Source organism: Medicago sativa, chromosome 7, assembly GCF_051527215.1.
Source record: "Medicago sativa cultivar Bolivia chromosome 7, Bolivia_mono, whole genome shotgun sequence".
In the NCBI taxonomy this organism is placed as follows: Eukaryota; Viridiplantae; Streptophyta; class Magnoliopsida; order Fabales; family Fabaceae; genus Medicago; species Medicago sativa.
In genome coordinates, this window is record NC_140755.1 from 9271827 (window position 1) to 9343915 (window position 72089).

At 33.8% G+C, this 72089-nt stretch overlaps 3 protein-coding genes, 1 long non-coding RNA gene and 4 pseudogenes across 8 annotated transcripts; 5 read left to right on the forward strand and 3 right to left on the reverse strand.

The window, feature by feature from the left end:
* The first annotated feature begins 1349 nt into the window (after positions 1-1349).
* LOC146904055 (uncharacterized) lies at positions 1350-11998 on the forward strand (annotated as a pseudogene). The gene is made up of 4 exons (XR_015017918.1): positions 1350-2558; positions 9851-10548; positions 10696-11105; positions 11554-11998. The product of XR_015017918.1 is annotated as an uncharacterized LOC146904055 (transcript).
* Positions 11999-14083: 2085 nt separating this feature from the next.
* LOC146904056 (uncharacterized) lies at positions 14084-17174 on the forward strand. 2 transcript variants are annotated; one of them, XM_085725548.1, is made up of 3 exons: positions 14084-14901; positions 15046-16097; positions 16576-17137. In XM_085725548.1, the coding sequence occupies exons 1-3, from the start codon at positions 14084-14086 to the stop codon at positions 16959-16961; spliced, it is 2256 nt and encodes a 751-aa protein (XP_085581674.1). In that variant the 3' UTR covers positions 16962-17137. The 2 variants fall into 2 exon arrangements, with proteins under 2 accessions (XP_085581674.1, XP_085581673.1); XM_085725547.1 differs by having other exon boundaries at positions 14084-16097; positions 16576-17174.
* A 15318-nt stretch (positions 17175-32492) lies between these two features.
* Positions 32493-35767, forward strand: LOC146904057 (uncharacterized; annotated as a pseudogene). Its single transcript, XR_015018535.1, has 2 exons — positions 32493-34767; positions 35213-35767. The product of XR_015018535.1 is annotated as an uncharacterized LOC146904057 (transcript).
* A 5190-nt stretch (positions 35768-40957) lies between these two features.
* LOC146904058 (inorganic pyrophosphatase 2-like) lies at positions 40958-42669 on the forward strand. Its single transcript, XM_085726323.1, has 4 exons — positions 40958-41153; positions 41264-41385; positions 41494-41695; positions 42170-42669. Exons 1-4 carry the CDS (start codon positions 41016-41018, stop codon positions 42536-42538), a joined length of 831 nt encoding a protein of 276 aa, XP_085582449.1. The 5' UTR covers positions 40958-41015; the 3' UTR covers positions 42539-42669.
* A 3999-nt stretch (positions 42670-46668) lies between these two features.
* LOC146904059 (uncharacterized) lies at positions 46669-54768 on the forward strand (annotated as a pseudogene).
* LOC146904060 (uncharacterized) lies at positions 50667-51287 on the reverse strand. The gene is made up of 2 exons (XR_015018536.1): positions 51140-51287; positions 50667-50903 (listed from the first exon to the last, which is right to left on the reverse strand). It is a non-coding gene; the product is annotated as an uncharacterized LOC146904060 (long non-coding RNA).
* On the reverse strand, positions 51312-52487 carry LOC146904061 (uncharacterized; annotated as a pseudogene).
* Positions 54769-67492: 12724 nt separating the features above from the next.
* On the reverse strand, positions 67493-70769 carry LOC146904062 (homeobox-leucine zipper protein ATHB-20-like). Of its 2 annotated transcripts, none has more exons than XM_085727029.1 (3): positions 70437-70769; positions 69616-70004; positions 67493-68015 (listed from the first exon to the last, which is right to left on the reverse strand). In XM_085727029.1, exons 1-3 carry the CDS (start codon positions 70549-70551, stop codon positions 67701-67703), a joined length of 819 nt encoding a protein of 272 aa, XP_085583155.1. In that variant the 5' UTR covers positions 70552-70769; the 3' UTR covers positions 67493-67700. The 2 variants fall into 2 exon arrangements, with proteins under 2 accessions (XP_085583155.1, XP_085583156.1); XM_085727030.1 differs by having other exon boundaries at positions 70395-70530.
* Positions 70770-72089: the final 1320 nt, after the last annotated feature.

The window sequence follows — 72089 nt, forward strand, 5'->3', positions numbered from 1 at the left end:
CTTGAGTTATTAGAGGCTGAAATCTATTTAGTTTATATCTTCATGAGTTGAGATATTTATTTAACTTTTTTTTTTATTCCAAATTTTTTTTACTATCTGAGGAAAATAAATTTTCAACATTTTTTCCAGGATTCCTCTTTCCCATTTGAAGGTAATTGATTTTGGAGGGAAATAAATTTTCTAACATTTTTTCTTACTAAACTGAAGAAATAGAACATGAGCTAGTTTGTTCATTCAATGCTTTGTCTATTGTCTACTGTCTATTGTTTTTGTTTTGCATTTCTTGCGGTTAGTTTGATTTTGTCTTCTTTCCCTTATCTATTTTCTAAACTAATGGGGTTTCAAGTTTTGAATTTTTTGGTTAGCTTGAATCTTGTCCTGAAATGATATTTGGATGTCAGAAAAGAACTCAAGTCTTTGAGAACTTTGTGTCCATGTAGCAAATTCAAGTTTAATATATGCAGAAGGAAGGAAAAAAAAGGATTTGAAGATTGATTTTATACATGGAAGTTTGGAAGTAAATATAATTTGAATTCAATGGATTTGAAATATTTATCTAGTTTTTGGAAATAAAAAGACATAGATGAAATTGTTGTTTTCATATCAATCAATGTTTATCAAGGACTAAAAAGTATTTTATTTGTTTAATTATATGTTTAGGAGCGGAAAGTTGACCCGATGACGAAGAAAAACTTGGACCCTAAAAGGGACACTTATGCACAAGACTTTGTAATTGACTAAATCTATAGATGTAAACAATGGGGCAAAGCCTTTACATAGAAAGAAACTAGACTTGGACTTAAACCAATAATTTTTTTTTTTCAACAGAAACCGATAATTTTTTTTAGTTAAAATTAATCAAATTTTTGAACTCCATATTTTTTTTTTGTCAGGTAGTCTAGTGGCTAGAATTCACCTTATAAGGTGAATAAGTGGGGTGTCTGGGGTTCGAACTCCGGCCGCTACATATAATAATACATTGTCCTACCAACTGAACTATACTCACGGGACAACTCCATATTAATCCAAGCTCCACCAAGGATTATCAAAATTTATTTTCTTTGAAAACCGGAGGATTAACGACAATGAAATAATTTAATTCACCCTCCTTATTAATAAATTTAAATGATATACAAATTGTTAACGAAATATTTCATGGAGGGTCCCCGGCAAAACCAATAATACCACAAAGTCTATGGAATTTTTTTATCATGTCTCCATCAAAGCTTGCTGCTAAGGAATGTTGCTTTCAATTTTTCATGTCCACACATACTAGGTTTATCATATGCAGTGACATATACGTAGCAAAATCAATGAATCAAAATATCAATTTGTTTCCCCAAAAAAAATAAAAAATCAATTTGCTGTGAATTTAATTTTGGCGTGTGAGAATGAGAGTAGACAACGAGCATGCTAGTCACATAGCATTATAAAGCTTCTTCATGCATCTTAGAACATTATATGCAAGTCATTAAATCTAAAAAAAAAAAAAAAATGAACTCGACAAAATATTTATTTCCTAATTTCAAAGTTCCAAAAATGTTGATCGTGGGGACTCGATCTGGGGCAATGACATCTCAACTTCAAATAGAAGCAGATGTTATACAAAGTAATGGATGGTGGTACTTAGACATCTCCTACGGTGGAGTCTTCAATATATCTAATCGTTGCAATTGGCCTGCTATATCTTGCAACAAGGATGGAAGCATAAAAGCAATCAACATATCATTTGCATCGAGATGGCAGATTCCATTTTCAGCACTCAACATATCTGTTTTTCTTAATTTAGAAAGTCTTGTTATTGAGTCAATTGGACTACAAGGGACTATCCCAAAAGAAATTGGGCTTCTCTCCAAGCTCACTCATCTCGATTTGTCCTCTAATTCTCTTAAAGGTGAGATACCATATTCACTAGGAAATCTCTCCAAGCTCACTCATCTTGATTTGTCCAATAATTTTCTTGGCGGTGAGATACCTCCTTCACTAGGAAATCTCAAACAATTAGAGTATCTAGACATCTCTCAAAATAACATTCAAGGTTTCATTCCTCATGAGTTGGGATTCAATAAAAATCTTGCAGCATTAGATCTATCTAACAATAGAATCAAAGGTGAGATACCTTCTTCACTAGGAAATCTCAAACAATTAGAGTATCTAGACATCTCCAACAACAACCTTCAAGGTTCCATTCCTCATGAGTTGGGATTCATTGAAAATATGATTTCATTAAATCTATCTAACAATAGAATCAAAGGTGAGATACCTCCTTCATTAGGAAATTTCAAACATTTAGAAGAGCTAGACATCAGTCATAACAATATTCAAGGTTCCATTCCTCTTGAGTTGGGTTTTTTGAAAAATCTCACTAGACTAGATCTATCTCACAATAGACTCAATAGAAACTTTCCTATGTCCCTTACAAATCTCACACAATTAGCATACCTTGATATCTCTCACAATTTTATCACTGGTTTCCTCCCATCCAACTTCGACCAATTAACCGAATTGCAAGTGTTTCTATTAAGAAACAACTCCATTGGAGGGACCTTTCCAATTTCGTTAACAAATCTCCCTCAATTAGAAACTGATACATGAGTATTCATCCACCCCAAATAACATACATGTTCATTAGTTTTCACTACAAATTTCTGAAAACTGTACTACTTACTTTGTCCCTTAATATAAGTCTCATTTTAAATTATTAATTACATATATTCACTTTTTTTAAAGTTAAATTTTTCTATAATAAATTTAATATATGTTTCTCTTTCAAAGTTTATTGAGAGTTGCGACGTATGAGTTGGACAAATTCATAAACAAAGGTATTTTTAGAATATTTATCTCAAAATAGACACATTAAATACATTGTCAATATTTCTGTATATATGTGGAAATATAGTTATTGAGTAGTAAATTTCAATTTTTTTTTTTTTGCATCCTTTAATCTACTTATGGTGACTTGATAAATATGCAGAACTTGCATACACCATGGTTGTGAGTGAAAAGTGTGATGTATATAGTTTTGGAGTAGTGGCACTTGAAACTTTAATGGGAAGACACCCTGGTGATATACTGTCATCACTTCAGTTAGCATCGACTCAAGGCATTAAATTATGTGAAGTATTAGACCAGCGTCTCCCATTTCCAAATAATGTGAAGGTTTTACTTGACATAATTCGTGTTGCCGTAGTAGCATTTGGATGCTTAAATCTCAACCCTTGCGCTCGACCATCAATGAAAAGTGTGTCACAGAGTTTTGTCACAGAGCTTACACCATTAAACATTCCGTTGAGTGAAATTTCAGTGCAGCAACTCATGAGTCATGAACTCAAAGCATTATTTCATACTGTGAACCTTTGAAAGCTAAAACTGGAAACTTAATTATGCTGAGTGTCGTATAATTCAACAAGACAATGTCAAAGTTTATTTGAATATGTGAAAAAATGTTGTTGGTAATGTATTTCAAATGTATGTATGTCTGTTTGCAAGTTTTTTGTATTTTGAATAAACTATAACATTTGTTCTAAAGAAAAAAATTAGATTAACAGAAGTATATAAAAAGAATATATATATTTTAGTGACAATGATTTCAAAGGAAGGAAGTTCAAATATTTATAGCAAAGTTTATGGCAGCATTTCATGAGCATTGAATAGGTACTTGATGTATGCTTTTGTATAATTCTGTCCTGTATGGCATGTGCAGTCTCCTAAATTGAGCGACATGCCTTTCGTGGGCGACAATTAGTAGATGAGGTTCTTGTCTACTTGTTTTTTTTAAACGGCTCAATGTATTTATTACAACTCTTACTCAAGCACAAGGTCTACCTGAACAAATTAAACGAGACCCTCTATTATACACTAATGCAACAATTCACTAGATCATTGAGCAACAGGTCCTCAAGTCAAAACCGCGACCTCAAGTTAATATACCAATACCACTCAAAACCTAAAATTGATAGAAAAATTACTGATGATATGCAAGGAAAATTTGCTACTGTCAAATCTGCTTAGAGCAGCGCTGGACAACTTGATTGCGAACTTTCCAATTCTGGACTTGTAAATATAGTTTGTTGTGTAAGACCTGACAGTTTAAAAAAGAAATATAGACATTACACACATTGATAGGTGGATTCTAAGGTGAGGGTCCAATTAAATCCCTCACCGGTGTACCACTCATCTTGACCATTAGATCCAACGCATCCAGCTATTTTACTATGCACAACACTACATTCAATCTTTCTTCTCTCTTTGTTTTCTGTCTCAAAGCCTCACCCAAATACTAGCTCAATTCTTCTTTTCTTGCCTTTCAAGTCATTTGAATTTGTCCTGGATCAATTGCACTTTCCTCTGCATCTTATCTCAATGTCATTTGCAAAATTTATAGAAAATGGTATTTTAGTCATTTCCTGCATTCAAACTCATTTTAGTCCTTAAAAATTGTTTGAATCTTTTCAATTGGTTTGAATAAGTCCTTGTTTCAATCTCATGTCAAAATCCATTTCAAAAATACGTTTAAAGTCATTTTGAGTCAGTTTAGCCCCTAGGGGCATTTTAGTCATTTCCAGTGTTAAAGCTCTGTTTAATCTCTGAAAAATTGTCTCTGAGTCTTTTAATTTGTCTGTATAAACTCTTGCTTTAATTCCTTGTCAAAAAACCATTTTAAAAATTGCATTTGAGTCATTTTGAGTCATTTTAGTCCCCAGGGGCATTTTGGTCATTTCACACGAAATTTTGACAGAGAGAGGTTACTTTGAAGTACCTCATTTAAGTAATTGGTTCGTTTTAGTCCATTTGGTGTTTTTTATTGGTTCCACTTTACGTTATTTTCCATTTACCAATTTTAAATTTAATTTTAGTTTAATTTTCATTTTAGTCCTAAAATTTCTAAAAAATTGCATTTTAGTCCTTTTGTTTCATTTTATTTCTTTTTTAGGTCTTTTAATTTGAATTTTAGTCCTTTAGGTCAAATTTTTGTTTTAAGGTCAATTGCATTTCAGTCCCAAAGTCTTTTTCTATTTTACAGATTAGTCCCTCAATTTTCTCATTTTGCAGATAGGTCCCTAAGTCCAAACAGGTCCAATTTTAGTCCAAGATTACGTGGCAGTCCCACATTGGTCCAAAATCACACATGGCAGCTTATAAATACAGCCACATCACCAATTACACAGAGATACCATTCATTCATTGACACATCATCACAGAAAGTTCTAACAAACTTTCTCTCTCTTCTCCAAACCCTAACCACCGTAACAAACCCTCCACCACCACTTCCTCCACCGTAACAGAATCAAAAACCACCCTAACTACCTCAAATCACCACCACAAACTCTAAAAATCATACCAATTCTCCATCAAATTCGTCATCAAACATACGAAATCAATACAAACTTTCAGAAGATCAAAACAAAATGTGTTCAATTCAGCAAAATTAGTTCGAATTTGCAGAAGATTCTCAGTGATTTTCTGTGAAAATCATCATCATCGAATCCTCACCTTTGCAATTCAAGCAAGTATTCGTCAATTGCAAAGACGAATTCCTTGCGATCACGAAGGATTTGGTGAAAGAGAGAAGAAGAGAGATTGAATTCGAAGTGAACCAGAGAAGAAGAAGACGAACAACAACGAAGCGCTTACCAGAAGAATCAAAGGCTCTCTTGAGGATCTTTGTTCGAATCTCCGTTCAAATCCAGGTATAACTCGGGGAACCTTCTCATTTTTCGTTCTAATCTTCATCGAAAGTTCGCAATCGAAAATAAACGGTGAAACAAAGTGGATCAACAAGTCCTAAGACTTGTTCGTTCGAAAAGTTTGAAACAGATTGAAAAAGCTTGAAAACCGAAACCCTAAAATGTAAATCCATGAAGATTCACCGTTTATTTACGAAAACAGAGTTCAAATCTAGAACCAGTGTAGAAAATAGGTTAGATTAGGGTTCAGTTTCAAGAAGATTCGAAAAAGATTTGGAACCCTAGAAACCGTCAGTTTAAACTCCGATCTACTTCGTTTCAATCAAAATTTCACAAAAATAATCTTAGATCCGTAAAGAGGGGAGGAAGACGAACATTTCTGGGTAATTGGTTTAAAAAAATAGCATCAGTTCGTCGGAGAAGATGAAGATTCCGATGAATCTTCATCTTCCTCCGCCGTCCTCCACCGTCCTCCCCAGTTTCCGGCCAGATTAGTGTTTCAGAGAGATAGAGAGAGAAGGAGAGGGTTAGAGAGAGAAAAGAAGGATGCAAGTGAGCCTGGACCGGCCTGTAGTGTTTATAAAGGGGCTTGAACCAGACCGGTTCACCTGAACCAGTCTGGTTCACCCCTGAACCTGTGTCTCCACCGTCTGATTTAGGTTTAGATTGACCTGGATCAATCCAACGCCCCTGATGCGTTTGGATGATCCAAGATCCATGTTCCCTTGGGCCTGGGCTTCTTTTCTGTGCAGATTACATTTTCTTGCAATTTCTTGCTATTCACACACTGTTTCTTGATATTCACACCACTGCCTTGCCTAAAATTCTTGTGAAAATTCCATAAAAATTTACACATGTTCTTGATGATTTTTGGGATGTTTTTGTGCTATTTGTTCACTGGAAAAGCTTTATAAAAATATTGATACATTTTTTGTCTTAATTCTTGAGTTTTATGTTAAAAAGCTTGTGAAAATGGGCATAATTTTGGTTCCAATTCTTGATATATGTGTGTGATTGGTGATGTGTGCGCTTGTGATGAATTTGTCACTGTTTAGGTGCATTTCTTGCTGCATGTGAATATGTGTAATTAGTTACTTGTTTTACAAGGCATACTAATGATTGTTTGTGAAAATAAAATGTTAGATATATCTAGGAATGAATCATAATTTTGTAATTTGGGCATGAACCTCTAATTCTCACATTTTTGCTGCATTGAAACCCATTTTAAAATTGTAATAATGTGGAAATTATGAGTCATGTGCATCTTGAAGTATTATGATTAGTTCCTAATGTATCTTAACACTTTATCTTGGTGTTTTCTTGCATTTGTTTAGTGTTCCCTTGCCTTATTGTTTTCTTCATTACATTTGGTGTTACTAACCCCTTTCATCTTATGTTTCATACATTCCATAAGCATATTTCATCCTTCAATTTTAGGTTCATTTTCGCACTTTAATTTTCATGCAAAAAAATTAGAATGTAACACTTAGGAATTTTTGTACTTTACTTTTATGCGATTTTAAATTCTTGCAAGACCATAGAATGTAAACTAGGGCATATGTAAAGGACAATGGACTCTAATGATGTACACCGACACAAGCACCAACACATGCACACACATCACATGGATATTTTAGATGTATGCTTAGGGAATGCATGTTTAGATGTATGTTTAGGATCCTTGAAACTTAGGAAAATTCTCTTTCTCCAAAAAATATGAACAATATCACTCAAATAATTTTTTAAATAAACCTTGGGATAAAATCCCATTGAATTTTCCTTTTCTTTTCTTAAATAAAATCTTAATGAATTTTAATCATACTTTGACTTTCTTTTGCAAAATAACTAAGCCAACCTCATAATTTCACAATCTTATGCCCTTGAGGCCTCTCTCTCTCTTTCTTCAAAATTCCAATTTTCAAACTTAAAATCAACCAACAAAAACAAAAACATTTTTTGGAAGAGAACTACGGTGGATTTGATCCCTTAAAAGGGTACGTAGGCAAGGAACCAATATTCCTTCAATTCAAATAAAATAAAAATTCAAACATCTTCTTCTCCCTCCAATTCTTGACTTAGTAAACTCTTAGGTGTAAATATCACTTTTCAAATAGCATTTAAAAATAAAACGCGCGCGTAAAAAGTAAAGACGGTTCCTATAGGATACTATAGTCGTTATGGGTGCCTAACACCTTCCCGTAGCGAAAACAACTCCCGGACCTCGATTCTCAAGGGTTTTGCTTATTTTTCCCTTCCCAAGAAAAAATGAGATATCAAAGGTTAAAAAGGTTCAAACGTAATCAATGTTTGATACCCGAAAACCAAGATAAAACATATATATTTACTCATAAACAAATTTCATTAAACATCATTGCATTATTTTAATACAATGGATAACCCATAATATATTTTTACAATTTTCTCAATATCAGATACTTGGGAGACATCCTTATTGTATACGAGACACACACAATATTAGTATCTATTCACCAAGATACAATTGAGAAGCATAAGTTATTATAGTAACTATAGACTTGTTAACACTAGCTGAGCTAGGTGATTCTTGACATTAAAATCAACAACGCATTTTAAGTTTGACAGATTGGTAAATTTAGACAACGTAATATAACAAAATGAATATTCTTGCTTTAAAGCTCAATCAATAAATTAAAAGATGCCAATATTTTCCCAAGACAAAACTCTCAATGTATATCAATATCAATTTTTTCCAAAAAAAATTTAAATTTCCACAGTAAATTATAGAACTTTTGAAATATACACACAAAAAATTACAACATACATATATGTGTGTCTGATCAAATTAAATTAGATATAACACAAAGGTTATAGCATACTTAAAGAAACTCACTTTTCCTTCTAGCAAAATATTAATTTTTCGGATAGCAAAATTATTTGACAGAAATCACCTTTTTTTTTTGTTATACTAATTGACTTAATTATAGTACTGCTACACTGCAACAAAACTATATTTCAAATCAAATAAATCATCAATTTTCAACATGATTAAAAATATTATACTATCTCATATAATTAAGCAGGAATATGCACCCAAACACATGGATGTAACTAACACAAGTAATTTTAATTTAACAACAAGTAAAACTGGATTAGATAGAACCTGGGCGACAATTTCATAGTATAATTTCTAGCAACTTATTTGACATTCAATTCCCCGTAAATCATAGCTTCACCACCACCGAAAATTTACAAATTAATAGGCAGCTTTCAATTCTACAAATAAAATGAAATTAGATGTTGAGAGTAAATATAATCAGACTTATGTGAGAAAATATTAGAGGTCACAGTAAACAAACATCTCATTGCCAATAACTTTTTCATTCACAACAATATAAACAAATCTAAAATAGATTTTATAACAATTATACTTTCTTTATATCAATAATTCTATGCCAAAAAGAAAATCCTTAAGATTGTTGTAAATTTAGGCATAAATTATCTCTATAAATAATAATCAATTAAATATAATGAGAATAATCAAGAGAGGTTTCAAGGAAACTTATCTGTCTTGATTTTGGTGTAGAATTATATCACCGTCTTGAGACAACTTGAATCAAACTCATCGTAGAATCAACCGCAAAGACTACAAGACGAACAAACGATGAAAAGTCTGAGACGTCCTGATCGCACTGTCCTTAAGGATTTTCCGCGTAATTATACGCTAATCCCCCAGGATTTAACAGACCCTTCTCGATGTAAAATCGAGGAAACAGAACTGACAAGAAGAAATTTTCAGGAAGATGAAACCCAAAATTGATTTTTGTAGGAAGGAGCTCATAATTGTTCTGTTTCAATATTTATGAAATTAAGCAAGTGAAAATGTGTCCCTTCCATGTTCTGTACATGCACTATCATTATCATTAGGCAGCGCACATATGTTTTCAATTGAGAGAATTAAGGTTTGGCTGGCCACTATTATTTCCACATTCATGAGATATCAAAACAAAAGCGGTTACAAAACTTTGGAATTAAAAACATGTCTCAAAACCAAGTCAAACCATATAATTAATTATAATATATATCATAAATAGTTTTCTATTAAAATATTTTTCTATATTTCTCAATTGAAAATATGGGATACAAAATATTTGAAACTTTTGAAATATAATTAAAATTTACAACAGGACCTTTCTGATTTCGTTAACAAATCTCACTCAAATAGAAACCCTTGACATTTCCCACAATTTACTCCTTGGTACCCTTCCTTCTAAAATGGGCCTTTCATCTAAACAACTTTCATGGATGTATTATGATTATGATTATAAAAATTCCGTTGACCTCAGTTACAACCTCATTGGAGGTGAAATCCCTTCTCAACTTGGATATTTTCAAAAACTTATTTTAAATAATAATAATCTCATTGGAGTGCTCCCCCAATCTCTTTGCAATATCCATTATGTAGACATTTCCTTCAATCATTTAAAGGGTCCTATTCCAGACTGTCCTGATCGTTATAACACAATAATATGGAACGACGATGCATATATCCACAACGGAAGTAATAATATAAACTATGATGTTGTCATTGTTCTTCCTATCCTTCTGATCCTGATCTTCGCCTTCTCACTTTTAATATGCTTCAAACTTCGACATAATTCTATTAAGAACAAGCTTGCAAACACAACAACATCAACAAAGAATGGGGATTTGTTTTGTATATGGAATTATGATGGAAAAATAGCACACAATGACATTATTAAAGCAACAGAAGACTTTGACATTAGATATTGCATTGGGACAGGAGCATATGGAAGTGTTTATAAGGCACAATTACCATGTGGAAAAGTTGTTGCAATAAAGAAACTTCACAGCTACTCCCTCCGTGTCAAAATATAAGCAAAATTGACTTTTTAGATTCATTCATTTAATGATGTATGTGGTCCATATTATGAACCACATACATCATTAAATGAATGAACCTAAAAAGTAAATTTTGCTTATATTTTAAAACGGAGGGAGTATGAAGCAGAGGATCCATCTTTTGATGAGAGTTTCAGAAATGAAGTGAGAATATTATCAGAAATAAAGCACCGGCATATCGTGAAGCTTTATGGATTTTGCCTCCACAAAAGAATCATGTTTTTGATCTACGAGTACATTGAGAAAGGTAGCTTGTTCTCTGTCTTGTATGATGAAGTTGAAGCCGTTGAATTCAATTGGAGAAAAAGGCTTAATGTTGTGAAAGGGGTTGCATTTGGTCTATCATATCTTCATCATGATTGCACCCCTCCAATAGTGCATAGAGATGTATCTACTAGCAATATCTTGCTAAACTCTGAGTGGAAGCCTAGTGTTTCTGACTTTGGCACATCTCGACTCCTTCAATATGATTCATCGAATCGAACTATAGTTTTGGAACAATTGGATATATAGCTCCAGGTAAATTTTTCATTGGTCTTTAGTCTCTTATTATTGCATTTTTCCATTTAAGTATGATACATAACATGAGCATTCATCATCCACCCAAATAACATAGATGTTCATTAGTTTTTACTACGTATTTCTGAAAATTGTACTACTAACTTTGTCCCTTAATATAAGTCTCGTATTAAATTATTAATTACATATATTCACTTTTTTAAAGTTAAATTTTTTTATAATAAATTTAATATATGTTTCTCTTTCAAAGTTTATTGAGAGTTGTGACGTAAGAGTTGGACAAATTCATAAACAAAGGTATTTTTAGAATATTTATCACAAAATAGACACATTAAATGCATTGTCAGTATTTCTTTATATATGTGGAAATATAGTTAATGAGTAGTAAATTTCAATTTTTTTTTTTTGCATCCTTTAACCTACTTATGGTGACTTGATAAATATGCAGAACTTGCATACACCATGGTTGTGAGTGAAAAGTGTGATGTATATAGTTTTGGAGTAGTGGCACTTGAAACTTTAATGGGAAGACACCCTGGTGATATACTGTCATCACTTCAGTTAGCATCGACTCAAGGCATGAAATTATGTGAAGTCTTAGACCAGCGTCTCCCACTTCCAAATAATGTGAAGGTTTTACTTGAGATAATTCGTGTTGCTGTAGTAGCATTTGGATGCTTAAATCTCAACCCTTGCGCTCGACCAACAATGAAAGGTGTGTCACAGAGTTTTGTCACAGAGCTTACACCATTAAACATTCCGTTGAGTGAAATTTCAGTGCAGCAACTCATGAGTCATGAACTCAAAGCATTATTGCATATTGTAAACCTTTGAAACTTAAACTTCAAACTTAATTATGCTTAGTGTCGTATAATTCAACAAGACAATGTCAAAGTTTATTTGCATAAAAAAAAAATGTTGTTGGTAATGTATTTCAAATGTATTTATGTCTGTTTGCAAGTTTTCTGTATTTTGAATAAACTGTAACATTTGTTCTAAAAACAAACATTAGATATATATTTTAGTGACGTTGATTTCGAGGAAGGAAGTTCAAATATTTATAGTAGAATTTATGCTAGCATTTCATGAGCATTGAATAGGTGATTGATGTATGCTTTTGTATAATTCTTGTCTACTTGTTTTCTTTTTAAACGGCAAGGCGTAACTGAACAAATTAAACGAGCAACAATTTACTAGATCATCGAGCAACAGGTCCTCAAGTCAAAACCTAAAATTGATAGAAAAGTTACTGATGATATGTAAGGCAAATTTCTAATGTCAAATCCGCATAGAGCAGACGCTGGTTCCACTAATTCCATCTCCTGAATAAATGACAAAACTCTAACTCATACCAGAGGCAACTTGATTGCGAAGTTTGCAATTCTGGACTTGTAAATATAGTTTGTTGCATAAGATTAGACAGTTCAAAAAAGAGATATAGACATTACACACGTTGATAACAAAAAACAAGGACATGTCACCAGAGCTGGTAAAACCAAAGAGTAAAATGTATTTTACTATACAGAAAAATGTTTGTATTTTATTTGTTTAATTGAATGTTTAGGAACATAAAAGACACTAAAGTTGACCGGTTGACGACCAAAAACTCACACATCAAAGAAAAATAATGCCTAGACGTACCATTGGGGCAAAGGCTTTACAATTATATTATATTATATTAATTATAATAATTGGCTGTATATAAATAATTGCGAAAGTTTATGTCAAAAAAATATGAAAATCGAGTATTTAAAAAGCAAAACAAGGTTGACCAAAAAAAAAAACAAGATATTAGTACATCTCCTAGCTAGACACATAAAAATGTCGAGATGGTTATGTTAGATGTCATAATCAGGGTTTGAATCTCAAATCTTTCACTTGAGTGTGTATGAGTTTCAAATGAAAAAAAACAAACAAGATGGTTGAATTTTCAAGATTGTTCTTGAACTCCGTATTAGTTCAAGCTTCTTTCTTAGGAATTGCAATGATAGAATTAATCTCGTATTAATCTCGTTGGAATATAATTTACTAAGCTACTATTTTGATAGTATTAATCTCGTTGGTCTTCTCTCGTAACTTTTAGTATGACTTCTTTCAAATTAAATTAAATTTGATAACTAACAATAAATTTGGTTATTTTACTTCTTTTGAACGTAATACATCTTCGGCTTAATTACTCTTTTGGTACCTTACCTTATTTTTTGGTTTCGTTTTGGTTCCTTAAGTTATTAACGTTACAATTTGATCCTTTAACTTACATTTTGGTTTCGTTTTGGTCCCTTAACTATTAAAAGTTTCGTTTTGGTCCCTTAACTTATTTTTTGGTTTCGTTTTGGTCCCTTAACTTATTTTTTGGTATCGTTTTGGTCCCTTAACTCTAATACATTCATCCTAACGTAAAGGACCAAAGTGATTGACGGAGGAAGAGTTAAGGGACCAAAACGAAACAAAAAAATAAGTTAAGGGATCGAAACGAAACCAAAAAATAAGTTAAGGGACCAAAACGAAACTTTTAATAGTTAAGGGACCAAAACAAATCCAAAAAGTAACTTAAGGGACCAAATTGTAACGTTAATAACCTATGGGACCAAAATGTAACCAACAAATAACTTAAGGGACCAAATCATTAATTAAGCCCCATCTTCTTTAATAACTAACAATAAATACTACGAGATAAATTAATAAAAAAAAGGTATACAAATTTGATAATATAATTAACTTTCTTATTATTTTTTATGTAGATAAATATATTCTATATTTAGGAGCGAAAGTAATGTTGCTTTCAATTTTTCATGGCCACACATACTATAGGCTTGTCTTATGCAGTAACATATACGTAGCGCAATAATGAATGAAAATATCAAATTGTGCTAAATTGGCGCGTGAGAATGTGAGTGGCCAACGACCATGCAATTCATTTATAAAGGTTTTTCATACACCGTAGAACATTATCTGAATTCATTAGATAAAAAAAACAAATGAACTTGCCAAAATATATAGTTTCTAATTTCTCTGGTCCAATAATATGGATGGTCTTTCTTCTTATTTGGGGTTTGGTTGTGGGAACTCAATCTGCCTCAATGACATCTCAACGTCAAATGGAAGCAAATGCTATATTGAATAGTGGATGGTGGAACACCTCTGATGTATATTTTAACAGTTCCGATATTTGTCGTTGGCCTGGGATTTATTGCAACGTGGATGGAATAGGTGGAATCTACAAATACTCTGGAATGATGTCTGAGATTCACTTTGCAACGCTCAACTTGTCTGTTTTCCACAATTTAGAAATCTTTGATGTCAATGGAATTGGACTACAAGGGATGATCCCAGAAGAAATTGGTCTTCTCTCCAAGCTCACTTATATCGATCTATCTAATAATTCTCTTGAAGGTAAGATACCTACTTCGCTTGGAAACCTGACAAATCTCACTTTCTTATATCTATCTAAGAATAGAATCAAAGGTGAGATACCTCCTTCACTAGGAAATCTAAAACAATTACAGGAGCTAGACATCTCTGACAATTACATTCAAGGTTCCATTCCTCATGAGTTGGGGTTCATGAAAAATCTCACTTCATTAATTCTATGCTGCAATATGTTGAAAGGTGAGATACCTCCGTCACTAGGAACTTTAAAACAATTAGTGTACCTAGATATCTCTAACAACTACATTCAAGGATGCATTCCTCATGAGTTGGGATTCCTGAAAAATCTCACTACATTAGATCTATCTCACAATAGACTGAATGGAAACATGCCTATTCTCCTTACAAATCTCACCCAACTAGTTTTCCTTATAATCTCTGACAATTTTCTTTCTGGTTCCCTCTTTTCTAACTTCGATCAACTATCAAGTTTAGGAGAATTGAAGTTAAATAACAACACCATCGGTGGGACCTTTCCAATTTCATTAACAAATCTCTCTCAATTAGAAACCCTTGACATTTCCCATAATTCACTCCGTGGTACCCTTCCTTCCAAAATGTTTCCATTAACATATTACAAAACTTCCATTGACCTCAGTCACAACTTCATTACTGGAGAAATCCCTTCTGTACTTGGATATTTTTACAAACTTAATTTAAGCAGTAATAATCTCACTGGAATGGTTCCCCGATCTCTCTGTCATTTCAATTCTTTGGACATTTCCTACAATTGCTTTATGGGTCCCATTCCAAGCTGTCTTTCGTATACGATAACACCGTCCAAGCAGGGATATTGTCTTGGGTCCCAAATTTCATACAAGAAAAGTAATAATAATAAAGTAAAGAGAGATGTTGTCATTGTTCTTCCAATCCTTATGCTTTTCGTCTTACTCTTCTCACTTATCATGTGCTTTAAACTTTGTCATAATTCTATCAAGAACAATCATGCAAACAAAACAACAAAAAAGAATGGGGATTTCTTTTGTATATGGAATTATGATGGACAAATAGCGTATGATGACATCATAAGAGCAACAGAAGATTTTGACATTAGATATTGCATTGGGACAGGAGCATATGGAAGTGTTTACAAGGCACAATTACCATGTGGTAAAGTTGTTGCCTTAAAGAAACTTCACGGCTATGAAGCAGAGGTTCCGTCGTTTGATGAGAGTTTCAGAAACGAAGCAAGAATATTGTCAGAAATAAAGCACCGAAATATTGTGAAGCTTTATGGATTCTGCTTGCACAAAAGAATCATGTTTTTGATCTATCAATTTATGGAGAAAGGAAGTTTGTTCTCTGTCTTATATGATGAAGTTGAAGCCGTTGAATTCAATTGGAGAAAAAGGTTAAATGTTGTTAAAGGGGTTGCATTTGGTCTATCATATCTTCATCATGATTGCTCCCCTCCAATAGTGCATAGAGATGTATCTACCAGCAATATCTTGCTAAATTCGGAGTGGCAGCCTAGTGTTTCTGACTTTGGAACTGCTCGACTCCTTCAATATGATTCATCCAATCGAACTATAGTTGCTGGAACAATTGGTTATATAGCCCCAGGTAATTCCTTTTTTTATGACAAGCCCCATGTAAATTATTCATTTCTTTTATTATGTTCGTCTGTTTTTTTGATTTATATATGATACATAACATACATGTTGATTAGTTTTTTATTCTAAGTAAATAAGGTTCTAATTTGTCACATCAATTATTAGTTCTGTTTATTAATATATGACTATTTTAGAAAAGGTTGTCTCTATAAAGAAACTTAATTTCAAATTATTGATACATTAATTATATTATTATTTTTTTAAATAGACATCTAGTAAATTGTACAGTACAAGTTTTATGTTTTTTTTTTTTTTTAATTTCAAACATAAGTGTTTTCGAAGATGAGAAGTTAGAGTCGGCAAAATCCACACTCAAGAATATTTGTGAACATTTACTTAAGTTTCTTTGTAATATAAAGGAAAGAGTAGTTCCTTGAAACTTATATTTGGGATCCTTTAATCTGCTCATGGTGATTTTATAAATGCAGAGCTTGCTTATACTATGATTGTGAGTGAAGTGTGCGATGTATATAGCTTTGGAGTTGTGGCACTTGAAACTTTAATGGGAAGACACCCTGGTGATATACTGTCATCACTTCAGTTAGCATCGACTCAAGGCATGAAATTATGTGAAGTATTAGACCAACGTCTCCCATTCCCAAATAATATGATGGTTTTACTTGACATAATTCGTGTTGCCGTAGTAGCATTTGCATGCTTAAATTTCAATCCTTCCTCTCGGCCAACAATGAAATGTGTGTCAAAGAGTTTTGCCATTGAACTTACACCATCAAGCATCCTTTCGAGTGAAATTTCAGTGCAACAACTCATGAGTCAAGAGCTAAAAACATTATTTCATATCGGGAACCCTTGAAAGAAAACCTTCACAATGATGCTTTGTATCATAGAAATTTGAACTTAATAAAGACATTGTAAAAGTTTATTTTCATAAGTTGTTAGAAAATGTTATAAAATTATGTTGTTATTGTATGTTAAATGTGTATACTTACTATTTTAAATGAATTAAATGAATAAAGATAGTTATAATGCCTCTCTGCAAATACAGTGCTTAAATTAATGGCAGAAATATGCTCAAAGTTGGTAGTATAGTATTGCTAAATGTCTACTTGAGGAATTATTATTTGTAATGAATTAACAATTTTAAAATGAATACAAGAATTATCATGAAAGAAGCAAAGCCTAATAACATGACACTCACCATACCTATGTACAATTCTTCAAGGCTTCAGGTAAAATGCAAATGATTTTTTTAAGCAATTTCTTTTAAAGTTTCCAAATTTTATCAAATAAATCTATATGGTATCTATTAGACACACTTCTATGGTTAGACAGTACTTGGCCAGGATTCCTCTTTCAAGGTAATTGATTTTGGAGGAAAATAAATTTTCAACATTTTGGAGCATGTTTCTTCATTCCATGCTTTGTCTATTGTTTTTGTTTTTCATTTCTTGCTGTTAGTTTGATTTTGTCTTCTTTCCCTTATCTATTTTGTATGATATTTGGATGTCATAAAAGAACTCATGTCTTTGAGAACTGTGTGTCCATATAGCAAATTCAAGTTTAAAATCTGCAGAAGGAAGAAAAAAATGGATTTCAAAATTGATTTTATACATGGAAGTTTTGAAGTAAATATAATTTGAAACCAATGGATTTGAAATATTTATCTAGTTTTTGGAAGTAAAGAAACAAAGACTAAATTGATATATAGACTCTGGTGAGGTGAAATTTTGAAAAACCAAATTTTTGGAAATGAAGTTTTTTTTTCATGAAATAAATTTGGTCTCAATTTTCTCAAAGGAAAAATGAATGTTTTCTCTAAAATCTAGTCCTGCATTCAATAAAAATGGATTAATCCTAATTATCATCTTGATTTACAGTAGTACTTCTTTTCATATGGCTCTTCATAATGTGACCGATGAAAGGCAGCTTCACCAATCATCTTTGTCTAGATGAAGTCGTTGTTTTAGTATCAATCAATTTTTATCAAGAACTAAACAATTTAAAGAAAAATAAGTTGTATTTTATTTGTATAATTATATGTTTAGGAACGTAAAGTTGACCCGATGACGAAGAAAAGCTTGCACCCTAAAAGGGATTTATGCACAAGACTTTATAATTGACTAATTGCCAATAGACGACTTTAGAGACACATGCATGTCCATATCTAGATGTAACCAATGGGGCAAAGCCTTTACCTGGAAAGAAATAAGATGTTTGAATGTAAGCCGATTATAAATTTTAGTTAAGATTGATTTTTGAACTCCATATGAATTCAAACTCCATTACGGATTATCATAACTTTTTTTTTCTTTCTAAAAATCAGAGGGTTAACAACAACAAAATCCGAACTCCATTCTTGCGAATTACAGCAAACTGTAGGTTCATTGTGTTGTTGGAACTAGATCATGACCCACGAATATTTTCCCCGCGTTGAATGAAGAACAAAGCTTTATAATCCTTCTTCTTCAGATCCTTATGCACGACTCTTTGTGCTTTTGTCGCATTTAATTTACACCTAGTTATTCTTAACCATTATGCACAATCTCGAACAAATATTATGCTCCAAACAAGGTCTTCATCACAACACTCCATCCTTCCCAATTTCCATCTCAAAAAATTAGATGAGTATTGAAACTATTGTTACCATTCATAGTTTCTATCACAATGTTTCTGCAACTTATTCTTTTGTGTGATTGAATTCTTCTTGTTCCTCCCTTAAATCAAAACCAATGGCTCTTGATGCCAAATTTGATTGCGCAACAGAGATAACATGCAGTACAAGTTATCATAATTTTCAAAATGGAAGTGAGAGATTGAGAAAGAAGAAGAGAATATTCAATTGATTGTAAACTTGGTATACTAATTAAGGAAAAGTGTGTTTACATCATACTTATATACCCAATTATTCACATTACTTGCTTATCAAGTAATCAAGCAAAATTAACAAACTTCGCTTAAAAATAGCTAACAACCATAACAAACGAAGTAACTACTTTATATCTTAATTAACTTTGAGTTTATCTCAACTAACTTGAATTAAAACAGACAAAAAATAACTTAATAAGTATTTTATTACAAGTAACAGAAAATTAAAAATCATAATAAAAAAACAATTAAGAGAATAACAATGTTAAAATAATTTTGTAATAGAGGGAAGAAATGACAATGAAAAAATGTCATAAAAAGAATTTTGCGTTTTCAATAAAAAGAATTTTGCTTTTATGCTATATTTTGAAAACGCACAATTCTTTTTATAATACTTTCACTATCTTTACCCTCTTTATCTTTTTCTCGTCAATGAAATAAAATATAAATTAGAGAGTAAATTATGTCAAAAAAATAAAAAATGAAGACTGAATTTGTTGGAACAAAATGTGTTTAACAATGAACCTTAAAAAGTTTTGATGATAACAAGGTATTAAAAATTGTAAATTGGACTAGCTAATATTTGTTCAAGTGTACAGGACCACAGTTAAAAAAGTTACATCATTGATTGGTTCTGAATGAGCAAATAAAGAGCAAAAGAAAATGAAGCTTAGATGATTCTGAAGGCAATACGCTCCTGAAAGTAAAAGCGCTCCTGAAGTCAAGCGCTCCTGAAGAATAGTTCTCCTGAAGACAAGAGGTCCAGAAGCCACATTATCAGAAGCTGCATCATCAGAAGCTGAAGAAGCTGCACCATCAGAAGCTGCAGAAGTTGCTTCATCAGAAGCTGCATCATCAGAAGCTGCCTCATCAGAAGTCATTTCACCAGAAGCTGAAGATCAACTGGATTTGCAAAAGATTCAAAGATTGAAGAATCTACATTGCAAAAGCTGTCTATTGGTTTCGAAAACACAGCAGAAAATCAGTGGAACATTGCAACGGTCATTTCGAAGGTGTTTGAAGGCATGTGCTTGCAATTTGGACGAAAGCGTTGACATTGTACTATTGTACGAATTGTACAACCACGTTCTCCACTACTCTGTTTTGTGTCCACGCTACAAGACAAGAAAACAGCTCCAGAATACGGTCTCGCCTGCATATATGTTCCTTTGGATAAGGAATGGATTTCAAATTGGTTCTTCGTAGGACAACAACCAAATCAGGCAAAAGATCATTGGTGAAAGATCAAGCTTCAACAACGACTCTTTGGTGTGCTGGCAATTTCACAACGTCTCTTTCACACCTCTATATAAAGGAGTGAAGACCTAGAGATTTGGTAATGCAAGAACGCTGAACGAAAGACTCACAACATTTTTACAAGTGCCAAACCTCTGCTGAAATTGTTCTGCATTCACTTAGAATTTCTGTGTCTCAAAGTCATATCTTAGAAATTCTTAAGTCCATTGAGTCTGTATCTGATTTGTATTGAGAGCACCTCTGATTGTATATCAAGTGTTCAACCTTAAACAATTTTCTGTGTAATTTTGTTTAGTTAGGAAGTCTCTTGCAGTTGTGCTTGAGCAGGAAGTCTCTTGATTGTGTTCTTGAGCAAAGGAAGTCTCTAGCTTGTGTGCTTGAGCAAAGGAAGTCTCTTGCTTGTGTGCTTGAGCAATTGTAATCAGATATTACTCTTAGTGAAATCTCCTTGGAAGTGCAAGGGGGACTGGACTACTTCCGGATTGTGGAAGGAACCAGTATAATTGCTTTGTGTCGTTCTTCTTCTCTCTCTCTGTTTTATTCCGCTGCATTTAGATTCTGATCATCACTTCAGAAGCTGTCTCACTTAGCTTCTGATCAGTGTGTTCAGTTTTTAGGAGAAACGACGAATTTTTCAAAACACAATTCAACCCCCCTTCTTGTGTTTTTATCACCTTCAATTGGTATCTAGAGCCTTGGTCTGTTGTGTAACACTTAACCGTGCAACAGTCAAAGATCTGAGAAAAACATGTCTACTCCTCCTCCTGCTGGTTCTAGTGATACTAGTTATAAACATGTCTCACATGATTATAGTGATAGTAAGAAATCCAGTGTTGGAAAAGTTCCAAAGTTCAATGGAGATGCTGAAGAGTTCTCTTGGTGGAAGACCAACTTTTACAGTTACATCATGAGCCTAGATGAAGAATTATGGGATATTCTGGAAGATGGTGTTGGTGATTTAGTCCTTGATGAAGAAGGAGCTGCTGTGGATAGAAAGAAACATACTCCAGAACTGAGGAAACTCTACAAGAAGCATCATATTATCAAAGGAGCCCTTGTCACTGCCATACCCAAAGCAGAATACATGAAGATGAGTGACAAATCCACTGCTAAAGCTATGTTTGCTTCTCTCTGTTCAAATTATGAAGGGAGAAAGAAGGTCAAAGAAGCAAAGGCTCTCCTGCTTGTACATCAGTATGAGTTATTCAAGATGAAGGATGATGAAACTATTGAGGAGATGTACTCAAGGTTTCAAACCTTAGTTTCTGGGCTACAGATTCTAAAGAAGAGCTATGTTGCTTCTGATCATGTAAGCAAGATACTCAGAAGCTTACCTGCCAAATGGAGACCAAAAGTGACTGCCATTGAGGAAGCTAAAGATTTAAACACTTTAAGTGTCGAAGATCTTGTTAGTTCTCTCAAAGTTCATGAGTTCAGTCTTAATGAACATGAGTCTACTAAGAAGAGTAAATCAATAGCTCTTCCATCCAAAGGCAAGTCATCAAAAGCTCTCAAAGTGGTTGAATCTGAAGAGGAAGAACAGTCAAGTTCAGATTCTGAACCAGATGCTGCTGAAATAGCCATGCTCTCAAACAGACTTCAATATCTGGCCAAGAAGAACAGAAAGTTTCTCTCCAGAAGGGGTAACTCCAGAAGCTCAAAGAAAGAAGATCAGAAGGGATGCTTCAACTGTAAGAAGCCGGGACACTTCATTGCTGAATGCCCTGATCTTCAAAGAGAAAAGTCAAAGGACAAGTCAAAGAGGTCTACATTCAAACCAAGCAAATTCAAGAAGCAGATTAAGCAGAGTTTAATGGCAACCTGGGATGATTTGGGTAGTGAATCTGGATCTGATAAAGAGGAAGCTGATGAAGATGCAAAAGTAGCTGTTGGGTTGGTAGCAACAGCAACTTCAGAAGCTGGATCAGATTCAGACTCAGAAGATGAAAACGAGGTATATTCCAAAATTCCCAGAGATGAACTTGTTGAGTCACTTAAAGAACTTCTTACACATTTTGAAGTAAGAACCAATGAGTTGAAGGATTTAAAAGAAAAATATGCTGATTTGGTACAACAGCAAAAATCAACTCTATTGGATCTGAAAGCTTCTGAACAAGGACTTAGGGGCTTTGACTTCATGTGTAAAACATATGAAGATCAGCTCAGGTTCTTATGTCAGAAGCTACAAGAAAAGTGTAATGAAAAATCTTTAAGTAATCATGAAATTGCTCTTGAAGATTTTATTATATCTGGCATTGACAGAAGCAGAGTAGCTTCTATGATTTATAGCATTTACAAGAACAATGGCAGATGAATTGGTTTTCCAGAAGTGAAACTTGAGAAAACCAATCTAAAATCTTGTTGTGAATGCATCAAGGAAGGTCTGAAAACATTCTTTGTACCAGAAGGGGCTGAGTTGGAAACTGTTGTTCAATCAGAACCTGAAGCTTCTAGTCCTAAGGATAAGATTACTTCAAAGCCAAAGAACTCTAAGTCAAAGGCTATGATCAAATCTGATTCCAAGACTTCAAAGGTTAGGATCCTGAAAAGATCAGAACCTATTCCTCAGAGTCTGGTGAAACCAAAATCTGGGGTTCTGAAGCCTAAGTTTCAGAAGAAGACAGTTACTGCTTCTGAAGTACCAAAACCTAAGGTGATGGTTAATCAGAAGCAACCCAACTCACAGCACAAGGTACAAGAAGTGAAGAGTAAAGCCTTAAGTACTAACCTTCCAGGACCCATAGAACAATGGGTACCTAAATCTAAAAATGTCAATGATGCAGGTATGTCTAAGAGCAGTGCCAAAGCAAAGATCATGGTACCTAGACAGCGCTTGCTCAAGACACATGACAGGAGACAAGTCCATGTTCCTCAGCCTAACAATGAAAGAGGGAGGAAATGTGAAATTTGGAGGCAACCAGTCAGGCAAGATCATAGGTACAGGAACTATTGGTAATTCCTCTACCTCAATTAATAATGTATGGTTGGTAGATGGTCTTGAACATAACCTTTTGAGCATTAGTCAATTTTTTGATAATGGTTATGATGTGCTTTTTGAAAAACCCAACTGTACAGTAATCAACAAGGAAGACAAATCCATTGTGATCAAAGGAAAGAGAGTTGACAATGTCTATAAAATCAATTTTTCTGAACTGGCTGATCAGAAGGTGTTTTGCCTACTATCAGTGAATGATAAGAAATGGATGTGGCACAGAAGGTTGGGACATGCTAACTGGAGGTTAATCTCTAAGCTTAGTAAGTTACAACTTGTGAAAGGGCTACCAGACATTGACTATCATTCAGATGCACTCTGTGGTGCATGTCAGAGAGGGAAAATTGTGAAATCATCTTTTAAAACCAAAGACATCGTTTCAACCTCAAGACCTTTAGAATTACTCCATATTGATTTATTTGGACCAGTGAGTACTGCATCCTTATATGGAAGTAAATATGGATTAGTCATTGTTGATGATTACAGCAGATGGACTTGGGTGAAATTCATAAAGAGTAAAGATGTTGCGTGTGATGTATTCAGTAGCTTCTGCACTCAAATTCAATCTGAAAAAGAATCAAAAATTTTGAAAGTCAGAAGTGATCATGGTGGAGAATTTGAAAATGAGCCATTTGAAGCTTTTTGTGAAAAACATGGAATTTTCCATGAATTCTCTTCTCCTAGAACACCACAACAAAATGGGGTTGTAGAGAGAAAGAATAGAACTTTACAAGAAATGGCCAGAACCATGATTCATGAAAACAATTTACCAAAACATTTTTGGGCAGAAGCAGTGAATACGACATGCTATGTTCAAAACAGGATCTATATCAGACCTATTTTGGAGAAAACAGCATATGAACTCTTTAAAGGAAGAAAACCCAATATCTCTTACTTTCATCAATTTGGATGTACATGTTACATTCTGAACAACAAGCTCTACCTAAAGAAATTTGATGCCAAGGCCCAAAGAGGAATCTTTTTAGGTTACTCTGAAAGGTCAAAGGCATACAGAGTGTATAATTCAGAAACACTCTGTGTTGAAGAATCTATGCACGTTAAATTTGATGATAAGGAGCTTGAAGATAAAACTTCAAAGCAAGATGAAAGTTTTGCAGAGATACAGGTTCCTGAAATTACTCCAGAACCTGATCAGATAGCTGAATCTGAAGATAGTCCAGAAGTTGAACCCACATCAGAAGCACAAGATGAAACTGCTTCTGATGAAGCACAAGATGGCTCACATCAAGCAGATCCTCCCAGAAACACATTCAAACACAAGTCTTCACATCCTGAGGAGCTAATCATTGGAAACAAAGATAGTCCAAGAAGAACAAGATCACATTTCAGGCAAGTAGAGTCAATGATTGGACTAATCTCAATGATTGAACCTACAACAGTTGATGAAGCACTCTCAGATGATGGATGGATCCTAGCTATGCAAGAAGAGTTGAATCAATTTCAAAGAAATGATGTGTGGGATCTGGTACCCAAACCTCAGCACAAGAACATTATTGGAACAAAATGGGTATTCAGAAATAAGCTGAATGAGCAAGGTGAAGTAACAAGAAACAAAGCCAGGCTTGTTGCACAAGGGTATAGTCAACAAGAAGGCATTGATTACACTGAAACGTTTGCTCCAGTTGCAAGATTGGAAGCAATCAGGTTACTTCTTTCCTATGCAGTTAATCATGGCATAATATTATATCAAATGGATGTCAAGAGTGCATTTCTAAATGGTGTCATAGAAGAAGAAGTGTATGTCAAGCAACCTCCTGGATTTGAGGATATTAAATATCCTGACCATGTTTTTAAACTGAAGAAATCACTATATAGCTTGAAACAAGCTCCCAGAGCTTGGTATGATAGACTAAGTAATTTCTTAATCAAGAATGATTTTAAAAGAGGACAGGTTGATACTACACTCTTCAGAAGGACCCTTGGGAAAGATATTCTTGTTGTGCAAATATATGTTGATGATATAATATTTGGTTCTACTAATGCATCTCTTTGCAAGGAATTTTCTGAGTTAATGCAGGATGAATTTGAAATGAGCATGATGGGAGAGCTGAAGTTCTTCCTTGGCATTCAAATCAATCAATGCAAAGATGGAGTCTATGTTCATCAATCAAAGTACACAAAGGAGCTTCTGAAGAAGTTCAAACTTGAAGATTGTAAAGTGATGAACACTCCAATGCACCCTACGTGCACCTTAAGCAAAGAAGATGAAGGAGCTAAAGTAGATCAGAAGCTGTATAGAGGTATGATTGGTTCTTTGCTATACCTCACTGCATCTAGGCCAGATATTTTATTCAGTGTATGCTTGTGTGCAAGATTCCAATCAGATCCTAGAGAATCTCATATGACTGCTGTCAAGAGAATCTTCAGGTATTTGAAAGGAACAACTAATCTTGGACTCCTTTATAGGAAATCCTTAGATTATAAGCTAATTGGATTTTGTGATGCTGATTATGCTGGTGATAGGATTGAAAGAAAGTCAACCAGTGGCAATTGTCAATTTCTGGGTGATAATCTTATATCCTGGGCTAGCAAAAGACAAACAACTATTGCTATGTCTACAGCAGAAGCAGAATACATTTCAGCTACAAGTTGTTGTACACAACTACTTTGGATGAAACATCAGTTGGAAGATTATCAGATAACTGCTAACAGTATTCCCATTTATTGTGATAATACTGCTGCTATTTGTTTGTCTAAAAATCCAATTTTGCATTCAAGAGCTAAGCACATTGAAATCAAACACCATTTTATCAGAGATTATGTTCAAAAAGGAATTTTAGATATACAATTCATTGATACTGAAAATCAATGGGCTGATATATTTACTAAGCCTTTAACTGTTGAAAGATTTGATTTTATAAAGAAAAATTTGAACATGCACTACGTGTCTGATTAGATGTTTGCTTGCTCCTGAATAGGATTTTAGGTTCTGAAGTTAGTTCAGAAGCAGTAGTCCATCAGAAGCTCTTTATTGAGGTTCTGAGGAAAACTCGCTTCTGATGATGATGTCAGCATCTGAAGTCCAAAAGCTGGATTTATTGCTTCTGAATAGTTGAATTAGTGGAAACGTTGGGAGTTACTTTTTAAAAGTAACTTCTGGCCCACTAACTTGGTAGTTACTCTCTGAACTTCTTACGTGGCCTGTATGTGTTGGTGTATAACTAAAAGGGCAATGATGATTTAATAGCTTTGAAAGTACTTTTCACGCGCCCCCAATTTTGTCATTAATGTTATGTTTGTTTGTCTCTTTTGAATTGCAATCGTTTTACTTTTAACACTTTGTCAATTCACACACTACTCACTCACAACAAACACATTTTGCTCTCAAACCTCTTGCGAAGTAAGCGCAAAAACCTTAGAACCCTAAATTCTCTAAATCTTCTTCAATCATCATCAAATGGCGTCATCAAGCTCAAAAGTTTCAGAATCTTCATCAAGCAAGCAAGGCGCATCAGGATCTGGGTTCGTATACAAAGAGAAGACTATGGATATTCCATGGAAATCTTTAACAGTTCAAATAGAATCACCCGTGGATTTCGCTTCTCTTAAGAAGTACAAAGTGAACATGGAAGAATTGATAGAAACTCAGAAGTTGTCTGAGTATTTCAAGATGCTAAATGGGCCAACATACGTGAACTTGGTCAAGGACTTTTGGTTAAAAGCTGAAGTATTCAATGAAAAGCCTGCAAAAGTTGTAAGCAAACAAGCTGGGTCAAAGAAAGGGAAAATGACCATGAATATGAATCCTACATCATTTGATAGCTTAGAAATAAGGTCTGAAGTAATGGGCATTCCTATAACCATCACTGAGGGCGTTATAGCTAAAGCTTGTAGAATGAATGCAGAAGGAAGGTTTCAAGAAATAGTTAAGAAGGATGATGTCCTGCTGCAAAGCTACTACAACACTCTTCTGGGTGGTAACAAAGATGCTAAGCCTTCTGAAATGGAGATTCACAACAGAATGTTGGTGAAATTCAGTAACGACTGCTTCTTTCAAAGAGCAGGTGGGTCTGACCAACCTAACAACCAACAGAAGCTGGCAATTTACTTCATGACCAATCTGGAAAAGATAAACTTCCCAAGATATGTAATGGATCATCTCTGCTGGGCTATAAATGAAGGCATTACTAAAGGAAGAAAACAAGTACCTTATGGAAGATTATTGTCTGAGATCTTTCATCAAGGAAGAGTGCTGAACTTCTTGAGAAATACAAGGAGCGCTTCTGATAAATGCTTTGAAGTATCTACTTCTGAAAGGACTATCAGTAGCAGGAGCCTATTCTCTATGAAGTTTATCAAGAAAGCTCCTGAGAATGAAAAGTGGTTGGAGATGACCATAGAAGAAACTAGGATTATCAGAGACTTTCCTTCAATCTTTGAGGAAAGCAATCCTGAGATCTTAGCAAAATCAGTTGCTAAGTATGTCCTGGAGGGAGTTACAAGCACTCAGGAGAAAGCTGTGCCTGCTAAAGTGAAGAAGGTTAAGAGTGCTACTGCATCAGAAGCAACTACTGATAAGGGCAAGCAACAGAAGGTTGCTAAGAGAAAGAGAGGGAAAGCTGAAACCGTTTTTCATAAAGAAAGGTTGGAGGAAGCTCTTGAGGAAATAGAAGAAGAAGAAGCTGAGCCAAAGCTGAAAAGGAAGAAGGCTCCTGTTGACAAGAAAAGTTCCATGGTTGAAATGACTCCAGCCATGAAGAGAATGGCTAAAGAACTTTCTGATGACTATTTGGCAAATAGGCAAGAACTGAAAGCCATGAAAGAACTTGAAAAAGAACAGGAAGGAGAAAGGACTCTAATAGTGGATGAAGATGTTGCTGAAAATGTGGAGCAAGTTCAGAATCTTGGAACTTCAGAAGCAGTAGATAACTCAGCAATGTTATCTAAGGTATCTCAAGTTTCTCACACATCTTATAGCACATCCTCTATTCCTTCTGAAGACACATCCCTTTTAGATCACCTAGAAAGTCATTATCTAGGTGAACTACCCCAATCTGGCTTTACCACAACCTCAGAGAAAGCCTCTGAGACAACTCCAGAAGCAACTGCTTCTGATAAAGTTGTTTCAGAAGACCCCCCACAACAAAAACCTTCACCAGATAAAGCCTTTTCACCCCCTCAATCTTCACCCCCTACAACTTCATCACCCCCAATCACTCCTGAACCATCTGTTCCTGAACAACCAACTCCTCAAAAGACCGTTCCTGAACATTCTGTTCCTGAACAACCAGTTACTAAACCCACTCCTGAACCTGAACCTGAAACTACCGCTCCTGAACACATTGTTCCTGAGCTAACCCCTGCTTCCATATCTTCTTCACCAGTTCAAGTCATCAAGATCATCCACCATACTGGTGTATGTGATATGGACACAGACTCTGAGGATGATCAATATGATCATGCCTCTGATATGGTAGTTGACCCCACTCCTGACCAACCATCAACCAGCCAATCATCAACTACAAATGACCAATCATCATCAAACCTACCAATTGTTCCCCTAGCCCCTCCAAAACCCTCTAAACAACCTTCACCTCCCACCATTTACCTGGATTCTCAAGTACTAAAAGATGTGTGGGAAGATATTGCTTCTGAAGTTCTCAGACTGATAGCAAGTAGAAATGACTTGGGTCATACAATAAGCTATCAGAAGCAATGGAGAAGGATCAAAGAAAGGGTCGTCAACCTTATTTCAGCACTGCATGATTCCTGCATTGAGGCTCAAGAGCTAGCCAAGCAGAAGCTGGAAGATTGGTTGAATGGCATTGAAGAGAATGATGGAGATGTAGAAATTCTTGGTACTTGGGTGAAGAATCCACTCAGTATCAGAGGCAGAGAACCTGATGAATTCCTGCCTAAGGAGCTGAATCTGATCATTCCTTCTGAGATCCTAGAGAAGATTGATGCACCAAACTTGGCTCTAGCTCAAGAGAACAAGGTGCTCAAAGAAGAAAATGACAGGCTTGAAACAGAGCTAATAGAGCAGAAGCTGAAGATATCACAGTTGGAAGCTGACATGCAAGAAGCCAAGATCAGAGAAGACAACTACAGAAAAGTTATGGACAAGAAGTATGCTGATGTTCAAGAGCTTCTGAAGAAGATTTTAGAGAAATAAGCCAAACCCATAGTTGCACACTTTTAGCTTATTTTTCTGTCTTTTTAGGCTTTTGATATTCTTTGTTCATTTCTGCTTCTGAATTAGTTCTTTTTGCTTCTGATTTTATAAGCTTCTGATTTCTTCCTGCTTCTGAATTAGTTCTTTGTTTATATCATGTGTGTTGTTATTTGCTTTGATAATAATGCTTGCTATGCCTTGTTTATTTAATTTTTGAAGATGGTTAATATGCTTTAATTTATTTGAATTATGCTCTGAACCTTTAATCTTGAGTTTTTCTCATCTCTTCTTTTTGTTTATGTCTTTTTGCTAATGACAAAAGGGGGAGTATATGTGATAGTATTTAAAGGCTCTGAGCCCCATTAATTAATGTTTGAAAGTTTGAAAATTTCTATCCTTTTTATCGGTGTATCAAAAAGGGGGAGTATCAAATTTCAAATAACAATTAATTGAACCATTCTTCTTATCTATAAGTGAATTCTTTCAATTTTTTTTTAGCTCTGATATTATTGTGCGAAAAATGAATTTAATTAACCTGGATAGAACTTAGGGGGAGCTTACAAACCTCACCTTAAAGACTATCAGACTCAGGGGGAGTTAGAGCTTACAAACCTCAGACTGTGAGCTTACAAACCTCAGAATCCCAAGGTCAACTTGTTAATTAGATTAACAACAATTGATCAATTTTTAAATACTATTGTTTGTCATCATCAAAAAGGGAGAGATTGTTGGAACAAAATGTGTTTAACAATGAACCTTAAAAAGTTTTGATGATAACAAGGTATTAAAAATTGTAAATTGGACTAGCTAATATTTGTTCAAGTGTACAGGACCACAATTAAAAAAGTTACATCATTGATTGGTTCTGAATGAGCAAATAAAGAGCAAAAGAAAATGAAGCTTAGATGATTCTGAAGGCAATACGCTCCTGAAAGTAAAAGCGCTCCTGAAGTCAAGCGCTCCTGAAGAATAGTGCTCCTGAAGACAAGAGGTCCAGAAGCCACATTATCAGAAGTTGCATCATCAGAAGCTGAAGAAGCTGCACCATCAGAAGCTGCAGAAGTTGCTTCATCAGAAGCTGCATCATCAGAAGCTGCCTCATCAGAAGTCATTTCACCAGAAGCTGAAGATCAACTGGATTTGCAAAAGATTCAAAGATTGAAGAATCTACATTGCAAAAGCTGTCTATTGGTTTCGAAAACACAGCAGAAAATCAGTGGAACATTGCAACGGTCATTTCGAAGGTGTTTGAAGGCATGTGCTTGCAATTTGGACGAAAGCGTTGACATTGTACTATTGTACGAATTGTACAACCACGTTCTCCACTACTCTGTTTTGTGTCCACGCTACAAGACAAGAAAACAGCTCCAGAATACGGTCTCGCCTGCATATATGTTCCTTTGGATAAGGAATGGATTTCAAATTGGTTCTTCGTAGGACAAAAACCAAATCAGGCAAAAGATCATTGGTGAAAGATCAAGCTTCAACAACGACTCTTTGGTGTGCTGGCAATTTCACAACGTCTCTTTCACACCTCTATATAAAGGAGTGAAGACCTAGAGATTTGGTAATGCAAGAACGCTGAACGAAAGACTCACAACATTTTTACAAGTGCCAAACCTCTGCTGAAATTGTTCTGCATTCACTTAGAATTTCTGTGTCTCAAAGTCATATCTTAGAAATTCTTAAGTCCATTGAGTCTGTATCTGATTTGTATTGAGAGCACCTCTGATTGTATATCAACTGTTCAACCTTAAACAATTTTCTGTGTAATTTTGTTTAGTTAGGAAGTCTCTTGCAGTTGTGCTTGAGCAGGAAGTCTCTTGATTGTGTTCTTGAGCAAAGGAAGTCTCTAGCTTGTGTGCTTGAGCAAAGGAAGTCTCTTGCTTGTGTGCTTGAGCAATTGTAATCAGATATTACTCTTAGTGAAATCTCCTTGGAAGTGCAAGGGGGACTGGACTACTTCCGGATTGTGGAAGGAACCAGTATAATTGCTTTGTGTCGTTCTTCTTCTCTCTCTCTGTTTTATTCCGCTGCATTTAGATTCTGATAATCACTTCAGAAGCTGTCTCACTTAGCTTCTGATCAGTGTGTTCAGTTTTTAGGAGAAACGAAGAATTTTTCAAAACACAATTCAACCCCCCTTCTTGTGTTTTTCTCACCTTCAGAATGTTTCGGTTTATTTTTTCAAAAACTAAAATTGTTGTTTTCTTATCAATCAATTTTTATCAGTCCTCGTGAGCTTATCTCAATTGGTATGGACAACGCATAAAATATGCAAAGGTCCGGGTTTGAACCTCGGCCACCACAAAAAAAAATCAATTTTTATCAATGACTAAACAATATTTCAGTTTAAAGAAATATAAGTTTTATTTAATTTGTTTAATTATATGTTTAGGAATGTAAAGTTGACCCGACGATGAAGAAAAACTTGCACCCTAAAAGGGACACTTATGCACAAGACTTTGTAATTGACTAAGTCAATATAATAGACGTCTTTAGAGGGACAAGCATGTCCATATCTAGAGGTAACCAATGGAGAAAAGCCTTTTTACATAGAAAGAAACAAGATGGTTGAACTCCATATGAATCCAGGCTCCATTACGGATTTTCAAAACTCATTTTTTCTGAGAATCGAAGGGTTAACACAGAGAAATATTTACCCTCCTTTTTTTTTTTGGTACAATATTTACCCTCCTTTTAAATTATCAATTATATTAATTATTTAGTTAACAAAATATTCATTACTGTAGCACATCTTTTATAACAAACAATAAATATAATGAAATAATTTAATTCATCCTCCTTAATAATAAATTTAAATGATATACAAATTGTTAACGAAATATTTCATGGAGGGGAAAGAAGCTTCCTTCATTGGGGTCCCCTGCAAAACCAATAATACCACAAAGTCTAGGGAATTTTTTTTCTCATGTCTCCATCAAAGCTTGCTGCTAAGGAATGCTGCTTTCAATTTTTCATGTCCACACATACTAGGCTTATCTTATGCAGTGACATATACGTAGCACAACCAATGAATCATAATATCAATTTGTAGTGAATTTTGGCGTGTGAGAATGAGAGTTAAATCTCAACATAGCATTATAAAGGTTCTTCGTGCCTCTTAGAACATTATATGCAAGTCATTAAATATCAAAAAAAAAAAAAATGAACTTGACAAAATATTTATTTCCTTATTTCAAAGTTCCAAAAATGTGGGTGGTCTTTCTTCTTATTTGGGGTTTGATCATGGGGACTCGATCTGGGGCAATGAAATCTCAACTTCAAATAGAAGCAGATGTTATACAAAGTAATGGATGGTGGTACACTTACGGTGGAGGCTTCAATATATCCAATCGTTGCAATTGGCCTGCTATATCTTGCAACAAGGATGGAAGCATAAAAGCAATCAACATATCATTTGCATTGACATGGCAGACTCAATTTTCAACACTCAACATATCTGCTTTTCATAATTTAGAAAGTCTTGTTTTCAAGTCAATTGGACTAAAAGGGACTATCCTAAAAGAAATTGGGCTTCTCTCCAAGCTCACTCATCTCGATTTGTCCTCTAATTCTCTTAAAGGTGAGATACCATATTCACTAGGAAATCTCTCCAAGCTCACTCATCTCGATTTGTCCTCTAATTCTCTTAAAGGTGAGATACCATATTCACTAGGAAATCTCTCCAAGCTCACTCATCTTGATTTGTCCAATAATTTTCTTGGCGGTGAGATACCTCCTTCACTAGGAAATCTCAAACAATTAGAGTATCTAGACATCTCTCAAAATAACATTCAAGGTTTCATACCTCATGAGTTGGGATTCAATAAAAATCTTGCAGCATTAAATCTATCTAACAATAGAATCAAAGGTGAGATACCTTCTTCACTAGAAAATCTCAAACAATTAGAGTTCTATACATCTCCAACAACAACCTTCAAGGTTCCATTCCTCATGAGTTGCGATTCATTAAAAATCTGGTTGTATTAAATCTAGCTAACAATAGAATCAAAGGTGAGATGCCTCCTTTATTAGGAAATTTCAAACATTTAGAAGAGCTAGACATCAGTTGTAACAATATTCAAGGTTCCATTCCTCTTGAGTTGGGTTTTTTGAAAAATCTCACTAGACTAGATCTATCTCACAATAGACTCAATAGAAACTTTCCTATGTCCCTTACAAATCTCATACAATTAGCATACCTTGATATCTCTCACAATTTTATCACTGGTTTCCTCCCATCCAACTTCGACCAATTAACCGAATTGCAAGTGTTTCTATTAAGAAACAACTCCATTGGAGGGACCTTTCCAATTTCGTTAACAAATCTCCCTCAATTAGAAACCCTTGACATTTCCCACAATTTACTCCTTGGTACCCTTCCTTCTAAAATGAGCCTTTCTTCTGAACAGATTTCACGGACAGATTATGATTATGAACATTACGTTGACCTTAGTTACAACCTCATTGGTGGTGAAATCCCTTCTCAACTTGAAAATTTTTTTATCCTTAATTTAAGTAATAATAATCTTACTGGAGTGTTTCCCCAATCTCTTTGTAATGTCAGTTATGTGGACATTTCCTTCAATCATTTAAAGGGTCCTCTTCCAGACTGTACTGATCCTTATAACACAATAATCTGGAAAGATGAAACATATATCCACAACAGAAGTAATAATATAAACTATGATGTTGTCATTGTTCTTCCTATCCTTTTGATTCTGATCTTAGCCTTCTCACTTCTAATATGCTTCAAACTTCGTCAAAATTCTATCAAGAACAAGCTTGCAAACACAACAACATCAACAAAGAGTGGGGATTTGTTTTGTATATGGAATTATGATGGAAAAATAGCACACGATGACATTATTAAAGCAACAGAAGACTTTGACATTAGATATTGCATTGGAACAGGAGCATATGGAAGTGTTTATAAGGCACAGTTACCATGTGGAAAAGTTGTTGCAATAAAGAAACTTCACAGCTATGAAGCAGAGGTTCCGTCTTTTGATGAGAGTTTCAGAAATGAAGTGAGAATATTATCAGAAATAAAGCACAGGCATATCGTGAAGCTTTATGGATTTTGCCTCCACAAAAGAATCATGTTTTTGATCTACGAGTACATGGAGAAAGGTAGCTTGTTCTCTGTCTTGTATGATGAAGTTGAAGCCATTGAATTCAATTGGAGAAAAAGGATTAATGTTGTTAAAGGGGTAGCATTTGGTCTGTCATATCTTCATCATGATTGCACCCCTCCAATAGTGCATAGAGATGTATCTGCTAGCAATATCTTGCTAAACTCTGAGTGGAAGCCTAGTGTTTCTGACTTTGGCACATCTCGACTCCTTCAATATGATTCATCAAATCGAACTATAGTTGTTGGAACAATTGGATATATAGCTCCAGGTAAATTTTTCATTGTTCTTTAGTCTCTTATTATTGAATTTTTCCATTTAAGTCTGATACATAAGATGAGCATTCATCATCCACCCAAATAACATACATGTTCATTAGTTTTTACTACGAATTTCTGAAAACTGTACTACTAACTTTGTCCCTTAATATTAGTCTCATTTTAAATTATTAATTACGTATATTCACTTTTTTTAAAGTTAAATTTTTCTATAATAAATTTAATATATGTTTCTCTTTCAAAGTTTATTGAGATTTGCGACGTAAGAGTTGGACAAATTCATAAACAAAGGTATTTTTAGAATATTTATCTCAAAATATTAAATACATTGTCAGTATTTCTGTATATATGTGGAAATATAGTTATTGAGTAGTAAATTTAAATTTTTTTTTTTTTTGAATCCTTTAATCTACTTATGGTGACTTGATAAATATGCAGAACTTGCATACACCATGGTTGTGAGTGAAAAGTGTGATGTATATAGTTTTGGAGTAGTGGCACTTGAAACTTTAATTGGAAGACACCCTGGTGATATACTGTCATCACTTCAGTTAGCATCAACTCAAGGCATGAAATTATGTGAAGTACTAGACCAACGTCTCCCACTTCCAAATAATGTGATGGTTTTAATTGACATAATTCGTGTTGCCGCAGTCGCATTTGCATGCTTAAATCTCAATCCTGGCGCTCGACCAGCAATGAAATGTGTGTCACAGAGTTTTGTCACAGAGCTTACACCATTAAACATTCCGTTGAGTGAAATTACAGTGCAGCAACTAATGAGTCATGAACTCAAAGCATTATTGCATATTGTGAATCTTTGAAAGCGAAACTTCAAACTTAATTATGCTGAGTGTTGTATATTTCAACAAGACAATGTCAAAGTTTATTTGCATATGTGATAAAATGTTGTTGGTAATGTATTTCAAATGTATGTATATCGGTTGAATAAACTGTATTTTGAATAAACTGTAACATTAGTTCTAAAGAAAATAATTAGATTAACAGTAGTATATCAAAAATATATATATATATATACAGTAGAAACTCTTTAATTTAATACTCGGTAAATTAATAAACTCTCTAAAATAATAAATTTGTCCGGTCCCGACTTGGGCCAAGGTAAAAAATTGAAAAACTCGATAAAATAATAAGATAATAATTTTTTGGGAGATCCCTTTATAATTTTCGGTCCCAAGAAAATCATAAATTAATAATTGATAGAAACTGAAAAAAATATATTAAGAATACATTGAACACATTTGTTCTTCTTGTTTACATTTACTGTACTTCAAAAGTCATTATTGATTTCCAATGCATATGAACACAGTAGTTACTAATTTACGTTGAGTCCCAAGGTTCGCTTCAACGTAATTTTAAGAGGCATAGACTAATTTGCCTTTTTAGTTGGTATGTACAGTATAATTACTTAAAAACTCTTTAAATTAATAATTATTAATTTATCGATAAATTAATAACTTTCTAAATTAATAAATTTCTCCGGTCCTAACATTATTAATTTATAGAGTTTTAACTGTATATATATTTTAGTGACGATGATTTCAAGGATCGAAATTCAAATATTTATAGCAAGAGTTTATGCCAGCATTTCATGAGCATTGAATAGGTGATTGATGTATGCTTTTGTATAATCAAGCTAATTTACGAATACCACTCAAAACCTAAAATTGATAGAAAAGTAACCTATGATATGCAAGGCAATTTGGTACTGTCAAATCTGCATATAGCAAGTTCAATCTCCTAAACACATATGACAAAACTCTAACTCACACCAGATAAAAATAAAAATATTTTCATTCTCCTAATATTTTTTGTAATTCGTATAAAATATTTATTTTTATTCTTTTTGTTATGTCTATTTTTTCTGGAGGGCCTTTATGTCATTTTAGAAATATATATAAATTTAGTTTTATGTTATTTTCATTATCATTTCTTAATCAACCAAATAAAGTATAAATAAAATAGAGACTAAGTTGTTGTAGTATAATTTTCTCAGTAACTAAAAGTTGTTTTTTTATTCTTAAGAAATAAATTAATTTTTTCAATATTTCTCAAGGACTAAGATATTTTGACTAAAAAGAAAAAATATCCACTTTCAAAGAAAGTTGTATTTAAGTTGTTTGATTTCATGTTTAGAAACATAACAGACTTTAAAGTTGACCCGTTGACGAAGAAAAACTCGCAAATTAAAGGAAACTATTGTTCCAAACTGCATAATTGATTCTAAGAGACCACTTGAGAAACACATGCATGTATCTAGACGTAATCATTGAGTAAAAGCCTTACATATATATAAATAAACAAGTGAGGGGGATTGGGTAGCTCAATTGGTTTGAGTTAAAAGGTTAAAAACTGGATGTCCTGGTTCAAACTCGAATGAAGGAGTAAATATTAATCTAACAACTAACTATGAAAATATTGACATAGTGTATTTAAAAAAATGTATTTTACTATAAAGAAAAATGTTTGTTATTTGTTTAATTGAATGTTTAGGAACGTAAAAGAGACGAAAGTTGACGAACAAAAACTCACACATCAAATGAAACTAATATACAAGACTTTATATAATAACGTATTAAGTCAACATACCACTTTGGAGACACATATATATCTAGCCATAACCATTGGGGTAAAACTTTACAATTATGATATTAATTATAAGAGTCTTGCTAACATTCGTCTTTAAGGCACATGTTAAAATTAAATTCTCACCGAGAAAGTCAAGTTAAATTCATTCTTATGGCTGAAGTCTAAACAGGTGGCATTGGCTTATAGTTACCACGATTGGTGGAGACACCCGCTTTCCTGCATGGGTGTGCTTTTGTAATGTTGTTTTGTTCCTTTGATGAACCTTCGGGTTATGTGACTTTGTAATTATGTAAACGCTGTTTTTGGGTTTTCTTTTTTGCGCACCTTGTGCAAGAGGGAAACACCTTTAAGTAATATATATTCCATTTTGATTTGTTAAAAAAAAGGCACATGTTAAAAGATTTCATATATAACAAATATTTATTGAGAAAATTAATTTTTAATTTTTTGATAAATAAATTAGCACAGTTTTCTACATTATGTTTCTTAAAATGTGCCAACATTTTCCTAAATAAATTGACCTTTTCCAAATAATATTATTGGATGTAAGGAAATAATTGTGAAAGCTTATGCCGCTATAATATTAAAATTGTGTATTTAAAAAGGAAAGCTTATGCCACAATAATATTAAAATTATGTATTAAAATTGTGAAAGCTTATTTTTCCTTATTTCAAAAAAAAAAAAACAAGATCGTTGAATTTTTGAGATTAAAAAAATGGGGAAAGATTTTTTTTTTTTTTATTAATTCCTCCCTCTAATGGAAAAATAATAACTGTCCATGTGAGATTCAAACTCTATTCCTTTTGATTATAAAGTCAAGCTCAAACCATAAGCTCATATCTCTTAAATAAATTGAAAAAAATTCTTTGATCATTATTGAATATATTTTATACATTTATTCTCTGAATTTTCATTTTATGTTTCATAATTTTCTGTTAATTGTAATAAATACTTACTTTTGCTCTTTTTATTTTTTTGCTTAGTGACATTTATGATATTTTTTAAATATGCAAATTTCTTTTTATGTTTGCACTATCGTTTTTCATCAACCAAATAAAGTATAAATAAGATACAGACCAAACTATTTATGTTTTCTTTGACAAGAACTAGCTAGAAGTTGTCTTTTCTTCTCACAAGAACCAAATTAAATGTTGCATTTTTTTCGGGCACTAAAATGTATTTCACTCTAAAGAAAAATGTTTATATTTTATTTGTTTAATAATGTTTAGGAACGTAAAAGACACTAAAGTTGACTGGTTGACGAACAAAAACTCATACATCAAAGGAAGCTACATGCACAAGACTTTATAATAACATATATTAAGTCAACATACCACTTGGCAGACACACATATAAAGACGTAACTAATATGGCAAAGTCTTTACAATTATATTAATTATTATAATTATTGGCTGTATAAAATTAATTGTGAATTTGTAAAAAAAAAAATAATAATAATTGTGATAGCTTATGTCACAATAATATTAAAATCGTGTATATAAAAAGCAAAATAAGATTGGCCAAAAATAAATAAATAAACAAACAAGATGTTCACAAATCCTAACTCGGCGCATAAAATGCTAAAATTGTTACACGGAGTGTTTCTCTTAAGAGTGTGTGTGAGTTTCTAATAACCATTATCATATCGTCTATTAAAGAAAAAAGCAAAACTAAGATGGTTGAATTTTAGGGATTGTTCTCGAACTCCATATTTAGTCCAAGCTCCTTTCTTACGAATTCTCGAACTCCATATTAGTCCAAAAGCTCCTTTCTTACGAATTGCGATGAAATGGAGAGCACACCGTGTTGTTGGAATATACTAAGTTACTATTATGCTATAATTAATATTGTTGGTCTTTTTCTTATAAGTTATAGTAACTTTTAGTATTACTTCTTTTAAATTTACATTTATATTATTTATTTATTTTACTAAATATTCACTGGTTATATAGTACATTTCTTGTGCGCAAAAAAAAAAAAATATAATACATTTCTTTTTTGACGTAACACATCTTATTTTATCTACTACTATCTATAGAAGCTAGAATCCTAACTAACTCATAGCTGGCTATAACTAAGGATTAATACATCAACATTCAACACCAATACCTTACATAGGTGCAGAGCTTTCACAGAAACATAGTGTGGTAAAGCTATTGAATGTATGGGTGTTTAAATCTAACTCGATTCAAAATAAAACCACAAATAGATCTAAAAAAAATAAAAACCGTAAAAAAAATGAAATGTTTTTTGATGTATTTGGTTGTTGTTTTGTAAAAAGTGTTATGATCTGATCGGGTTTCAGATCATTTTTTAAAACCGAACCAAACAAAACGAACCGCAAAAGTAAATTTTAACATTTGTTTATTCCTTTATTAGTATTATATATTGCATTAATATATTGTTTGTTGTTTTTAATCTTATATATTGCATTAATTTAATCTAATATATTAGTATTAGATTAAATTAATATATTAGTATTCTATATGGCATGGAGGGAAACATGCTTGCTTCATTGGACCCCCACATAAACAATAATGCCACAAAGTCGATGGAAAATTCATCATTTCTCGTTCCAAGCTTACTGCTAAAAACATAAACTTATCTCTAGGGATGTTGCTTTCAATTTTTCATGTCCACTCATACTATAGAATTATCTTATGCAGTGACATATACGCAGCGGAATAAATGAATTAAAATATCAAAAGTGAAAAGGTTCTTATAAAAAAATCTTATGCAGTGACTAGGTTCTCCCAGGTTCCTTATAAAAAAAAATAAAAAAAAAAAATCTCCCAGGTTCATAAGGACTAGCAAAAGCTTAAGCTTCGGGATTATGCTAATAAGTGTCATTTTTTTTATATATTTTTGACAAAAATAATAATAATTGAATTTACCATTTTCAAACATAATACTTTTATATTTGTTTCCTTAACCAATACTCCTATCCTAAAAACACTCTATAACATTTTTCTTGTTTATATTAATACTTATTTGTGTTGAATTGTTTCAAGTTTATCAAATTTATTCTTAGGAATAACATTCCTTAGAACATAAAGATGAAAATTTTATTCTAAGGTATTTAGAAAAATATGTTTGCTTAATATTATAATATTCCCGGGAACGATAAAAATAGGGACTATAATAGGTAATTACACATGAATTTGTTCTCATCTTCATAGGAACTTGAATCCCACCATTTTCGTTGGGAAACATTTTCTATTCCCAGAAATGTTTTATCCACGGGAATAAAATTTAATAAACTCGTAACAAACATATACATGTATGTTTCTATCATTTTATTCCAGGAATCTAAGAATATAAATTGAAACAAACGCACCCTTGTACTATTAATCTATGCTAAAGGCCTTTGGAAATCATATATATCATAAATAAAATAAAAATATAATACTTGACCAAAAAAATAAAAATAATACTCATCCAATCAACATTGGTATATTCCATGGAATCCAAAGGACCTATATTAATTTAAATATATAAATAAATCTTAAATATCTTGCTTATGTGCAAACCTTGCACTCTATTTGCCTATAAATACCCTTTGTTAGTCCTTGATCATCTTCACAGACTTATATAGTTATCTCATCAAAATTAGCTTTTTGTATATTTATAATGGCTGGAGTTGTAGTGATTTTTGACTTTGACTCAACAATCATTGAATGTGATAGTGATAATTGGGTTCTTGATGAGTTTGGTTTAACTGAGAAATTCTATCAGCTTCTTCCTAGCATGCTTTGGAATCCTCTCATGGTCTTCTTTACTTTCCTTTATTTTAATGCTTCTAATATAATGTTGTTCTATCTTATTGAATTTTTTTTCCTAGTTAAAGAAATAATTTTATTTGTCCTTAAATTTTATAGGACAAAATGATGAATGAACTTCATGCACAAGGAAAAACAATGGAAGAAATTGTAGAAGTTCTTAATAGGACTCCAATTCATCCTCGCATTATCGCTGCCATTGAGGCTGCTTATTCTCTAGGGTATAATAACTCACTTTCACTTTTTCTATATTGCATATACAATGTGCTTATATGCTTTTGTTTCATTGATGAAGATGCTAATGTCTAAGATGAAATATTTGTGTTCAGGTGTGAGCTGAGGATTGTGAGTGATGCAAATATTTTCTTTATTGAAACAATTTTGAAGCATCATGGGGTGCTGAATTGTTTCTCAAAGATCACTGCAAACCCAAGTTATGTTAATGAAGAAGGGAGGCTAATAATTTGTCCCTACCATGATTATCTAAAATCTTCTCATGGATGTAACCCTTGTCCACCAAATATGTGCAAGGCAATTGCACTACCTCTAAATCTATTTATGACCATATAATACTATTATATTAATATTTATCTATTAAATCACTTTGTAGATAATTAAGCTTTATGTTATGAATTATAGCTCCATATTTTATTCACCGTTTCTATATATTGTTGATGACTAATGAACGTGGCATGCCTTTGGAGGAAAATCTGGTCAATTTTTCTTTAATATTTTTGCATTGTCTCTATTTATATTATTATATTGCATACTGTCTATGTTCTATGTCATATATGTCATAATCAAAGGAATTCTGCCTACACAAAAAGGCAAAATCGTACTATAACAATTTCTATATTGAGTTAATATACTTTTCACTTTATAAAATACACTATAGTTGAAGTATACATTTTTCCTATACATAAAATCACATCTTATCATATAGATATTTGTAATTTTTTTTTTTTCTTTCTGTTGACACATTTCTCCCCCTCGAATGACATACAGGGAAAGGTGATGGAAATGTTTCAAAATTCACTTCATGATGAAGGAAAGAAGAAAATCATCTACTTAGGAGATGGAAGTGGAGACTTTTGTCCTAGTCTAAAGCTCAAAGAGAGTGATTATTTGATGCCTAGAATGAACTTTGCATTGAGTGATTTAGTATCTAAAAATTCAAATGACATAAAGGCACATGTACATGGTTGGAGAGATGGAGAGGAGCTTGAGAATGTTCTGCTTCATATCATCAACAAAGCTAATATTGGTAAAGGGAACATTGTTGGTCCAAAAATCATCTCAGTTGATTGCAAGATGGGGAATATTTCAATTGATGCTCATAAACATTTCCCTGAAGCTCTATCAGTTCCTAATTAATTAGTAACTGAAAATTGCTTATGATGAAGAATGATATATTTAAATCAAAGCCATTGCATTTCTTGAGGCTTGTCAACTTCTGAAAATTAATGTACGAATAAAGAATTAATAAAGTATATTGTGTTGAATAACTTTCTTCGTTACAATTGTCATATTTATATGTGTGTGATGTGTTTAAATTTTGAAATTTCATCGAGAATATTATGTTTTTTTTAGGGATATTAGAGTTTTGTTTAATTTTACTTGAAGCAACAATGGAAGTGGACACCAACATGCAATGCCGAGATCGTTGGACCGAATATTGTGATTACACTTGTTTGAACTTGAGATTTTCCTTTGCGTGTCTGAGTTTTTAAGTGGTGTTGACACTTTATCTATAACCAAAAACAATCTAACCTAATTATGAAAATAAAAGTACAACACAGTTTTTCTTTCTTTTTTTGATAAAGTTACGCATAGCTTTTTTAAATGTTAAGATCTTGTTATGTTCTTATGGTGGAGTTTTTGGATGTTGACTATTCAAACCGATTCAAATAAAAATAAGAATTTGATACCAAGAAATGGAAAATCGAGTAAATATAGTTTTAATTGATGTACTTGCATTTTTTGTTTGTTGTAAAGACCGCACATCACCAAATCAAATTTCATACTATGTTTTTAAAAATCAATCTTAACCGAATAAAACCACATGTATAAATGACCATGATTCTGACATATTATAAAGCTCATGAGGAGACACAAATTTCCAACCCAACCACCCATTTATATGGTACCACAAAGGAAAGATAGTTCCACAAGAGAAAAAAATGGTGATCCGGTGTGTCCAACAGATTACCACTGACTCTGAGGCTAAGGGAGGTTCTCCAGAGTTAGCACACCTTATCTTGCATAAGTTGGCAAGAGAATAAGAACCACTTTAGACGGAGCCCAAGACATCAACCAAACCAAGGAAATCAGAGACCTCAGTCGTCAGGACCACACCATACCCCCACCCCCTAACAAAGAATGAGTAAGTCAACTTCACTGAGAACACTCCAGAATGATCATGTTTTCAAAAGCAGGCATCCTCTTTATCAAGGGCGGCTATCAAAGGTAAATAAGAGAGGATGCCCTTCTAAAGCTCTAATTCTAGACAAACAACGTCTTCATCCACTAGAGCTCCCATACCCACTCTGTTGGAACAAAATGTGTTTAACAATAAACCTTGAGAGTTTTGATGATAACAAGGTATTAAAAATTGTCAATTGGACTAGCTAATATTTGTTCAAGTGTACAGGACCAAAGTCAAAAATTTACATCATATATGGGTTCTGAAGAACAAAAGAGAGCTTAGAAATCAACAAAAAGGAAGCTTATAGCGTCTGAAGAGAAGTGCTTCTGAAGACAAAAAGTGCTCTTGAAGACAAAGTGCTCCTGAAGATGATGACGTCATCAGAAGCTGAAGTTCATCAGAAGCAAGTTCAGAAGCGACTTCATCAGAAGCTGAAAATCACCAGAAGCTGAAGATTCAAGATTTAACACTTCAAAAGTTGTCTATTGGATTCGAAAGCAATGCAGAAGACTAGGACTGCAAAGCAACGGTCATTTGGTGAAGATCTGAAGGCTTTAGAGGCTTATCTTCAAAGAGTGTGGACAAAGTACAATTGTACGAAGTGTACAACCACTAGCTCCACTACTCTGCAGTGTCCACGCTACAAGACAAGAAAACAGCTCCAGAATATAGCTCTGCCTGCAACAATGTTCCTTCACAATGGGAATGGATTTGAAATTGATTCTTCATAGGACAACAACCAAATCAGACAAAAGATCATTGGTGATTGATCAAATCTTCAAACGACTCTTTTTGATGTGCTGGCAATTTCACAACGTCTCTTTCACACCTCTATATAAAGGAGTGAAGACTTAGAGAATGGTATCAGACTCAACAATAATTTACAAGTGCCAAAACTCTGCTGAAATTGTTCTGCAGTAAAAGTTCACTTAGAATTTCTGTTTCAAAGTTCATATCTTAGAAATTCTAGAGTCTTAAGAGTCTGTATCTTATTTGTATCGTGAACACCACTGATTGTATATCAAGTGTTCAACCTCAAACATTTTTCTTTGTAATTCTGTTTGATTAGAAGTCTCTTGCAGTTGTGCTTGAGCATTAGAAGTCTCTTGATTGTGTTCAGGAGCATAGGAAGTCTCTTGCAATTGTGCTTGAGCAATTTGAAGTCTCTTGCTAGTTGTAGCAGTGAGCAGTTGTAATTTGACATTACATTTTAGTGAACTCTCCTTGGAAGTGCAAGGGGGACCGGACTACTTCCGGTTTGTGGAAGGAACCATTATAATTGCTTTGTGTCTTTCTTCCTTCTCTCTCTCTCTGTTTTTATCCGCTGCATCTTAGTTTTGATTCTCACTTCAGAAGCAGTCTCACTTTTCTTCTAATCAGTGTGTTTCAACTTAGGAGAAATGAAGAAATTTTAAAACACAATTCAACCCCCTTCTTGTGTTTTTCTCACCTTCAATTGGTATCTATAGCCTTGGTCTGTTGTCTTAACACTTAACAGTGTAACAGAAAAATATCTAAAAAAAACATGTCTGGTGAATCTTCCAGTCCTGGATCTGGTCACATCAACAACAATGTTGTTTCATATGACTATGGTGACAAGAAATCCAACTTTGGAAAGATTCCTAAGTTCAATGGAGATGCTGAAGAATTTTCTTGGTGGAAAACCAACTTCTACAGCTATGTCATGGGTTTAGATGAAGAATTATGGGACATACTTGAAGATGGTGTTGGTGACTTGGTTCTTGATGAAGAAGGAGCTGCTATTGGTAGAAAGAAACATACACCTGCCTTGAAGAAACTCTACAAGAAGCATCACATTATCAGAGGAGCACTTGTCACTGCTATACCTAGAGTAGAGTACATGAAGATGAGTGACAAGTCCACTGCTAAAGCAATGTTTGCTTCTCTCTGTTCTAACAATAAAGGCAGCAAGAAGGTCAAAGAAGCAAAAGCTCTTATGCTTGTACATCAGTATGAGTTGTTCAAGATGAAGGATGATGAAACTATTGAGGAGATGTACTCAAGGTTTCAAACCTTAGTCTCTGGACTGCAAATACTGAAGAAGAGTTATGTTGCTTCTGATCATGTCAGCAAGATACTAAGAAGCTTGTCTGCTAGATGGAGACCAAAGATTACTGCTATTGAGGAAGCTAAAGATTTAAACACTTTAAGTGTTGAAGATCTTGTCAGTTCTCTCAAAGTTCATGAGATTAGTCTTAATGAACATGAGCCTGCTAAGAAGAGTAAATCTATTGCTCTACCATCTAAAGGGAAGTCATCAAAAGCTCTGAAGGTTATTGAATCTGAAAAAGAGTCATCTGATGGAGACTCCAGTGAAGATCATGCAGAGAATATGGTTATGCTTTCCAACAAGCTTGAGTATCTGGCAAGAAAGAATAGAAAGTTTCTAAGCAAGAAAGGTGGTTACAAAAGCTCCAAGAAAGAAGATCAAAAGGGTTGCTTCAACTGTAAGAAGCATGGACATTTCATTGTTGATTGCCCTGATCTTCAGAAGGAGAAGTCAAAGGATAAGTCAAAGAAATCAAGCTTCAACACAAGGAAATTCATAAAGCAGATTAAGAAGAGTTTAATGGCAACCTGAGAAGATTTGGATAGTGAATTTGGGTCTGAAAAGGAAGAAACTGATGAAGATGCTAAGGTAGCAGTTGGGTTAGTAGCTACTGAGACTTCAGAAGCAGATCCTGACTCAGACTCTGAAAATGAAAATGAGGTATATTCTAAAATTCCCAGAGAAGAACTTGTTGAGTCAATTAAAGAACTCCTTACACATTTTGAAATGAGAACCAATGAGTTGAAAGATTTAAAAGAAAAATATGTTGATTTAAAGAAACAACAAGAATCAACTCTGAAGAAGGACTTAGAGGCTTTGACTTCATTTGTAAAACTTATGAAGAAAAGCTAAAGTATCTTTGTCAGAAGCCACGAGCATGCTTGTCGCACAACATAATAAAGGTTTTTCTTACATCTTAGAACATTATATGCAATTTATTAGATCTCAAAAACAAAAACAAAAAATTGACAAAATATGTACTCCGTTTCTAATATCTTTGTTCTAAAAATGTGGATACTCTTTCTTCTCGTTTGGGGTTCGATGGTGGAAATTCAGTCTGCCACAGCGACATCTCAACTTCAAGCGGAAGCAATTGCTATATTAAATTGTAGATGGTGGAACACGTCTGATCTACACTTCAATATCTCGAAACGTTGTAATTGGCCTGATATAACTTGCAACAAGGATGGAAGCATAAAAACCATCAACATAGTGAGAGGAGTGGCGTGGGATATTCAATTGCGAACGCTCAACTTGTCTACTTTCAACTTGTCTACCTTCCTCAACTTAGAAAGCCTTGTTTTAAAGTCAATTGGACTAAAAGGGACCATCCCAAAAAATATTGGTCTTCTCTCCAAGCTAGCTCATCTTGATCTAGCTGGCAATTCTTTGATCGTTAGCATACCTCCTTCACTAGGAAATCTCTCCAAGCTAACTCATCTTGATCTGTCTCATAATTCTTTGATCGGTGGCATACCTCCTTCTTTGGGAAATCTTGAAAAATTGATGCACTTAGATATCTCTTACAACAACTTTCAAGGTTCCATTCCTCATGAGTTGGGATTCATTGAAAATCTCACTTCATTGGATCTATCTCAGAATAGAATCAAAGGTGATATTCCTCCTTCATTAGGAAAACTAATAAAACTCACTCATCTCGATTTCTCATTCAATTCGCTTGTACTTAAGTTGCCTCCTTCATTAGGAAACCTTACACAATTAACACACTTTGACATCTCTTCCAACAACCTTCGAGGTTCCATTCCTCATGAGTTGGGATTTATTAAAAATCTCACTACCTTATCTCGCAACTCATTTAATGGGAGCTTTCCTACTTTTATCAGAGGAATGTTTGGACTAAGTCTTCTTGATTTGTCTGCAAATTCTCTTGATGGTTTCATTCCTCCCGAAGTTTGGTTCCTAAAAAATCTCACTATTTTAAATCTATCTTACAATAGATTCAAAGGCGAGATACCTGCTTCACTAGGAAATTTGAAACAATTAGAAGAGCTAGGCATCTCTAACAATTACATTCAAGGTTCCATTCCTCTTGAGTTGGGGTTCTTGAAAAATCTCTCTTTATTAGATCTATCTCACAATAGACTTATTGGAAACCTGCCTACTTTTCTTACGAATCTTTATAAGAATATAATTCCCTGATTGTATTGATATCATTTGTGAAAATATATACAAATGTTTACAAACCTATTTAGGAAATTAAAACAATTCTCATGAATTGTGATTCATGGCTAATCAATACTAATGAAAGGCTTATGAATTGTAATTCATGGCTAATGAATGGATAATCAATACTAATGAAAGACTAATCAATATTTACAAGTGAAACAATGAATATAGACATATTCTAATACTCCCCCGCAGTTGAAGCGGGAGGTTGATGAACGCTGAGGCTGTCTCTAAAATCTTGAAAAAGAATTAAGGGAAGACCCTTGGTAAAGATATCGGCAATTTGATATCTTGAGGGAACGTGAAGAACGCGAACATGACCTCGAGCTACCTTTTCACGAACAAAATGGATGTCCATCTCAATATGTTTCGTTCGTTGGTGCTGAACTGGGTTACCTGAAAGATATATTCCACTTACATTGTCAGAGTAAACCATGGTGGCTTTGTGAATAGGACAATGTAACTCAAGAAGTAGATTGCGTAACCAACATGATTCAGCAACAACATTTGCAACTCCACGGTATTCGGCTTCAGCACTAGAGCGAGATAATGTGGGTTACCTCTTGGACGACCATGAGAGTAGGTTATCCCCAAGAAACACACAATAACCAGAGGTGGAACATCTAGTGTCGGGGCACCCTCCCCAATCAGCATCTGTATAAGAAATTAAGGAGGAAGTAGATGATGGATAAAGATGTAAACTATGATGGATGGTGCCTCGAATGTAGCGTAAAATACGTCTGAGAGCGTGCATGTGAGCTTCCATGGGATTGTGCATGAAGAGACATATTTGTTGTACTGCATAAGAAATGTTTGGTCGAGTGAAAGTGAGATACTGAAGTGCACCTGCAAGGCTTCGATAGAGAGTTGGATCTTCAAATGGAGAGCTATCAGTTGCACTCAGTTTCGGTTTTGTATCAACCGGTGTGAGGCAGGGTTTGCAAGATGACATGCCAGCACGGACAAGAATTTCTTCTATGTACTTCTTTTGTGAGAGAAATAGACCTTGGGAGTGGCAAGTGACTGCAATACCCAAGAAGAAGTGTAGGGGTCCCAAATCTTTCATAGCAAATTCTGAACTTAGTAGTGAAATGGTAGATTTTCTCAAATTATCGGAAGAAGTAGTGAGAATAATATCATCCACATATAAGAGGAGGTAAGCTATATGAGTGCCTTTCTTGTAGATAAAGAGAGAGTGATCACAATTGCTTTGAGAGAAGCCAATTGAAGAAACATAATCTGCAAATCGTTTGTACCAAGTTCTAGCTAGGAGCCTGTTTTAGACCATATAAAGATTTACGGAGAAGGCACACATGATGTGGATTTTTCGGGTCCCTGAAGCCTAACGGTTGATGCATGTACATTGTTTCTTTTAGCTCGCCATGTAGAAAGCATTTTTTACATATAATTGATGAATTTGCCAAGATTTTGACATAGCAATACTAAGGACAGCCCGAATTGTTGCTGGTCTCCACAATCAATGCCAACCTGTTGACCTGCACCATCACCTACAAGTCGGGCTTTATGCCTCTCAAAAGAACCATCAGATTTCTCTTTATGTCTAAAAATCCACATAGATCTTATTACATTGACATTAGGTGGCCGTGGTACTAAGTCCCACGTCTTATTCTTAATTAGAGCATTATATTCATCATCCATGGCCATTTTCCAATTTGGGTCTTTAAGTGCAGACACTGGGTTTTTAGGTAGAGGAGATTTGGTAACATGGTTGTGTAGGCCACAATATTTTGGATTTGGCTTAAAAATTCCATGTTGACTCCTAGTTACCGGTTTGGTGTCTGTTTGTAAAACTGGTTGGAAAATAAGAGGAGGTGATGGTTGGTTTGTTATTTGAGAGTGCGATGGTGTAACTGAGGTATGGGAAAGAGGTGTGGTACAACTTTGAGGGCTGGGCGTGTTGTAGGAGAAGGGGAGGTGGGTGGTTGATATGAAGAATTAAGATTAGGTGGAGTGTTTTGGTGGTTTGAAGTTGGTGAGGAAGGCTGGTATATTTGATGAGCCAGTGGGCTTTGATTTGGGTCGGATTGAGTTTGAGTCAAGAGGTGGTTGATGATGTAAGGTGATAAATCATCATCTAGGAATGTGTATGTTGTGGGTTTAGGAGTGTGTATCTTTGCATAAGGAAAAGTTGTTTCGTCAAATATGACATGACGACAAATGATAATTTTGTTTGAAGATTACTCAAGACACTTGTAACCTCTATGATTTGACGGGTACCCAAGAAAGACACGTAAGTGAGAATAAGATGGGTCTTTTTGATATAACATTTTAAGAGGTGACTCAAAATTGATAGTTTTACCAGGTAAAATGTTCAAAAGATAGGTTGCCATTTCTAGAGCATAATGCCAAAATGATGAGGGTAATGATGCATGAAGTAACAAAGTTCGAATAATATTGTTAATGGAACATATTTTTCGTTCAGATTTTCCATTTTGAGAAGATGTATATGGGCAAGACAAACGAAAATGAATTCCATTAGTTTCACATATTTTTTGAAAATTGTTATTTACATACTCACGACCATTGTCACACTGAATGGTTTTAATTTCCTTTTGAAATTGTGTGTTTATGTAAGCACGAAGTTTTTGAAAGCAAGAGTATACTTGAGATTTTTGTGAAATGGGAAATGTCCATAAAAAATTTGAGTAATCATCCAAAAACAGAACATAATATTTGTGACCTAACGAACTTAAGACAGGAGATGTCCATACATCGCTATGTAAAATATCAAAAGGCAACAAGCTATGATTATGGGAATTCATAAATGGCAATTTAACATGTTTACCAAGAGGACAAGATTGACAAAAAGGAGAATGTATTTTCCTAGAATCATTACATTCAATCAATTTATTTTGTCTAAGAGAATTTAAAACTTGTTTTCCTGGATGACCTAAGCGATCATGCCAAAGAGATGACGACAAAGCTGCAAAGGATGATGTAGGCTCGACTTTATTTGTGGAAATGGTGCTGGTGGTGATAGGGTATAGGTCGCCACGACTCTCACATCTCATTAGAGTCGTCCCCGTCTGAAAGTCCTTCACAGAAAAACTAAACGGGTCAAATTCAATTGAAACTTTATTATCTGTAGTAAATTTACGAACACATACTAAATTTTTAATCAAATTAGGGGCATGTAGTACATTTTTTAGGATAAGAGGGGGGTGGGGTGAGGGAATGTATGCACTACCTATACCATATATTGGAACTGAATGACCATTTCCTACGATGATTTTATTAGATTCGCTCAATTTAGTATAAGACGAGAGATTACCTTGCGAGGATGTCATGTGAGAGGTAGCACCGGTGTCCATATACCACGACTGATCTGGCTGAGCAAGATTAAGGGTGTGAATAGCATTCTCAATATCAGTTGGAGTGGGTGCATTCACATTAAGGGCAGCTTGTGGTTTTGGCCCAAGAATTCCTCCTTGTGGGCAGTATTGTTAGACCGGTTCCAATTGTAAGTAGGGTAAGGACATGGTGGCATGTTCCATTGAGCTGCCCATTGTTGCCATGGTGTCCATTGTTGCTTCCATGGTGCTTGTTGTCCTCGACCACCAGAACGACCACCTCTTCCATTATTTCGGCCACCGTTGTTGTTGCGGTTGTTTTTCTTTCCACGACCGCGAGAATTGTTGCGGTTCTGCCCGTTGCTCATGGAGTAGGACGGAGGAGAGACATCAGTCAGTAGTGTGGTGGTGTTAGCCACAAGTGCCGCTGGTGTTGAAGAGGAAGAATCACGAGCAGAACGTTGAAGAATAGTTGATTCTTCGAGCTCTAATCTGGATTTGGCAGCAGTAAAGGTTGGTAAAGGGTCATGTTGCTGGATGTAGGTCACAAATCCAGCATAAGTGTCGGTGAGTCCAGAAATCATTTTCAATACCAAGCGGGTATTGGAAACTGGAGAATCGACATTTGCAATTTGATCAGAGAGAAGTTTGAGGCGGTTACAGTAAGCCATGGTGGAAGAGAAATCCTCAAGATTGGTGTTGGTAAACTGATTTTCAAGTTGCACAGCCCTTGAGTGTTTGTTGTCATTGAACATAGCAGCAATGTGATTCCAACATGCTTCGGCAGCATCGTTAATCACAAGGATAGAGTTGAGGATGTCATGTGTGACGGTTGCATACATCCATTGCAACACAACAACGTCAAGACGATTCCAAAGGTCAGAATCGTTGGCTTTGAGATCGGCTGCCGCGCGGATGGCTTTTTCATCAGATGGGGGATGATATGATCGAGCAGGTTGTGGACACGTGCTTGCACCAAAAAAAGTGCAGACCAAGAGAGATAAAGGTTGGAATCATTGTCCAATGTCACTGGAATGATGGTTTTGACATTGTTAATGGTGAAAGCGGAATGGATGGTGGTTTTCACCGCCGTAGTAGATTGGCTGGTTGTTGATGAAGTGTCATCAACATTATTTTTGGGGGAATTAGGTTCAACCATTGTAGAAGTGAGGAAAGGGGGGCGGCGATTTTGATGATTTTAGGGTTATTGGATCAAAAAGAAAGCTGATACCATATAAGAATATAATTTCCTGATTGTATTGATATCATTTGTGAAAATATATACAAATGTTTACAAACCTATTTAGGAAATTAAAACAATTCTCATGAATTGTGATTCATGGCTAATGAAAGACTAATCAATATTTACAAGTGAAACAATGAATTGACATCTCTAACAATTTTCTCATTGGTTCCATCACACCAAACTTCGATCAATTAACCAAATTTTAAGTTTTTGTTGTTAAAAAACAACTCCATTGGTGGGACGTTTCCAATTTCCTTAACAAATCTCTCTTCATTTGAAAACATTGACATTTCCCACAATTTACTCCGTGGTACCCTTCCATCCAAATTGTTTCTGTCAAAGTATTATGAAACTTCCATTGATCTTAGTGACAACCTTTTTAGTGGTGAAATCCCTTCTCAGTTTGGACATGTTGACAACCTTAATTTAAGCAATAATAATATCACTGGAATGGTTCCCCAATCTCTCTGTAATGTCACTAATTTGGACATTTCCTACAATTATTTGAGGGGTCCAATCCCATTGTGCATTGATCCTTATGCAGTATTAGGGAACAAGGATGTATGTATTAACTTTTTGTACAAGAGGATTCAATTCCAACCTTGCCCGCCTACCAAGAAAGGTAATAAAGTAAAGCACCATGTCTTCATTGCTCTTCCTATCCTTATTATTCTAATCTTAGTCTTCTCATTCATCATGTGCTTCAAACTTCGACATAATTTTGTTAAGAACAAGCATGCAAACACAACGACATCAAAGAATGGAGATTTGTTTTGTATATGGAATTATGATGGAAAAATAGCATATGATGACATTATTAAAGCAACATAAGACTTTGACATTAGATATTGCATTGGGACCGGAGCATATGGAAGTGTTTCCAAGGCACAATTACCATGTGGAAAAATTGTTGCCTTAAAGAAGCTTCACGGTTATGAAGCGGATGTGCCATCTTTTGACGAGAGTTTCAGAAATGAGGTGAGAATATTAGCAGAAATAAAGCACCGAAATATTGTGAAGCTTTATGGATTTTGTTTACACAAAAGAATCATGTTTTTGATCTATGAGTACATGGAGAAAGGAAGCTTGTTCTCTATTTTGTATGATGAAGTAGAAGCCGTGGAATTCAATTGGACGAAAAGGCTTAATGTTGTGAAAGGCGTTGCATTTGGTCTCTCATATCTTCATCATGATTGCACCCCTCCAATAGTGCATAGAGATGTATCTAGTAGCAATATCTTGCTAAACTACGAGTGGAAGCCTAGTGTTTCTGACTTTGGAACAGCTCGACTCCTTCAATATGATTCATCTAATCGAACCATCGTTGCTGGAACTATTGGATATATAGCTCCTGGTAAATTATTCATTTCTCTTTTTGTTAATTTTATTTTTTCATTTTTCCTTTTATGTGTGCATAACATGAATATTCGTCATCCACATAAATAACATAGATGTTCATTAGTTTTTATTACAAAGTTCATAAAATTGTACCAGTAGCATTGTCTCTAAATATAAGTTTTCTTGAAGAAAAAAATTATTTCTAAATATAAGTCTCATTAAATTATTAATTACCTAAATTAATTTTTTTTTAAGTTCAAACTTGACTATAATAAATTGTATACATATATCTCTTTCAAAGTGTATTCGGAGATGCAAGGTAGGAGTTTGACAAATTCATAAACACGGGTATTTTTGGAATATTTATTACAAAATAGACACATTAAATGCAATGCCTGTTTTTCTTTATATAAGTGAAAATATAAAAATTATGGAGTGGTAATTTTCAATTATTTTCTTTGCATCCTTTAATCTACTCATGGTGATTTGATAAATATGCAGAACTTGCCTATACTATGGTTGTGAGTAAAAAGTGTGATGTATATAGCTTTTTTTTGAAGAAGCTAAATTAGCCCCACCCAAATTAGCACCGGGGAGAATTGAACCTGAGACCTTGAGGAGGAGCACACTCCCAAGACCCAAGTCAATACCACCAGACTAACCCAAGTGGGTTGTGATGTATATAGCTTTGGAGTAGTGGCACTTGAAACTTTAATGGGAAGACACCCTGGGGATATATTGACATCACTTCAATTAGCATCAACTTCAGGCATGAAATTATGCGAAGTATTAGACCAACGTCTCCCACTTCCAAATAATGCGATGGTTTTACTTGACATAATTCATGTTGCCATAGTAGCATTTGCATGCTTAAATATCAACCCTCACTCTCGACCAACAATGAATTGGGTATCACAGAGTTTTGTCACCAAGCTTACGCCATTACACATTTCTTTGAGTGAAATTTCAGTGCAGCAACTCATGAGTCAAGAACTCAAAGCATTATTGCATATTGTGAACCTCTGAAAGTTATACTTCCAAATTAATTAAGTTGAGTGTCTTGTAATTCAAGAAAGACATTTTCAAATTTTATTTGCATAAGTTGTTAGAAAACTTTCTTGTTAAGGTATCTCAAATGTATGCAGGCATGCATATGCGTATGCAACTTTTCTGTATTTTCAATAAAAGTGAACTACTCCTAGTTCCTATGTTTATTGTTTTAATTGAATTAACAAATAAAGGTAATGCAGTTAACTGAACCAAAATCTCAAGGTATGAAGAATGGATACATCTAGTGGTGTGTATATTGTTCTAAAGAAATAAGACCTATTTTGGGTTCGCATTCAACCTTGAAAATGCACCAACGTTAAAACTCTTTAGAGAGAATTTCCTCATCCAATGTTCTCTAACTCAACTTAAAAGATTAGTCCCTAAAATTATAAACTGATTCGCCACTTTTTGAGTGTCTAATCTCTTCGGTTTGACTCAACTTATTTCTATGTGTATATAGGTTTTAATTTGTTGTTTAATTAAGTCAAAGTCCTAAGTCGTTGTTTTTATTTAGGGTGGGGAGTATTTGTGTTTTCTTTGGTTCATCCGTGTAATTTTTTCAGATAACATCTTGTGATCGGATTGGGGTAAATATTATAGCTTTAATTGTAATTTTTTCCGGTGTTTTTTGCAGATTAAAAATTAACATTATCAATAGTGTATATATATATATAAAGTAAAGGTTTTTTATACCACGTGTCACTTCCACATTCATTCTCAATATTTTTATTATTTTTTCTATTTTTAAAAATGAAAATATTTTATTTAACATAAATATCTCAACAAAGTACACATTTATCAATCAATCAATAGTATAGTGTGTGTGTGTGTGTGTGTATATATATATATATATATATAGTAAGGTTTTTTATGCCACGTGTCACTTCCACATTCATTCAAGATATTTTTATTATTTTTTCTATTTTTAAAAATGAAAATATTTTATTTAACATAAATATCTCAACAAACTTTTGATCTTATGCACTAAGTATTTTCTTTAAATTTTTATTGAATTTCTAATATTTTATGTAGGAGAAATATCTCAACAAACTACACATCAATCAATCAATCAATAGTATAGTATCAATAGTACATATATAAAGTAAGGTTTTTTATGCCACGTGTCACTTCCACATTCATTCTCAATTTTCTATTTTTAAAAACCAATATTTTATTGGGTTAATTAATTAAATGGTCCATGTAAATATTCAGAATTTTGTTTTTAGTCCCTATAAAATAAAATCACACTTTTTAGTCCTTATAAAATTTTCCATCAGCATTTTTTAGTCCCTATAAAAATTTTCCATTAGCATTTTTGGTCCCTATAAAAAATTTCCATCAACATTTTTTGTCCCTAAAATGCTTAAGGAAAATGTCACAGGGACTAAAAAGTGTGATTTTATTTTATAGGGACTAAAAACAAAACTGTGAATATTATAGGGACTAAAAACTTAATTAACCCTATTTTATTTAACATAAATATCTCAACAACATTTTGATCTTATCCACTCAATATTTTCTTTAAGTTTTTATTGAATTTCTAATATTTTATGTAGCTGAAATATCTCAACAAACTACACATAATACTTTCAACAAAGTTTACATATACGATCTTATTTTATGATTAAAAGAATCCAATTTGTTTATTTGTTTTTAGGAAAAGAAGCTTCAATTAGTTATTACTAATCTTTTAGCACTATATCATTCAATTAGTTTTTATGTTTGAGGAAGAAAAAAAGTTCGATTATTATTATTTTTTTTTTTGATAAAAAAAAGGTTGGATTAGTTATTATGTTATCTTTTAGCAATATATTCTAATACAAATGTTAACTATAAATAAATAAATTTTCGTTAATCACATATTACATATTTTGAGCACAAGCAGAAACCTCAAACCTTCTTTTCATATAACATTTTTCCTTCTTCAGGTTTGTCAAACACCCATTTTATTATTTCTCATACATATACTTTGATATATATATATTTCAACCACTTTCTTCCCTTTCAATCGACTTTTCTCTCTCATACGCATGGGACACGAAACAAACCCATGACCACATGTTTAAAGGGACCCAAAACTCTTACCACTTGGACTAATTCATTATTGATTTTGTTACATTTTTTATTCTTGCATTAGACATTCATCTCATCATTTATATTTATTTTTATGATATTATTATAATTGTAAATTTAAATAAATTCAATCAAATATACTGACACGTGTATTCGTGCACACAAACTTATAAAACTTATTTAATATCTAACCCGGGCAACGCCGGGTCTCTAAACTAGAATTTATATAAAGTAAGGTTTTTATGCCACGTGTCACTTCCACATTCATTCTAAATATTTTTATTATTTTTTTCTATTTTTAAAAACCAATATTTTATTGGGTTAATTAAGTAAATGGTCCCTGTAAATATTCAAAATTTTGTTTTTAGTCCCTATAAAATAAAATCACATTTTTTAGTCCGTATAAAATTTTCCATCAGCATTTTTAGTCCCTATAAATTTTTTCCATTAGCATTTTTGGTCTCTATAAAAAATTTCCATCAACAATTTTGTCCCTAAAATGCTTAAGGAAAATGTCACAGGACTAAAAAGTTTGATTTTATTTTAGGGTTTTTGGTCCCTACAAAATTGCGACCTTGTAAGTTTAGTCCTTACTTAATTTTAATAGCATTTTTAATCCCTACAAAAAAATTTTGCACTCAATATTAGTCCTTACTCAATCCAAATTTGTTTAATTTATGCTTAAACTCTTAAGTTTTTCAACAATTTTTTACAGGCGTGTTAAGAACGTTATTAAAAGGTCCTCCAAAAAAAATATCGCAAAAATTTGATATCTACGTCCATATTTTTGTTACTTATATCTTAAACTTTTGTCGTTTTAAAAAATTCATATTTAATTTATTTCATGTTAAAAAATTATAGATTTTAGTAAATGAACCTTTCATAGTGTTCTAAACTTGTACAAAAAGAATCGTTAAAAAATTTAAGAGTTTAAGGATAATTAAACAAAATTTATTTTAGCAGAGCTAAAATTAGAAGTAAAATTTTTTTGTAGGGATTAAAAAAGCTATTAAAATTGAGTAAGGACTAAACTTAGAAGGTCGCAATTTTATAGGGACCAAAAACATATTTAACCCTTTATTTTATAGGGACTAAAAACAAAACTGTGAATATTTATAGGGACTAAAAACTTAATTAACCCTATTTTATTTACATAAATATCTCAATAACATTTTGATCTTATCCACTCAATATTTTCTTTAAGTTTTTATTGAATTTCTAATATTTTATGTAGCTGAAATATCTCAACAAACTACACATAATACTTTCAACAAAGTTTACATATACGATCTTATTTTATGATTAAAAGACTCCAATTTATTTATTTGTTTTTAGGAAAAGAAGCTTCAATTAGTTATTACTAATCTTTTAGCACTATATCCAGTGGCGGAGCCAGACAAAAAAAATTGGGGTGGCCGGTTGGCCGCCATCAAAATAAACCGAAATATATAATCAAACTAATTCAAGCTCAGGAAGGGAGTAAAGACTTGGATTTTGGTTAACGTAGTTATGTTAACTCAAAATAATAGTAGAAAAATACAATACATGTCATGAGACTCAACGAAATGGTAGAAAACCACGTAACTAACATTGATACGAATTGAAGTTGTTATTCAAGATCCCTTTGAACTTTGAATCAATCTACTGCAATTCATTTGTATTTTGTAATATGTTTAGAAAAGTGAATTGAAACAAATTTAACACTAACGGTACACAAAATATGAGCATCACAGTTTCAATTTCTCAATAACAAAAACCAATGATAGAAACAAATTAACACTGACAGTATACAAAATCTTAGCATCCTAGTTTCAATTTCACATTAACTTCAGTTTCTATTTCCCTTCCCTTTTCCCTTCAGTTTCTAACTTCAGTTTCAATTTCACACAAAATCTGATAAAAATTGAAGGTGAAAGCAAATTAAAAACCAAATTCATTAAAAAAATAAAAGGAAATAAAATAAAATCAGTGTCAAACAAAAGGAAATTGAATCAGAATCAATAGCTTACAGTTATTCAGTTAGGGTTTGTGAGGGGAGATGGAGACGGATGAAGTCTGAACTGAAAAATCGATACAGAGGGAGGGTGTGGTAGCTGTGATGGATGGAGGAGGAGGAGGCATCACGTTCGCGGCGGTGAAGGATGGAGGAGGATGAGGTGTTACTGTTCTCTAGAGAGAAGAAGGAATCGTGGTTCAGAAAGGGAAAAATGAAAGCTGTAATTGTAATTTTCATCGTAACTCAAGGACAATATAGTAATTTCCAGCCTATAAAAAAATTGATAAAAAAAAATAATGGGGTGGCGGTGGCTCCCCCTTGCCACCCCCTGGCTCCGCCACTGACTATATCATTCAATTAGTTTTTATGTTTGAGGAAAAAAAAAGGTTCAATTAGTTTTTTTTTTTATAAAAAAGGTTCGATTAGTTATTGTGTTATATTTTAGCAGCATATTCTAATACAAATGTTAACTATAAATAAATAAATTTTCGTTAATCACATATTTACATATTTTGAGCACAAGCAGAAACCCCAAACATTCTTTTCATCTAACATTTTTCCTTCTTCAGGTTTGTCAAACACCAATTTTATTATTTCTCATAGTATATGTCCTATATATATATATATTTCAACCACTTTCTTCCCTTTCAATCGATTTTTCTCTCTCATACGCGTGGGCCACGAAACAAACCTATGACCACATGTTTAAAGGGACCCAAAACTCTTACCACTTGGACTAATTCATTATTGATTTTGTTACACCTTTTATTCTTGCATTGGACATTCATCTCATCATTTATATTTATTTTTATGATATTATTATAATTTTAAATTTAAATAAATTCAATCTAATATACTGACACTAGTATTCGTGAACACAAACTTATAAAACTTATTTAATATTTATCACGGGCAACGCCAGATCTTTAAACTAGTTGTCTTCTAAAAGGAAACATATCTGAATCAATACACTATTATGGTATGAATATATTAGAGAAGATGAGTAGGAAGGAAACCATCTTCATCATGGACAGCACTAGTAAATCAACCCAGCCTATCACTCACACTTCTGCCATAACTCTCCCAAAAGCCTTTAAAAGAACCGACTCTCAAAATAGAGAATCTTATTGAGTACTCTTATGTTCCTGAAGATGTACAAGTAGCTGAAACCATACCTCCTCTTCTTAGTCCGTACAATATCTTTGAAAGACAAAAATCCCTAACTAGGACCATCAAAAATCTCATCTCCACAAACCGACCAAATATGAAAGAGTATATCCAATCTTCTCGTTTGGACCAATGTACTCTTAAATCCACAAACCAAGAACAGTATGTAGATCTAGAGATCCCTCAGGATCTGATAGATCATTGGAAAACAGAAGGATATACAGGTCTTCACTTTGGGGCTATCAGGTTGATTCTTTCCCTCCATGGAAGGAAAAACCAACCAATCTTCTGTAAGATAGCCTTGCTCGACTCAAGCTATCTTCACTATGAAAATGTTGTCATAGGAACTGTTTTGACTTGGCTGCATGTCGGTAGCGTTGTCCTGACTATCTTCCCAAATTATAACGTTAGTCTTAAAGACACAACGTTATCCACCAGGTTAAAGGTGCAGGTTCAGATCACTGGATCTGACCAAGTTCCCAAAACCTTGGCAGCCACCTTGCATCATCAGATAATCTACCGCCTTCAAAATCATTCTATAGATCTGCCTTTAATAGGACGTGGAGCAGAATCCCTGTTAGTTCTTGCCAGCAGAGAGGATGAAATCCCCTCTATAGTCCAGATTCCTAAAAAAGTCTCTCGCGAAGATCTGATCCAACTAATTCCGTTAGAATGGATCACAAATTATGAAAAAATGCAAGAGGACAGAAGGCCAATACAAACACAAGAAGCCAGTTTCAGAAGATCATCGGTTGATAAGTCAGTCAAGATAATCTTCAAACCTGTAAAATAGAAACCATGTTCATCATCCTCTATTTTTCAAACTTTAATGATTGAACCAATTCTCAAAGAAGACTGGTGTCCTATTTATGCGGTAACAGCCAATGGAGAACCCATTTACACAGATAAAATAGATGGACACTTCATTTGGGATGTCAACCCTGATATGTGTGACCCAGAATGTGACTGTTGGATGCATGATGATGATATGGACCAGTATATCATCACCCCAGAGAAAAGTAAAAAGAAAAGTAGATGTAAGCCACCATCTACACCACAAAGGAGATATAACCCAGATAATGGTCCTTGGGTAGGAATTCATAAGAAAGCACCTCCTCTTCCAATCTATGAAGAGGCTCCTAGAATTCTTAGAGAAGAAAACTTAATACCACCCAATGATCCAAACCTAGTCACCTGGTCTCCTTCTGACCATTGCAAGAATTACAAAGCTTCACAAAACATTGAACTTATCCCTTGTTTCATGTATACAAATCCTTCCTCCTCCCAATATGAACAACATTTCCCAGCCTTAGAAAGAAAGATTGATCCTATTACAAATAGGGCCTCCAAACCTTTCATACAACCTAATGAAGTTCATCCTGATGGAAAACTCAAGCCTTTATCCCAAGCAGAAGAAGTTCTCAATTGGCAATCAGAAAACATAATTGCTCAGAATGACAGTCTCCAAACCATGTGTGGAAAGTTAGAAAAGGTCACAGAAAAGACTGAAGAAACAGGTCAAGATCTTAAATTTTTGTCCCAAAAAATGCAAAAGCATTACAAAGAACCCAAAGAACAAGTAACCAAACTAGATCGTGATCTAAGAACCATTTTGGAAGAAAAAATGTTTGGCAAAACCTTTGATAAAAAAGAAAGAGAGATCAGGACTCTGCAAAAACAGTTTAAAGGAAATGGACGACTTCATACAAGCCTCCAAAGAATACAAACCTGAACCAAAAGGAAATCTTTTTTCCAACACCCCTGCTTTCTCCCCTTATTTCACTCAGCCTAAAAAACCTTCTCCTTTCTATACCAATTTTACTGCACCAGACTATATCCGCCGTATACCCACGACTCATGAACCAAGAAAATCCAAAACGACAACTTCAATCTCTAAGGGTAAAGAGACCCTTCACAGATATGACTCCTCTTCAGATTCCCAAGAAACCACTGAACCACCTCATCAAGACAAAAGAAAGAAGATCTACCAGACCAAGATACTCAACATTTTCAATCCTTAGCCATAACGACAAGAAACAAAGAAGAATCACAAGAAACCTCCTCTGAACATTCAACCTCAGATTCTTCTAGTCACGAGTCTTCCATCAGTCTAGAACAGCACATAGATGACTTTTCAGAAGCCTTCATGGTTAACTTTAAAAATGAAGAATCATTTTATGAAGAAACAGCAGATGGAGGCTCTGCATCGAAGAAGCCAAAAATTCATAGTGGACCGTGGTTCAACTTAGATGGCATACCCTTAGAGCAAAGAAGAGAAAGACTTCTGGAGTTTGGAGCCTGGATAGACACTCAACTCGTGAAGCCAGGAGTAGATCTCTACAAGGTGATTGAAGAATTTTGTTGTAGGATGACAGGAACCTTGAAAGATTGGTACCTCAACCTAAGTCCTCTCAGACAGGACGAGCTTCACAGGTTGGAGAACACTAAAAGTGTTCTTGGTGTTTTACATCAAGAATTTATTGGAGACATAGACATTCTTGCTAGGAAAGCCAGACAAGAATACTATGAGATGAAATGATGTTCCTTGAAAATCAAGGATTTGGAAAAACATTTCCAGAGAATGTCCCAAAGATTCTATCAACTGAATGACTTCAATGATCCAAGCCTCAAACATACATATGTTTCCTCTTTACCTCAAGAACTCCAACCCAAAATCCACAGGATGATAGGAACAGTTGGCAGAGAAATTGATACTATGACCTTCGGCCAAATCCATCAGACAACTTTAGAAGCCTTAGAAGAATTGTGCAGTTTGCACCAACATTTCTCAGAAGTAATGGAACAAAAACCAGATTTGGAAAAGCTTGCAAAATACATTATCAAGAGATTGGATGCAAAGACAAATTCCACTGTTCACATAAGAAAAAGAAAGACCATAAATCAAAAATCACATGCCATTCCAAAAAGAAAAAGAAAACAACGTTTTTCAAACCAAAACAAGCCAGAGGAAAGAAAACAGGTCAGAGATGTTTTGCTTGTGGAAAGAAGGGACACTATTCAAAAAGTTGTCCCAACAAACCAGAGAAAGCGGCAAAGATGATAGACTCTCTCAGCCCTGCAGAAGCAGATCTTGAGTCCCTATACTCAAAACAAAGCTCAGCAGATGAAAATACAACCTTTGCTCTCCATGAAGACTCTGAGGAAGATAATAACTCTGACTCAGGAGAGATGAATAAAGTACCAATTTATTCTCTCAGACAAATAGCCAGTTCTTTACCTACTCCTCCTCTTCCTTGCGTTGAGAATCAGATACTTGCTTCTAAGTATGCTCATCCAAGAAAGGCCATAGCCTACATGGATACAGGTGCTCAAGTTACTATGATGAACCCCAGTATCCTTCCTCCAGATGCATGGACTTCACATGCTGCCTTCTTCATGGCAGCTGATGGAAAAATCTTCAGGACAGACTTGATAACAAAAGATAAAATCGGAATCAAGTTTTTTCAAGGATGCATAGTCTGAACTAAGGTGATTGGAAGCAGGCTCCCAAACAAAGAAATTGTCATTGGGTTTGATGTTTATTCTGCAGCAGATAGACTTCAAATACTTCCTAGGGGAGTGAAATTCAAAAGAGAATTCTATCCAAGGCTCCTACTGAGTATGAAGAAGTACGAACCAAGTTACTCAAACTTGGTGCAGATACTCATGAAGAATTTCATCATCCTAACCCCTTATGGAAAAACAAAGACTTCTTTGTAGAGCTCCCATTCAAATTAAATGAAGACATAAATCCTACCAAAGCAACCCATCCGAGAATGAGTCCTTCAGACTATGCTCTTGCTAGAGAAGAGTGTAACCAACTACTTCGACAAGGCCTTATAGAGCCGACCAAGTCTGAGTGGGCTTGTCAAGCTTTTTATGTTGAAAAAAGAGCTGAAAAAACCAGAGGGAAAAAGAGATTGGTTATAGATTACAAACCTCTTAACCATTTTCTCAAAGATGACAAATTCCCAATTCCAAAAATAGCTACCCTAAATTCCTTCATAAAAGATGCCCAGATCTACTCTAAGTTTGACCTTAAGTCTGGATTTTTGCAATTAGGAATTGACCCAAAAGACCGTCACAAAACAGCCTTCTGCATCCCAAACGCTCAGTACCAATGGACCGTCGTACCTTTTGGACTTAAGGTAGCTCCATATTTATTCCAAAAGGCCATGACTCGAATCTTTGAACCCATCCTTGACAGTATCCTCATTTACATTGATGATATACTGCTATTCTCAAAAGATGTAAAAACCCATAAAGCCTTGTTAGCCCAATTTTACCAGATAGCCCAGGCCCATGGTATAATGCTATCAGAAAAGAAAAGTCAACTAGCCCAAACTGAGATAGACTTCTTAGGAATGCATTTTTCTCAAGGAAGGTACCAACCTCAACCTGACATTGTCCAAGAACTCTTAAACTTTCCTGATGAAAATCTCACCATCAAACAAATTCATCAGTTTCTAGAAATAATCAATTATATCAGATATTTTATACCCAAATTGGCCAAATACACCAGCCAGCTATCCCTGTTACTCCGGAAAAATCCTCCACCTTGGGGTATCAAACAAACTAAAGCAGTCAGAGCCCTAAAAAAGATAGCCCAAAACCCTCATGCTTTAAAAATACCTGGTGATGGCAAAAGAGTCCTTCAAACAGATGCTAGTGATCATTACTAGGGAGCTGTTTTGATAGAAGAAACCAACAACACCAAGTATTATTGTGGGCATGCCAGTGGACAGTTTAAAGAAGCAGAGAAACACTACCATACCACATATAAAGAAGCTCTAGCGGTAAAACTTGGGATACAAAAGTTTGATTTTCATCTTAGAGGCCATCATTTTGAAGTTCACATGGATAACTCTTCTTTTCCTAAGATGCTGGAATTCAAAAACAAGATGCCTCCAGACCCTCAAACTCTTCGCCTCAAAGATTGGTTTTCCAGACATGACTTCACTGTAAAACACATAAAAGGAAAACAAAACCTTATCCCAGACCTTCTCTCCAGACCCAACAAACCGATCCAACTTTTCACCCATAGCCATTCTTTCCCTTTAATCCTGATGATCAAATCCTTACCATCCGGAGCTACTATCTTCAAAGATTTTCCCCCATGACTAAATGTGTCATACCCTCTCTCTGTAATCCAAGATTATGCAAGAAGAAACATTTTTTATTACATGGCAAAAATCATGAGGACCATTAAGGAAGTACCAGACCTTTCTCCTGTCCATCCAGATACCCCATTTCATTTACCCTTTTTAATTAATCCAAAGGTCCCATTCACTGAAGATCATTTATGGTACTTATGGTGAACCACTTGTCTTTATGTTATGCCTGTCCTCATCCCTACTGAATCCATGTATCAGCACCTCATGGAACCCAACAATCATGGATCATTAATCTGGACAACCCTTCAATGGTACTCTCCCCTTGAAAAATGGAGAAAAGAACTTGAAAAAGCCTTACATGATTTATACAAAAGGAAATTCAAAGGAGATATGTTCAAGTTCAAAACAGTTTTCATCTTGCACAGGCCTTATGAGACAGACCAAAGAACAAAACTCTTGATTAGTAAACCTCAGTGTACATTATGGGAAACTGTTGATGATTGTCCATTACATCCACAAGTAAGTCAAGAACTAAGAAATTTCATGGGGCTTATGAATTTTCATAATCCTTCGAAGACCACAATTGGTACCACTTGCATAACCCATGGTAATCTTCCCCCTCAAGTTCAACCAGTAGAATTGGGAGAAAATTATACCCAGAAGGAAGATGATCAGATGACAATTGATGAATATGAGGCCACATGGATTAAAGATCATCCAGAAGCTAGCTCAAGCAATCCAACGATAGGAGATCGAGAATATGAAGCAATGTTCCCTTACCCAGAAGATTACTCTGCAGGTTATCTATCAGATCAAAACATGTCACCTAGTCATGAGCCTATCATAATGCACCACTAACATGGCAAGAAGATTGGGAAGTCTACAAAAGCTATCTACTTTATTATCTCTATGTCGGCCATTTGTAAAAAGTGTGGGCCACCCTTTTGTTTGTTTGTATTTGTTTGCTTATGTCGGCAACCGTTCATTAGTTGCCATTTAGATAAGAAGGAATCTCTTTTTTTGACTCATGACGATGGGGCCCATTGAGCACCCGGCGATCAAATTATTGAGGTTCTCTATCAGCCTGGTTCTTCTATAAAAGGACCATTTGTCTTTGTTAAGGGGCATCGAAAAAAATAAATAAAACCTCCTATGTTTTATCTAACAATGTTCTTCTAATCTCTCTCTTTTCTTCCGAAAATCTTAGCTAAGTATATTCATATCATGAAAACCCTCCAGTAGAGTCATAATGAACTCTATGATCAATGATCCATGCTACGGTCCTCGGTACCTTGAGACTTGTAAGTCCAAAGGAGTTGGCAGTTTGTCTCGGTTTGTGAGGCTCCCGGCTAGCAGTGTAACGAAATTGTTAGGTCAACGCCATCACAAAGATTCAAACCCTAATTTCTCCTCTTATGTATGTAAGTTTTGAATGGTTATTTTTGTTTATCTAAAATAAATAACACTTCTATGCATTGACCTCTACCATTATTTTAAATAATGGTGACAGAACACTTGCAGTCGTTTCATTATCATCAAATTGTGGTGACATACATTTATCTGAAACAATGATCTCTACTTGAGAATGTTAATTTTTTTTTTTTTCACATGCATCAAAATCTTTGACCCCACCTTCTTTGCCGGTAGTGGCACTGCTTTACAAACTATCAGCAAAAGTTTGCTCATTTTCAGCCAATAATCGAGATGCATGACTCATATCACTCTTTATTTCTCATCATACCCCCTCAATCTTAACTTTCTATCAATGATTTTGCATGAAATTGTCCCTGTCATGATCAATATTCTCATGATTCCAAAGTATACTATATTATGAATTGAAATTAATGATTAAAGAAAGAATGCAAACGAAAAATCCCATTTTTATTCATGGCCCATACAACATGCCAGAGCTGGCAATCCACTGAGGGAGCACATGTACCTTAACTAAAATTTGTAATTTTTTATTTCAACATCACAAAAACATTATTTTATATTTTGCATTACAATAAAGTATGGAAAAGAAAAAGCACTACTCTATGTGACCCAATTATGATTTAATTCTAGATCTTACGTAGATCTGTTTCAACTTTACCTACAACATAAATAAATCCAAAAACTAATTAATAAAAAAAATAAAGTGATTATTATAGTGTACGTTTAATATGAGTTAAGATCCTCTCCATTTAGAATTGATAGATGAATTTTATGTAGTTTTTGAGGGTGAACCCTTGTCATTTCTAATAATAAAAGAATTTTATCGTAATAAAAAATGAAGTTTTATTGTATGATGCCTAATTTTCTTGCTTCTCATTTTGACCCTTAAAAAACAGCATAACTTCAAATTACAATATGCAACTATAATTATGGTCAATATATAAATATTTTAGAGGTCTCTACAATGCCATTGTAAGTTTGTAACTGCAATCGTCTCCACATTAATCACATTTTTCTGTATTTTTCCGCAATACTAAGGTTTGCAGCGTAACTCTAATCGCAATTTTGAACCAATTGATCAATGATATACAAAATCATTAATAAAGCCAATGAAAATGATGCATCTATGTCCAAGGCCAGAGGTTCTGATGCTCATCAATGTTGTGAAACATGTTGGTGAAGTTTTCATCTTGGAGATCTGGTCTTGATGTGAATTGAAGAAGTTGGGGTATATTGTTAGGGTTTAATGAAGTTGGTAGAAGGCTAATTAGGTTTCTACCATTCTGTGAAGAAACAGAACTGTTCAAAGCTTGTGTTCTTGAGAGATCTAAATTAATGTTTAAGCTATTATCACTTCCATTGCTCCATGAACCCTCAGTTTCTTTCATTATGCATTTTGTTCCACCTTCACACCAATCCTTGCTTTTTAATGCTTGTAACTGCAATGCAACACCATTAGGTTAAAACATAAAAGACTAACAAAATATATGTAGTTACATTAATGTTTAAATTATATGATGATTGAAAGCATGTTCGGAGTCTAACACACTGATGCGTTAGGTTACATTCCTTTAAGTACCGATGCACAGACACGACAAAATTTATAATAATTTGTATAAATGCAATTGTTGAATGTAACTACATATGTTGGTCTCGTGTTGGTATCAAGCACCTGCCAGACACTGAATATATTTTAAATATGAAGTGTCTGAAAATCATATTTACATTCGATTCTTGTCATTTTTTAAACCGTTGAAATATATCAAAAAATTTATATATTTATATAAAATCCACCAATTTCAATATAAATTTACTATTTTAAACTTTTTAACTTGTGCAAATTTGCACATGATAAAAACCCTTTAAATATTATCAGTCTCTTCATGTCAATTTCAACATGGTTTTCTCCATGTGTTAAAGCATATTAGTTGGATCTGATGCAACTATGTCTTGTGCTTAGAAACATGGAACTAAAACAGATATATTGATTACAAAAAGAAAAACATTAATTTGAAGCTATGTGATCTGAGTCTGACAATGATACTGACTCTTCACAAGAATGGCCAACAATTAATCGAGAGAAAGTTAATATGTGGATATTGGTCACTTTATAAATTCAATAGTACCTATAGAATCATAATGCATTAAATATAAAAAAAATATATATAAAAAAAAAACACAAAACTCATACAATGTAATAAAGTCAAATAAATAAGGGTATGCTTCCTTTCTTTCTTCCAACACAAAATTATCAATTTATTTATATCAATCACAAAGGTGATAAAACACAATCAGTAGTAAGAAAACATTGTATTCACAAAATGTAAGAAATTGAATACTAGCAAGTCAAGAGTAAGAAAAGATAAAGAAACAAATACAACATGCAAAAACATATCACAATGGAATAATATTAACTAATAATTGAATTAGAGTTATACTCTTTTATGGTGGCCCAATAACAAATTGTTATTTAAAATATTGAATATCTGAATCAAGATCAAGATTCATGAACATTAGTTTAATCACTCCAATCATGTTCCCCTTTATGAATTGCTCCTAAAACTTCACTATTACTTTGATACACAAAGGAACTAGAGTATGCAAAATTCAAGATGATCCGATTAATAGCACACTACTCCCTTTTACCATTTTTAGTTATGGGGATTATTTACACAAGAAAACCAACACATTTTGATACTTATAAAAAATATTTTTATTTATCCTATCATACTCTCATATTCAATATGTCTCAAATCACTTCTCTCTCTCTCTCTCTCTCTGGAGTAAAATATTAGGAAAAACAATAATAGTTAATGACACATGGAGTTGAATAACTCAACTGATTTAAGTCGAAGAAGAATTTGAGGTCCTATATTCAAATCAAGATGAAAGATTAAAATATTAATCTAACAAACTAACTTTAATATTTTTCATTACATTGAACTTTCAAAATATCAAATAGATAGAAACACAATTTTTTTTATTAAAGCACAGTTAAATTAGAAAAGAGAGAGTATAGGGTAACTAATATTCCTTTACCTCTCCTTGTAGTTTCTGATTATGAACTTTAAGTGCATCATTTTCATCCTTGACAGCTTCAAATTTCTTCTTGAGTACTTCATATTCATTCTCAAGTTGCTTTGTTTTGCATCTTGCTCTTCTATTCTGAAACCATATAGCAATTTGTCTAGGCTGCAACCCTAAAGCCTTAGCAAGTTGCACTTTTCTTTCTGGGTCAAGCTTGTTCCCAAATTCAAAGCTCTTCTCAAGGGCCTGAACTTGATCCAAATTCAGCCTGATCTTCTTCTTCTCTCCACTTTGGAATCCATCATCAGATAAATCATCATCTCCATGCACTTCATGATGATCATGACATTTGTTCTCAATGCCCGAAAATGACATTGATTTCTTCAACAAAAAAGGTGCACCTAAGACATAACAAAAAAAATGCTATTGTTAAATTCATAGTTCTGAATTATGGTCCACAAATGAAAGTATAGTCCAATTATGGCTTTAGATTGATATACAGCCGCAGATGTAATTATGCTACGAACGTTTATGTTGCGGGAAAATGTGACCAATGCGGCTTTAATTGTGGTTGTGATACGATTGCAGAGACCTCAAAATATGTTGTGACCGCAATTAAGGTTACAGACTACAATTTAAAACCACGAGTCCAATATAAGTTTCAAAGGCCTCTGCGATGACATAGCAACCACAATTATGGTCGCATCGGTCATAATTGTCAGTGTTTTGTCGCAATAAAAGTTTGAAGCATGACCGCAACTGCAATTTAAAACAACAATAAAACCGGTTACCTTTTTATGATATAAAGAGATAAAAGAGTTTGAGAGATTGACCTTGTTGAAAGTGTTGAGGTGGAAAAGAAGGGAAGGTGTTAAGAGAAGTTGAAGGGAGTTGATCATGATCTTCATGAGGGTTAAACAAGAAACTATGAGGTGGTGGGAATGCCATATTGAATGCTAGTGATGTGATAAATTCATGCAAATTCGTGACTTGTTTTTGTTTTTTCTTGCTTCTCTCTCTAGATCTTTAGTTAAATTTAAGTAGCTATATGTCACATGATATAATATATATTCAGAGGGGTTTGGCACTCACTTTCATGGTGACAAAAGTATTGGAAAGGGATGATGATGACGAATATAATGATGGGTGCAGAGACTCGACAGAAAGTGATGTTAAGGCATAGAGAGAAAACAAATGTGATAGTATCTGTACCGTATTCTTCATTCCCTATTTTACTTTATATTTAAACAATTTAATTTATTATTTTAAATTTTAATTAAAAAATTAAATATCATTAAAATCGGATATATCGTAATATAATACAAACAATATTCTATATATTATACTAGCGAAAAGACAGATACTCTTTACTCTTTTTTTACGCTAACGTTTGAAAATTATAAACGGTATTTTTTTATGAAATTTTGATTAAAACTAAAAATATAAATGATTGTTGCTTTCAAGTTATAACAAACTAAACTAACCATGAATATCTAATCTAATGACACCAACAATATAACAAATAAATATAATCTAATTCTTTTTTAATGACATCAACATCAATCTTCATTATAGAAAAAGTTGTTTAAGGGTATAATTGGGATAATAAAATAATAAGTATAGATATACTTATCCATTTGTTACTCTTTTTAAATGATAAAGGAAAAAAAAACTGGACATATATATACTCATATCGTGTTTGTTACACTTTTATTTTAATATTTGAATTTACTCTTTGTTTTTTTTTAAAAAAAAATTGAATTTATTCTTATCTATTTGTCAACCCAAACGAGTCAAAACATGTTATTTACTTTATATTTTATTTTGTCGTGGTTGGGATTTGGGCCTTGAATATATTATACATTGTTCATACCAACTAAGCAAAGCTCACGAGGATCTATTTACTTTATATTAGTATAGAAGATATGAAGGCGATGTCGATTTTGGGATGACTTTTCATTATTCCAGTTATACCCTTAACCTTCTGTCAAAAAAAAAATTATACCCTTAACCAAATTTTTCTATATTAATGTTATATTGTTGGTGTTATTAAAAAGGATAAGAATTCATATTTTATTTTGTCATTGAAAAAGATAAACATGGGTTTTTATTACAACTAGAAAGTCACAAATATTTATCCTTATAATTTTAATCAAAATCAAGATTTTATATAAAAAAATGTCACTCATAATTTACACGTGTTAGTGCAATAAAAAGAGCAGAAAGACGGACACGTGTGTACCCGTCTTTTCAACCATAATTTATATTTTTTCTAAAAAAATCTCTAGAAAAATACTCTTTTAATTTAAGAGAAATGTTAGACACACTATAATATTTTTTTTCTAACACACACTCTTTTGTTGGATGAAACTCGTGTAGGTCTCTTCATTTTAAGTGGAATTTATTTTCAAAGTGTATGATCTACATGAATTTCACCCAACAAGAGATGGTGTTAGTAAGAGAATTTTCATAGTAGCTCATATTAC

Coding starts and splice junctions, on each gene's coding strand:
- LOC146904056 (XM_085725547.1), top strand. CDS start 14,084: ATGAACTTGCCAAAATATATAGTTTCTAATTTCTCTGGTCCAATAATA. Junction 16,098..16,575: donor AATTGGTTATATAGCCCCAG/GTAATTCCTTTT, acceptor TTATAAATGCAG/AGCTTGCTTATACTATGATT.
- LOC146904058 (XM_085726323.1), top strand. CDS start 41,016: ATGGCTGGAGTTGTAGTGATTTTTGACTTTGACTCAACAATCATTGAA. Junction 41,154..41,263: donor TGCTTTGGAATCCTCTCATG/GTCTTCTTTACT, acceptor TAAATTTTATAG/GACAAAATGATGAATGAACT. Junction 41,696..42,169: donor GTCCACCAAATATGTGCAAG/GCAATTGCACTA, acceptor AATGACATACAG/GGAAAGGTGATGGAAATGTT.
- LOC146904062 (XM_085727029.1), bottom strand. CDS start 70,551: ATGGCATTCCCACCACCTCATAGTTTCTTGTTTAACCCTCATGAAGAT. Junction 70,005..70,436: donor ACCTCAACACTTTCAACAAG/GTCAATCTCTCA, acceptor GTTATGTCTTAG/GTGCACCTTTTTTGTTGAAG. Junction 68,016..69,615: donor ATCAGAAACTACAAGGAGAG/GTAAAGGAATAT, acceptor GTTGCATTGCAG/TTACAAGCATTAAAAAGCAA.